Source organism: Nicotiana tomentosiformis, chromosome 2 (assembly GCF_000390325.3).
Source record: "Nicotiana tomentosiformis chromosome 2, ASM39032v3, whole genome shotgun sequence".
NCBI lineage: Eukaryota > Viridiplantae > Streptophyta > Magnoliopsida > Solanales > Solanaceae > Nicotiana > Nicotiana tomentosiformis.
This window is the reverse complement of record NC_090813.1, coordinates 50,581,277-50,652,750: the sequence shown is the minus strand read 5'-3', so window position 1 is coordinate 50,652,750 and position 71,474 is coordinate 50,581,277. Positions and strand designations below refer to the sequence as shown.

The 71,474-nt window shown below is 37.9% G+C and overlaps 5 protein-coding genes across 7 annotated transcripts; 3 read left to right on the top strand and 2 right to left on the bottom strand.

Annotated features, from left to right (window-relative positions):
* The first annotated feature begins 17,475 nt into the window (after window positions 1–17,475).
* LOC138904786 (uncharacterized) lies at window positions 17,476–19,239 on the top strand. Its single transcript, XM_070193291.1, has 3 exons — window positions 17,476–17,713; window positions 17,779–18,083; window positions 18,901–19,239. Exons 1-3 carry the CDS (start codon window positions 17,476–17,478, stop codon window positions 19,237–19,239), a joined length of 882 nt encoding a protein of 293 aa, XP_070049392.1.
* A 10,886-nt stretch (window positions 19,240–30,125) lies between these two features.
* LOC104098680 (G2/mitotic-specific cyclin-2-like) lies at window positions 30,126–33,660 on the top strand. Its single transcript, XM_009605478.4, has 11 exons — window positions 30,126–30,466; window positions 30,574–30,712; window positions 30,819–30,875; window positions 30,982–31,027; window positions 31,143–31,298; window positions 31,399–31,521; window positions 32,174–32,263; window positions 32,341–32,562; window positions 32,791–32,889; window positions 33,004–33,182; window positions 33,268–33,660. Exons 1-11 carry the CDS (start codon window positions 30,412–30,414, stop codon window positions 33,413–33,415), a joined length of 1,314 nt encoding a protein of 437 aa, XP_009603773.1. The 5' UTR covers window positions 30,126–30,411; the 3' UTR covers window positions 33,416–33,660.
* Window positions 33,661–37,575: 3,915 nt separating this feature from the next.
* LOC104098679 (phosphoserine aminotransferase 2, chloroplastic-like) lies at window positions 37,576–39,227 on the top strand. Its single transcript, XM_009605477.4, has one exon. It carries the CDS (start codon window positions 37,671–37,673, stop codon window positions 38,985–38,987), a length of 1,317 nt encoding a protein of 438 aa, XP_009603772.1. The 5' UTR covers window positions 37,576–37,670; the 3' UTR covers window positions 38,988–39,227.
* Window positions 39,228–43,912: 4,685 nt separating this feature from the next.
* Window positions 43,913–58,592, bottom strand: LOC104098678 (protein GRIP). Of its 3 annotated transcripts, XM_009605474.4 has the most exons (23): window positions 58,286–58,495; window positions 57,726–57,894; window positions 57,093–57,600; window positions 56,771–56,886; window positions 55,637–55,806; window positions 53,554–53,647; window positions 50,919–51,005; window positions 50,746–50,826; window positions 50,367–50,492; window positions 49,598–49,706; window positions 49,441–49,520; window positions 47,955–48,083; window positions 47,743–47,843; window positions 47,292–47,425; window positions 47,097–47,194; window positions 46,905–47,024; window positions 46,745–46,775; window positions 46,584–46,642; window positions 45,525–45,596; window positions 45,402–45,449; window positions 45,028–45,133; window positions 44,844–44,902; window positions 43,913–44,407 (listed from the first exon to the last, which is right to left on the bottom strand). In XM_009605474.4, exons 3-23 carry the CDS (start codon window positions 57,595–57,597, stop codon window positions 44,297–44,299), a joined length of 2,436 nt encoding a protein of 811 aa, XP_009603769.1. In that variant the 5' UTR covers window positions 57,598–57,600; window positions 57,726–57,894; window positions 58,286–58,495; the 3' UTR covers window positions 43,913–44,296. The 3 variants fall into 3 exon arrangements, with proteins under 3 accessions (XP_009603769.1, XP_009603771.1, XP_070051396.1); XM_009605476.4 differs by lacking the exon at window positions 57,726–57,894 and having other exon boundaries at window positions 58,286–58,592; XM_070195295.1 differs by lacking the exon at window positions 57,726–57,894 and having other exon boundaries at window positions 46,584–46,645; window positions 46,751–46,775; window positions 58,286–58,592.
* A 1,020-nt stretch (window positions 58,593–59,612) lies between these two features.
* LOC104098677 (serine acetyltransferase 2-like) lies at window positions 59,613–65,997 on the bottom strand. The gene is made up of 10 exons (XM_009605473.4): window positions 65,507–65,997; window positions 64,418–64,615; window positions 64,278–64,337; window positions 63,687–63,782; window positions 63,560–63,584; window positions 63,324–63,418; window positions 61,664–61,830; window positions 61,492–61,565; window positions 60,383–60,442; window positions 59,613–59,985 (listed from the first exon to the last, which is right to left on the bottom strand). The coding sequence occupies exons 1-10, from the start codon at window positions 65,759–65,761 to the stop codon at window positions 59,948–59,950; spliced, it is 1,068 nt and encodes a 355-aa protein (XP_009603768.1). The 5' UTR covers window positions 65,762–65,997; the 3' UTR covers window positions 59,613–59,947.
* Between the last annotated feature and the right edge of the window lie 5,477 nt (window positions 65,998–71,474).

Genomic DNA, 71,474 nt, shown 5'->3' with positions numbered 1-71,474 from the left:
AGCATGATGGGTGCAGTAGGTGGTATGGGAATTAGAAGTTGAGGATCAAGGCTGCGGTCCAGTGTTGATAAGAATGTCACGAGCTTAGATGAGCAGGGGAGAATTCAGATATTTAGAGTACGCTGGCATTATCCTGATGTCGCCTGGGAATGATGTTTTGTGGAAGAGGCATTGTATATTGAGTTATGGATTATGAATTGCTTTATAGATTAGGACGGTTGGTGGTATAGATGTGCAGACTTAGCTACCTAGTGCGGAAGGTAGTGGGAGCGTACCCCACGGGGAGATTTGTATAAGTGTGGCATGTTAGTCACTTGATTGTTAAAGATTAAGACCACGTATGAAGATTATGGTACTATAGTTAATGCGAGAGTTTATGCCTGAGAGGTGTTCTATTCCATGGGTTGTGGACTGTGTGAGTTCCCGTATTGGGCGATTGTTCTTATGTGTCATGAATAGGGCCATTGCCGATCTTTGGGAAGTTATTGGCCCAAGTATGGTATGATCGGAATCGGTGTGAGGTCTGTTGGTGGGACTAATGTGAGTGTGTGATCTGCGTCAGGTCAGATGTGTTTGTTCATCATAACATTTCTTACAGAGGAGTCGTCGGGCATTATATGTTATTCTCGTCGTCAGTTATTCCATGTAAATCTCTATTGAGCCATGTGGGCTGCGAGGCGGCTTGATTATTCGCACACATGTTGAGGTCCCGTGTAGCTTGTGGTGTTATGTGAGCAGGATGTCTCTTGAGATGCAGGTCATTTATTTCACCTTAGTGGTGCTTACGGTTCGTAACGTATGGCGCTATCCGTCTCCCCAGGATTTGGTATTATGCACTTGGCATGCTTGTGGTCGATATTCGGGCATTTCATAAGTATAAGCATTACAGCTTGATATGTGTGTTTTCTTCGTGATTGTTATGTGTGGATCGGGTTGCATGCCACAACAGTGTCATGTCGGATCGGGTTGCATGTCGCAATAACGAGAAGTTAAGCATAGCTCCTTACACATATTTTGTGTGCCTTGTTTACATCCATGAGGTAGGTTCACAACATCTATTCGGCCGGTTCATTCGTTACGTAGGCTGGGTAGTCCTTCTCCAAAATTCGTTTTCCTTATGTGTCATATTTGAGTTGTAGCTTGTCGGTGCATTGATGGCGTCATATGAGATATGAGTCAGTGTTTGAGGTGGCTTATTGCCTGAGAAACTTGTACTTGGTAAGACGAGATTAATGGACCTGAAATTTATGCAACCAGATTTATATAAGGTGCATAAACGGGAAAATATCATTATTCAGTTCAGAATGAGGTAATGGTTCTTGTCAGGAGGGGAGACTCCATGAATTATTGATTCAGCAGGTGGTTACGAGTTCCTACATGTCCTTTTCGTCGTGACAGTATTGCGAGATTTGGAACAGGATTTATATGCGTCATGAGATGTATTGCAGGCATCAGATTCGTGAAATTCCAACAATTGTAGTCGAAGGATGTTATTTCGGGAAACCGATGTATTTGGTGCATGGTGTGATTTCAGCATAGATGTATGATCATGTTTTGGTACAGTGTGCGGCGATTGGTACGGTGTTCGTGTGTTAGAATCAGGCCTTGTAAAGGAATTCGGAAGTGGGAACTTGGTTCTGAAGCTTGTTAGCTAAGGTTATAGGGAGGATTTTCACTCTGGATCGAGCTAGTGTGTTAAACCGGAATGTGGTGGAACGGGTAGGTGCGCGAGGTGCTAAACAGTGATTTTGGACAACTCCGGAATAATTCTTAGCACGTTCGAGGACGGACATATGTTTAAGTGGGGGAGAATGAAACGACCCGACTAATTTTGAGCTCTAGCTTGTCGTTTGGCGGTTTGAGGCCTTGAGAAGCTTCACTTCAGGTATTAATACTTGTACGTGTGGTCGGAATTGAATTTCCGAAAGTTTGGGATGGATTTGGAAAGAAAATTATAATTTCGGAAGTTTTAAGTTGGAAAAATTGGCTAAGATTGGACTTTTGAGTAAATGACTTCGGAATCAGAATTTGAAGGTTACAATAGGTTCGTATGGCGATTTTGGTTTTAGGAGTGTGTCTGGATGTTGATTTGGAGGTCCGTAGGTCATTTCAGCGTTAATTGGCGAAAGTTGGAAATTAAATGATTTTTGGAAAAATTTGACCGGTAGTGGACTTTTTGATATCGTGGTCGAATTTCGATTCTAGAAGTGGGAGTAGGTACGTAATGTCAATTATGACTTGTGTGCAAAATTTGAGGTCAATCGGACTTGATTTGATAGGTTTCGGCGTCGAATGTAGAATTTTGAAGTTCTAAAATTCATTAAACTTGAATTGGGGTGCGATTCATAGTTTTAGCGTTGTTTGATGCGATTTGAAGGCTCGACTAAGTTCGTATTGTATTTTGGGACGTGTAGATATATTTGTTTAAGGTCTCGAGGGTCTCGGGTGGATTACAGATGGTTAACGGATTGTATTTGGCCTAATGAAATTTGTTGGTGGCAGCACATCTGTTGTAAATGCACCTGCGAGGTGTTGGCTGCAGGTGCAGGGTCGCAGAAGCGGCCAAGAGGGTCGCAGAAGCGGTTCTGGGCAAGCAGGGCAGTGGCACAAGTGCGAGACTATTTCCGCATCTGCGATGGCACAGATGCGGCGTCCTTGAGCGCATAAGCGGAATGGCTGGGGAAGGCTGGGATCGCAGATGCGGTTGAGATCCGCAGAAGCGGGACCGCACCTACGGATGAAGCATCGCAGAAGCGCTAGAAGGGCCTCAATTGCGTAGGTTGAAGGGCCTGAAGGGAGCCACAAAAGCGGCTAATGTTTCCACAGATGCGAAAAGTCGTCTCGGCAGTAAAGTTTTATAAAAACGGGATTTAACCCATTTTCTTTCATTTTCACTTGGTCAGGGCAATTTTGGAGAGCTTCAAGGGGAGATTTTGATCAAGCAATATAAGGTAAGTGATTCCCACCTATTACAAATTAAATACATGGTTTATATGTGGATTAGAGCATGCAAATTAGTAGAAATTTGGGATTTTTGGTAGAAAAACTAGAATTTGGTATTTTTGGATTTTGATCACAAAATTGGACATGGAATCGAGAATAAATTATATATTTAAGTTAGTGGTGTTATGGGTAAGGTTCATCTTCTAGAATTTTCGGGATCCGGGCACGTGGGCCAGAGGGTTGATTTTATCGACTTTTCGAGCGGAGTTGGGAATTGTTTAAGTTGATTAATTATGGGTATTAGAGTGTATTTTGATTGGTTTGCATATTGTTTGACTAGTTTTGGACCGACGGACATTGGTTTGAGGTGCTGAGAGGCCTTGGAGCCAGTCTTGGAACTTCAGAGCGAGATAAGTCTCTTGTCTAATTCTGTGAGGGAAAAATTACCCCCAGGTGATAATTATTGTTATGTGCACCTAGTTGTGGGTGCTACGTACGTACGAGGTGACGAGAGTCCGTACGTAGCTAAAGCATGTTATGTCCGGGTAGACTTAGGATCTTATCCTGTGATATTTGAATTATTTGAATTCATTCTGCTGGCTTAACTAATTAAAGTTATAAATGAATTTGAATTAAAAATAAACGTATGTATAATAGGCCATGCCTTAACACTTTGAATTTTGGGCAAGTTATTTGAGAAATGGTAAAGATTATATTCATTTTATGCCCCTGTGTAGTATTGTAAACACGTGTCTCGTAATTCGATAACTTTCTTCCTTTTCTTGTGGAGCGGTCCGAACGCCTCAGCAGTATATAGATGCATCTATGGTTCGTGCCGCTCGACCCTCGGCAGTATACACATTATTTGGATCGAGCCGAACGACCTGAAAGAATCGTGCGTTATATCGCTAGTAGTCCGAATGTTCACGAGTTTATCTTTCTACTGATGCCTGACATACTATATGGTGTTCCTTATTTATTTGATATTGGCACGTGATAATTTCTGAGCTGTTAAGGCAGGTTACAAGAACGAGAAATATATACTTTAAAAGAAATATAATTGGCAGACTATGAACCCTACAGATTTATCTTATTGTTGTCGTACGCTGTATATCTGCTTAAGTTTTATTATATTGCTTTATTGGACCTTTAATAAGTGTCGATGTCGACCCCCCGTCACTACTTCTCCTGGGTCAGGCTAGATACTTACTGGGTACGCGTTGATTAACGTACTCATGCTGCACTTCTGCACTAAATATGCAGGAACTGACAGGTTCATTTGGTGATCATCCTGGCGCGTAGGCGCACCTGTCGAGGAGTATTTATGTGAGCTGTATTCCAGGCTACACATCGCAGTCCACTGAGTCTCTATTGTACTATTTATTTTATTCTGTCTTATTATATTCGGGACAGACGTTGTAATATTATTATTGTATTCCTTAGAAAATGCTCATGTACTTGTGACTCTGGGTTTTGGGGATTTTTACTGGTTGTTCGTTATTGTAGTTCACGTAGTCATTATCGTTTATGTAATTCTATTTCTACTATTTAATTAAGAAAAAAATATTATTTCAAAATACTAAAATGAGCAATTAAATTGATAAATCACTGTTGGCTTGCCTGATGACGGTGTTTGGCGCCATCACGACCGTTAGTAGATTTTGGGTCGTGGCAGTTTGACCCTTACAATTAATCCTAACTACCAAACCTTGGCTTTTAATATCAAGTGATTGCACCTTCTAAAGATCTTAACCTAGGGGTAATGACCCTCAATATTTGAGGCCGAACTTGTGACGGCTCGAATACTATTGGTTCGGTGCAAATGATCAACAACTTCGGTTTAAGGCCGGCCTTCGAAGCTAAGGTAGCATATTTTACTGTTGCTTCGTTAAAAACCTTGCCAAAAAAACCACTTCGGGAAAAAAACCAGTTCAAGTAAAAACGTGTACAACACGTTAGTCCGTAAAAAGAGTACATCTCTTCCTTGTTTTCATTATCATGCTATACTATAAGTTAGTCCGTAATATAACAAAATTAAAAAGGGAATTGAGCTCGTTCCTTATCAGTAGTACCGCTTTAAGTGTGCCACGTTCCAATTATTCGGTAGTTGCACACCGTTTCCCGACTCGAGTTTATACGAGCCTTTCCCGGTTATTCCGGCAACTCTATACGGTCCTTCCCAATTTGGGTCCAGTTTCCCGTCGTTTGGGTTCCTGGTGTGTAGCGTTACTTTTCTCAACACCAAGTCCCCGACTTTTCGGTTGTAGTACCTCCCTACTCGTTGCTTTTGGGCGGCCAACTAGACCAGAGCGGCTTCCCGCTTTTCGTCCAATAATTCCAAGCGCGTGGTTATGGCCCCGCCGTTTGACATTTCGGTAGCATATTGAAACCTGAGGCTCGGTTCCCCTACCTCGACTGGTATTAAGGCTTCCACTTCGTAGACTAGAGAGAACGGGGTCACTCCGGTACTCTACTTCGAAGTCGTACTGTATGCCCACAAGACTTCGGGCAAGATTCCTTCCGCTTTCCTTTCGAATTAGTCAATCTCTTTTTCAAGTTTTGGAGCATAGTTTTGTTCGTCGATTCCGCTTGCCTGTTCCCACTAGGGTGTTAAGGCGTTGATAATATCTTCTTGATTTTTTGGTCTTCTAAAAACTTACTTACCTTGCTGCCGACGAATTGTTTTCCGTTGTCGCAAACGATCTCGGCCGGGATCCCAAATAAACATATTATGTGATCCTAGATGAAGTCGATGACTTCTTTCTCCCTGAACTTCTCGATCCTCGACTCATTTGGAAAAATAATCGGTCATGAGTAGTAGGTATTGGGCCTTACTGGGCGCCCATGGCAGGGGACCGACGATATCCATTCCCCATTTCATAACGGCCATGACGACAGGATCGGGTGAAAAATCTCTCCAGGTTTATGAATCATCGGGGTGTGTCTTTGATACTCGTTGTATTTCCGTACAAAGTATTTTGCATCCTTCTCCATTTCATTCCAATAGTAACCGGCTCTAATTAGCTTCTAAACCGGGGATTCTGCCCTCGAGTAGTTCCCGCATGTGCCTTCGTGGACCTCCCTAATGGCTTATTCGATCTCTCCCGGACCTAAGCAGCTAGCCAGTGGGCCGAAAAAGGATCGTTTGAACAATTTTTCTTCAACTAAGCTAAACCTGGCAGCTTTGGTGCACATGGCTTTTAATTCAATGGGATCCTGTGGCAATTTTCCTGTCTTCAGGTAGTCTATGTATTTGTTTATTAAATCCTAAGTCAAACTTGTCGAGTTTACTTCGGCATGACCTTCTTCTACAACCGAGTTCATCAGATGTATCACTGCCCCCGAGTCGAATTCATCGGAGTCGACAGATGACCCCAAGTTAGCTAGTGTATCGACCTCACTGTTTTGATCCCAAGGTACGTGCTGTAGAGTCCATTCCTTGTATTAGTGTAGGGTCACCTACAATTTGTCCAAGTACCTCCGCATCCATTCCTCCTTTACTTCGAACATTTCGTTGACTTGATTTAAGACGAGGAGGGAGTCACATTTGGCTTTGATCACTTCGGCCCCGAGAGCCAGTTCTAGACATGCAATCATAACTTCATACTCGGCTTCATTATTAGTCAATTTCACAGTTCTAATGGACTATCTAATTACGTTACCCGCATGTGGTTTTAAAACGATACCGAGTCCGGACACTTTCGCGTTGGAGGCACCATCCGTGAATAGGGTCCAGATTCCCGAGCTAGTCCCCGAAGTGAGCAGCAAATCCCTTTCGACCTTGGGTATCAAGGCCGGTGTAAAGTCGGCCACAAAGTCTGGCAAAATCTAAGATTTTATGGTAGTCCGGAGTCTGTACTCGATATCGTACCCGCTAATCTCTACGACCCATTTGGCCAGCCGGCCCGAGAGCTCGGGCTTATGAATGATATTCCTCAGCGGGTAAGAGGTTACGACACATATGGGGTGGCATTGAAAGTACAATTTTAGTTTTCTAGAAGCGCTCAGTAAGACGAGCGCTAATTTTCTAGGTGAGGATACCTTGTTTCAGCATCGCCTAGGGTTCTACTAACATAATAAATGGGAAATTATGTACTTTCTTCCTCCCAGACTAGGACACCACTTACCGCTACCTCAGAAACTAACAAGTAGAGGTACAACTGTTCATCTGCCTTCAGAGTGCTCAACAAAAGGAGGCTCGATAGGTATCGCTTGAGTTCTTCCAAAGCTTGCTGTCATTCCGGAGTCCAAGAAAAGTTCTTCTTCTTTTTAAATAGTGAGAAGAACCAATACCTCTTATCCGACGATCTCGAGATGAATCGACCCAACGTGGCTATTCGCCCGGTCAGTCTTTGAACTGCCTTGATGTTGTCGACTACAGTGATGTCCTCTATGCCTTTATTTTGTCAGGGTTGATCTCTGATCCCCGATTAGATATCATGAATCCAAGAAACTTGCCCGAGCCGACCCCAAATGCACACTTCTGTGGGTTTAGCTTCATGTTGTACTTCCTAAAAAAGTCGAAGGTTTCATGCAAATGTTTCAAATGGTCCTCTACTCGCAGGGACTTGACCAACATATCGTCAACATAAACTTCCATTGATTTTCCTATTTGCTCTTCGAACATCCGATTTACTAGGCGTTGGTATGTGGCACCAGTGTTCTTTAATCCAAACGACATTACGTTATAGCAGTAGGTGCCGAACTTGGTTATGAAAGAAGTTTCTTATTGATCGTCCGGGTCCATACGAATTTGGTTGTACCCGGAGTAGGCGTAGAGAAAATTGAGTATCTCGTGTCCGGCCGTCGCGTCGATCATTCCATCGATGTTAGGCAAAGGGAAAGAATCATTTTGACATGCCTTGTTTAGATCCTTATAATCTACACACATCCTCAGTTTATTTCCTTTTTTAGGTACTACCACTACGTTAGCTAACCAATCGTGGTATTTAACTTCCCGGACGTAACCTATTTTCAGAACTTTGGATACCTCGTCCTTGATGAACGGTGTTTGATCTCGGACGGTAGCTTTCTCTTCTGCTTAACCGGATGGAACTTTGGATCCAAACTCAACTTGTGAACAGTTACCTCCGGTGGGATACTTGTCATGTCTAGATGGGACCAGGCAAAACAATCGGCGTTAGATTTAAGAAAATCAATAAGTTTTTTCCTAAGCTCGGGGGTTAACCCCGTGCCCAGGTATACCTTTCGATCCGGCAGAAGCTTGATCAATATAACTTGATCCAATTCCTCGATCGTTGATTTGGTGATGTCAGTGTCATCGGGTGCTATGAATGATCTCGGGACACTGTAATCTTCCTTATTGTCCGCTGTGTGCTCTTCCTGTTTTTCGGTTCGGTTGAGGCCGGTATCATTAATTGCTATTTAGTTTCTTTTTTTGGTCAGTTCCGTGCTTCTTGATGTTGAAACCACGAGCACCAGGATCATTTCATCGACAACGAACATTTCCCTTGCGTCCAGCTATTCTCCATAGACCGTTTTGACTCCCCCCGGGGTGGGAAATTTTTGCGCATGGTGTAAGGTCTGAGGTAGAGCCCTCATATTGTGGACCCATGGCCTTTCGAACAATGTGTTGTACCTCATATCCCCTTTGATGACGTAGAACTTTGTTTCTTGGGTTATCCCGACAGTGTTTACCAGTAAAGTTATCTCACTTTTTGTGGTCTCACACGCCATGTTGAATCTATTCAATACTCGAACCGCCGGTACGATTTGATCCTATAACCCTAGTTGCTCTACGACCGTCTATCTGATGATTATGGCGAGCTACCTAGATCAATCAACACACGCTTAACCCGAGATTTATTGATAAGTACAAATATTGCCAGTGCATCATTGTGAGGCTGTACGATGCCCTCTGTGCCTTCATCGCTGAATGAGATAGATCCTTCCGGGACGTAATCACGAGTGTATTTTCCCCTCTTAATAGACTCTTTAGTTAGTTTTATCATCGGCCCTTGGGGGACATCGACTCCCTCAATGATCATGTTGATTACGTGCTCAGTCTCTTCTTGTTCTACCTGCTTGTTGGCGTCCTTGTTTTTGAAGTGGTTTTTGGCTCGCTCGCTTAAGAATTCTCGGAGGTGCCCATTGTTGAACAATTGAGCAACTTCTTCTCTTAACTATCTGCAATCTTCAGTCATATGACCGTGAGTGCCGTGATACTTACACATCAAATTAGGATCTCTTTGGGCAGGGTCGAACTGCAATGGTCGGGGCCACTTGATCTCTTTGATGCACCTTATGGCTGACATGATGCTTGTAGCATTCATATTTAAATTATACTCCTATAATCTTGGTGCTTCCCTACTCCCGAGCGACCTATCAAATCGTTTTTGCTCATTGGGCCCCGGCCGCTCGGTCATTGATCATTTCTCTTTTCGTTCCTTATCGGGAGGCACCCGGATCCGTTTCCCCCTTCGATCTGTGTTGTATGGCTGATATCGATCTAGGACCGGCCTTGGGACCTGATCAATGGTTCTCTTAGATCTGTCATCGGTCCTGATGGGGTAAACAAATCCCGTAGGGCCCCCGAGTTGATCATCTTCGACCCTGATCTTTGATTGGTACTTGTTATGGATGCCATCCCAGGTGACCGTTGGGTTCTCTACCAAATTTTATTTTAGCTGCTGAGAGGCCACGGAACTCGGGGGTTGAGCCATTGATTGAATGCCTGAACTTCCCAATTATCTGCAACCTGTGACAAATCCATTTGTTCCATCTGGAATATCGATACGAACTCCTTGAGCATTTCGTTATCCCTCTGTTTGACCTTAAAAAGTTATGATTTGCTAGTTTCTGAATGCATCTGCAAGCATAGCAAACGAGTCGATGGAATTCCAAGGCAAGTTATGATACCAATTCATAGCTCCCTTGGACAAGGCATCCCCAAATTTTTTCAGCGACACCGTCTCGATTTTGTCGTCTTCTAAGTCATTCCCTTTGATCGCGCATGTATAGGAGGTTATATGATCATTTGTATTCGTGGTCCCATTATACTTGGGAATGTCAGGCATTCGAAGCCTCTTCGGGATTGGCTTCGGTGTTGCGCTCGGGGGGAAAGGCTTTTGAATAAACTTTTTGGAGTTCGGCCCCTTCAATATCGGAGGTGCTCCAGGGATCTGATCGACCCTGAAGTTGTACGTTTCCACCTTCTTGTCGTTGGCCTCAATCTTTTTCTTGCCTAACTCTACCCATTTTGTCAATGCTTCGAGCATCTTCATCACCTCGGAAGTTTCCCCGGGTCTGAGCACACCTGGTTCCACGGTAACTTGTTCGTCCCTTCGAGTATTTTCCCGGGACTGTTCGAGTTCGACCCTATTAGGGGCGGCGTGGCTTTGGGTATGAAACTGTGCTATTGCTGCTTGTTGAGCCTTCAACATTTTGAACATCAACCGCAGGCTTACCCCATTACCTTTACCCTGGGGCGCTTCTCGAGCCACTGGCCAGGGTCCTCCACGGACGCTGTTTTCGGGAGCAATTGGTAAATTAACGTTGATGGCCACCTGCGAGTTAACATTGATTGGGTCAGCGGCTAGGACACCATTGGGATCAACATGAGGCACATCATTACTAGGCATCACGTTATTGTTCTCGTAGGTGATGGCCTGACTCAGCGTCACCGTTCAAGTGAGCAGACTGAGAGTTTGACATCCCTAGGCTAACTTGGAATCAAAATTTCAAAGAAGAAGCACAAAGTAGGGTGTGTTATGGATATTCGTATCAAATCACCACTATTATCCTTAGCCCCACGGTGGGCGCCAAACTATTTACCCCAAAATTAAGTAACAATTAAATTTGTACGCGGTTTAAAAGATATATGGTTTAATTCAATACGAATAATTAAGAACAACAGGTAAATGCATTAAAGACAAAATAAATGACCAAACCAGTTGCAATGTAGTGACCAAGACTAACCCTAGATTGAACAGTGGAATTCATCCTCGATTGGACCCTCGGTACAAGCTCGGTCGCGAGTGAAGAAAATAATAAATGAATAACGCCTTTGAACAATAACTAGAAGACCAAAGTAAACTTTTATTGCTTTGATTTATATTTTACAATGTGTCAGAATGAAGAAAACCTCTCCCTTTATATAGTAGAGGAATTTCAGTTCTAGCAAAAGTCTAAATAAGGTAAAAATCTTATTTTTGCAGTAAATGTTGATCTACAGTTGATACTGAACTGGATTCGCGCCGTAATATATGGTTGAAGGCGAATATTACGGCTCCCTACTCGTCATGCATAACCGTTCACCGCATCCCCCGAGGTCCAGAAGCTATACTTGGTCCTGGTCCGTCATTTCACCGTGTACAATCTCAAATACATCGTTCATCCCTCCCGTGTTTCAATACGAGGGAGGCCTCGATCATAATCACATCGAGCTATCCTTCCCCCTTTGTTCCCTCATCGAGGAATCAGGGAAAACTTTGCCCCCGATTTTACCCGTACACAACTATACCGTATCATCTTGTTTGTGTAGCGTCGAAAATAAATACATGTACTAAAAGTAATTAGCTTATTGAAGTTTACTTGTGAACAAAAGAACTGGAGTACTGTAGACATATAAAATTAATTGGGTCTCATCCATACAAAATTTGGATTAAATTCAATTGGGTTAAATAATTAATTTTGGCTTTACATGTTAAATTAGTCCATTTTATTATTTTCGAGCCCAAGGTTCGTTTTATCTTAAGGCCCAGACTCATGCCATGTGTCAAGTGACATGGAATATCTAGTCAAACTGCAAGCCAAAAAGATGACGCCACGTGTTAAATGATGTGGCAATCCAAGTCAAAAGGCAAGAACCAACCACAGGTCACCACGTGGCTAAAATGACATGGGCCAATCAGAATCAAGCAAGAGAGTTCATATGTAGCTGGACTGTCCATCCTCTATAACTATAAATATAGGGGTTACATAACTCTCAAGACATTCAAAGTTGGAGAAGAACATTCCGCAATTGGTGAAGGCATCCACAAACAGAGAGATCAATCATCAAGTGCATAGTTCATCAATAAAGGAGTGATCAACAGAGTTCTTCCCGGAGATCAACTCGTAACAACAAAGTGCTGCTCAACGTTCTTGGCGATTAAATACATCACAAGGAGGTCTACATCGTCCTACATTCGAGAAAGACGCTTCTCAAGCCCTCGAATCACGGACAATTTTAGAGAAGAGAATCAAGAGATACATAGAATTGTACTCACAAATATTTATCAATAAAATCTCCTTTTATTCATATTATTTTTGTTGCAGTTTATTTTTCGGACTACGAAAATTTGTTGCGAACAAATTTTTGCACGCCCAGTGGGACCCATTCTGCTATTCATCTCTCCTTCTTGCAAGTTGAAAACTACGAACTTCAGATCTACTGCTACAATGACCTTCCGCAAGTGTGATGTTTCATGCAAAGATACTACTGTTGCCGCATCCGCTGAGCTTAGTCAAGTTGGCCCAATCACTCGAAGCGATTTCAAGGCTAGTGGCTTGGATGGATCTGAATACTTCGCCTCCCTGGAGCTGTCAAAGAAGAGCAAATCTCACATGACATCTGCAACCATAATCTTTGGGAGCAACACCCCATTCTCGCTATTTGACGAAATTTCTCCAACAGCCTCCAACCTTAGTGAATTTGAGGATCTGGTGGATTCTCTGGTTTCAACGAAAGTCAACGCCTTAATGACAGACGTAACTAACGTGGACGAAAAGTTTGCCATGATGGAACAAACTATAGAAGTCTTGACGAAATCTGTTGAAGACAAAGACCTTCAAATCACTCAACTCATGAACAAATTGGAGGCCTGTACACCTGGAGAGTCAAGCCACGTCCCTCCTCGTTCATCTATCTTCACCTTGTAAAAGACGGTTGTTGAGGAATCGCTTGCCAAGTTCAGCATTCAGAGGGAACAACAATCCACTTCGATTGTTGCGTTATCTGTCCAACAATTGCAAGACATGATAACAAACACCATCAGAGCTCAATACGACGAACCATCACAAAGTTCATTGGACTACTCTAAGCCTTATACTAAGATGATTGATTGTTTAACTATGCCAACCAATTATCAACCACCAAAGCTGCATCAATTTGATGGCAAAGGAAACCCAAGGCAAAATATTGCCCACTTTGTCGAGACATGTAGCAATGCTGGAATGCATGGTGACCTTTTGGTAAAGCAGTTTGTTCGTTCGCTGAAAGGGAACACATTTGACTGGTATATTGACTTGAAGCCCAAGTTTATTGATAGATGGGAGCAACTTGAGAAGGAATTCCTCAATTGGTTTTACAGTACCCGAAGAACTGTAAGCATGATAGAGTTGACAGGCACCAAGCAAAGGAAGGACGAGCCTGTGGTGGATTACATCAATCGTTGGAGGGCATTAAGTTTGGACTGCAAAGATCGCCTTTCAGAAATATCTGCTGTGGAGATGTGCATTCAGGGAATGCACTGGGGCCTTTTGTACATCCTACAAGGGATCAAACTGCAAACTTTTGAAGAACTTGTAATGTGAGCTCACGTCATGGAGTTAAGCATCGCAAGCCATGGAAAGGCATCTCCATTCGCTTATTAGAAGGAGTTCAAGAAAAATGTTGCATCAAAAAACCAAACCAAAGAATCTATGGCGTTGAAAGCAACTTCTGTGAAAGTCACGACTAAGCAAAAGGTCAAGGAGGATAAGACCCCGAGTCAATATCCCAAAGAAGAGAAACGTTGTCCAACCTTGAAGGAATTGGAGGCGAAGGTTTATCCGTTTCTAGATTCAGACGTACTCACGATCCTCGATGAATTACTGGCCAAGAAAGTCATTGATATCCCTGAATCAAAAACGGCTGAAGAAATTGGTAAAGTTGGCGATTCGAAATACTGCAAGTTTCATCGCGTCATTAGCCACCCTACAGAGAAATGCTTCGTCCTAAAGGAGAAAATCATGTCTCTTGTAAGTGAAGGAAAAATCATCATAGACATGGATGAAACAGCAGAAGCAAATCATGCAAGTATCACGTACAAGGAAAAGAAGGGTTCAAGGTTGCAGAACGCGTCAAGCACCGCCTTCTTACAATTTGGAAGTTTCGAGCCCGTTGAAGTTGTTCTTCCAAGGACTCTTGAAGGTTTACTAGAGCTAGACAATCACTCCGAAGACAAAGACGATGAGGTTTAGATTCTAGTCACTCACAAGAAGAGAAAATATCATGCAGTTTTGAGGCTACGAATTCCTAAGCCAAGAACGACGATGAGCAATGCGGATAGGATACAACCACCCAGAAATATCAAATCTTCTACTAGCAAGAAGATTGACAGTGACTTATCGCCAAAGTTCCAAAATCCCATCACATTGCATGAATTCTTTCCTGGAAAAATCCTTCATGGAGGTCACATTGGTGCAACTCATGTAGTTTCTAGTACTGAAGAAACAAAGCAAAGCAACGATGAGCTTGCTCCAATGAAAACACAAGAACATCATGATAACGGAAAAGTTGTCACATGTTGTGCAATAATTTCCTTCACAGATGATGACTTGCTATTGGGGTCTAAGCCACATAACAGATCTTTGTTCGTTGTAGGGGCCATTAGGGAACAATATCTAAATTGTATACTTGTTGATGATGGTTTGGCTGTCAACATCATGCCGAAGATGGTGCTAAAAAAGCTTGGGATCTTTATCGATGAGCTATCCAAAAGTAACCTAACAATCCAAGGTTTCAACCAAGTAGGACAACGGGCCATAGGTATGATCCGCGCAGGACTATCCATTGGTGATATGAAGTCAAACACCTTGATTCACATCATAGATGCTAAAACATCATACAACCTACTGCTCGAACGTTCTTGGATTCATGAAAATGGAGTGGTATCATCTACTTTGCATCAATGTCTGAAGTACATAAGAGATGGAGAGATAGTCAAAATTGACGCAGACATCAATCCTTTCACTAAGACAGAGTCATACTTTACAGATGCAAAATTCTACCTAGATTCTTATGAACCGAGTGTGGAGAAACCATCATCAGTCGACGAAGCTGATATCAAGTCAGAAGAAGAAAATGAGGCTCAATGGACTGCCACCAAGCTGCCTATGAAGAGAACCGAAGAAGTCTCCATTAAGTTATCATCATATGAAGGTGACATACAGACAAAGACTGATAAGGAGCATCTAGTTTTTCGCTATGTTCCACGTGAGCGTTGAAAGAAAGGGCAACCTTTTCTACATGAATGTACTCCAAAGAAGCAAATGAGTCACAAAGATATCCAACATTTGAAGGAGCATATGACTGTCCCAGTTGCATAAATCCCATACGTGACTTGTGAGTCTACTAAAGGCAATCTCCAAGCTGATAAAATAAAAGGGCACTATGATCCTAAGGCCTTCATACTACTTGGAAAGTCTGGTTATGACTTCTCCAATCCATCAAGAATAGGAGAACTCAAAGACGAAGTCATTGGTGAAAAGATATATGGGCTCAATGAGTCCCAAATGAAGTTGAGAAAGCAAGGGCACTACATTGCCACTCCAAAGTTTGGGTTGGGATTTAGTTTGGCAGAGCCTCTTCGAATTTCATCTAAGAGAAACAAAGAGATAGCTTCATCACAGCACACCTCGGTAGAGGAGATGAAGGAAGTTAAGGGCAAGAAAATAAAACAACGGGCTTCCGTGTTTGATCACATTGGAGGCTCAACTCATCCGGTCTCGGTGTTTGAAAGGCTAAGTCACAAGGGTGAATGTGTATCTTCCAAATATCTAAAAGAAGTTTCCACTACCTTAAAGACCTCCATCTTTTGTCGCCTGGGAACCACAAGGAAGTCACAATCTAGAAAGATACTATCAAAACATAAGGAGCGAGTCTATGAGGAGTGGGATCATTTTGAAGTTGTTGCTGACAAAGAAATCTGTAGTGCTTTCCCATCACGTATGAAGAGGAAGTCTATTTTGTCAATATCCACAGATGGTCCACTGAAGGTGCAAAGGAGAACCATTGTTTACGCTTTCCAACCTCGTAAAGAAGCAGAGAAAGAGAAAGAGAAAGAGAAAGAGAAAGAGAAAGAGAAAGAAGCCAGGACGACCATCCATGGAAGTCGAAGAGAAAAGTCAGACTTTGTGGAAACATCCTATCACATAACTGTGGAAGATAGCCCATGCCTTGACGTTGATGATGAAGTCCACGAGGCTCCCCCTCAACTAGAAGATAGCGGTCAAAAAACTGTGGATGAGCTTAAGGAACTCAATTTAGGCACTCCGGAAGATCAACACTCCACCTTCATTAGTGCTCATCTTACGCCTCAGGAGGAGGAGGAATACTCCAAGTTATAGACCGAGTACAAAGATGTCTTCGCTTGGTTGTATAAAGAAATGCTTGGTCTTAGTCCTAAGGTAGCCGTTCATTATTCGGGGATCAAAAGTGGAGCACGCCCTGTGAAGCAGTCACAACACATGTTTCGACCCGAGCTAGTACCACAAACTGAAGTCGAAGTCAACAAGCTCATCGAGGCGGGATTTATTCGAGAGGTGAAGTACCCATCATGGATATCGAATATTGTACCTGTTAAGAAGAAGAATTGTCAAATACGTGTTTGTGTTGACTTTCGAGACCTAAACAAGGCATGTCCAAAAGATGACTTTCCGCTACAATTATTGAACTCATAGTTAATGCTACAACAAGGCATGAAGCTATGCCATTCATGGATGGGTCCTCCGGATATAATAAAATCATAATGTCTCCAAAAGATGAAGTGTACTGCTTTTCGAACTCCAAAAGGGATATACTACTACAAAGTGATGCCCTTCGGTATGAAGAATGCTGGTGCCACCTACCAACGCGCGATGCAAAACATATTTGACGACGTTGATGACTTAGTGGTGAAGACGAAGAGTAGGCATTACCACCTTGAAGACCTTCGAATTGTTTATGAAAGGTTAAGAAAATTTGACCTAAAGATGAATCCACTCAACTGTGCATTTGGAGTTACCTTGGGAAAGTTTCTTGGCTTCATTGTGCGTCATCATGGAATTGAAGTTGATCCTGCAAAGATTGACGCCATTCAGAAAATGCCCAAGCCAAAGAACTTGAGGGAGCTTCGAAGTCTACAGGGAAACTTAGCATTCATCCGGAGGTTCATCTCTAATCTAGTCGGACGATGTCAACCTTTCAATCATCTATTGAGGTAGGATATCCCTTTTCATTGGGATCAGTCATGTCAAAATGCTTTTGAAAGCATCAAAAGATACTTGATGAATCCACCTGTGTTAGGGGCACCAATGCTTGGGAAGCCATTGATACTCTACATTGCGGCATAAGAACTCTCACTTGGGGCACTACTTGCTCAAGAGAATGATGAAGGAAAGGAACAAGCCTTGTACTACCTCAGTCGAACTCTGATAGGAGTTGAGTTGAACTACACGCTTGTTGAGAAAATATGCTTAGCGTTACTTTATGCAATAAAGAAACTAAGGAATTATTTTGAAGCATACACTATCAAACTCATCTCTCGAATAGATCCTGTGAAGTTCGTGATGACTCGACCTGTTATTTCTGGACGCCTAGTAAGATGGTCCATATTTTTTAACCAATATGAGATCACATACACACCTCAAAAGGCTGTGAAAGGACAAGCACTTGCCGATTTTCTAGCTGATCACCCTCTTCCGGCAGAATGGGAGCTTTCCGATGAGTTTCCAGATGAATATGTTTTGTTCATTGAAGAATTGCCACCATGGACAATGTTCTTTGATGGATCCACACGTCGGAACGGTGCGGGGGTAGGTTTGTGTTGGTCTCTCCAGATAGACAAATCTTGCCATTCTCCTTTGTTTTAGGTGAAACATGCTCCAACAATGCTGCAAAGTACCAAGCTTTGATCATCGGTCTTGAAATGGCATTAGACATGAAGATTCTACAGTTGGAGATATACGACGACTCTAAGTTGATCATCAACCAATTTTGGGGGATTTACGATGTAAAGAAAGAAGATCTTTTGCCATACCATCAATATGCTTCTTGTTTACTCGAAAGATTCAACCAAGTGTTCTTAAACCACGTCCCAAGAGAAGAAAATCACATGGCTGATGCTTCGGTTAACTTGGCCACGATAATGGCACTTGGAGAGAATGAGTCAACAAAGGTACATGTCTTTCATCGATAGGTCATTCCTAGACTTCTTGATCTTCAAATCAACGAAAGTCATCATGCGTCCATTGGGGTGATTGAAGAAGAGGATTGGAGGAAACCATTGATAGAGTACCTTGAACATGGAAAGTTACTCGAGGATCCGCGACAAAGAACAGACATCAAACGAAGGGCACCATGATTCATCTTCTACAAGGGGACATTATTTTGCCGCTCTTTTGAAGGACTATTCTTGTGATATCTTGACAAAGAAAAAGCCCACCAAGTGATGGAGGAAGCACATTCTGGCTCATGTGAAGCACACCAATATGGTCCTAAGCTCATTTTTGCATCAAGAGGAGGGCTACTACTGGCCGACAATGGTGAAGGATTGCATGGAACATGCCAAAAGATGTCAAGTGTGTCAATTCCACGCTAACTATATCCACCAAACTCCAGAGCCTTTTCATCCAACTGTAGCTTCATGGCCTTTTGATGCATGGGGACTTGACGTTGTTGGACCGCTTCCAAAGTCATCAAAAGGACAGAAGTACATATTGGCTGCCACAAACTACTTCTCTAGATGAGTTGAAGATGTTCCACTCAAGGAAGTAAAAAAGGAAACTTTTGCCGATTTTATCAAGTCGAACATAAGTTTTAGGTACGGCATACCAAGATACATAATCACGGATAATGGAACGCCATTTGACAACAAGCTCGTGAGGAGTCTATGCGAGAAATTTGGTTTCAAGCAACATAAGTCTTTAATGTATAATGCACCCGCCAATGGCCTTGCTGAAACTTTTAACAAGACGCTTGATAACCTTTTGTAGAAAGTTGTTGCAAAGAACAAGAGAGACTGGCATGGGAAAATTGGTGAATCTTTGTGGGTATACCGAAGAACCTTCAGAACTGCTACACAAGTAACTCCTTACTCTTTGGTGTATGGCATAAAAGCAGTCCTTCCGTTGGAGCAACAAATTCCATCATTGCGGATCGCAATCCAAGAAGGACTCACGTCCGAAGAGAATGCTCAACTTCGTCTAGCAGAGTTAAAGGCATTGGATGAGAAAAGATTGGAAGCACAACAAAAATTGGAGTGCTATCAAGCTCGACTAGCTAGAGCCTTCAACAAGAAAGTGCGACCACGATCATTCCAAGTGGGAGTTTAGTCCTAGCTGTTCGATGACCCATAATCCTCAACAAACGCATAGGCGACAAGTTTACCTCAAAATGAGATGGTCCATATGTTGTGAAGGAAGCCTATTCAAGTGGCGCATACAAAATTGTTGATAAGGATGGTCTCAGAGTTGGTCCAATCAATGGCAAATTTCTAAAGCAGTACTTTCCATGAAAGTCAGCTACGCTCCTCGACGTACGAACCTAAACTGCAAGTCATGACGCTCCTTGATGCATGAGACTAAACTGTACGTTGCTACACTCCTGGTCCGCATGAGTCTAAACTGTGTACGGCCAAAAAACAAAGTCCGCTAGGTTGAAAACCTCGCGAGAGGTGGCCTAGGCAAAAAGTTAGGACATAAAAAAAATCGAAAAAAACTCATCCCTATGAACTACGTTATGACTTGATCCTCTTCACCGAGGTACATAGGCAGCTTAGTTCTAAGTTCAGTCGCATGAGTTTAAAAAAAAAAAAGGTTTGGCTTATGGGATCATCACATTAACTCTTTCAAGTATGGAGACATATATAAATACGCGAAAGAAGACAATTTGCGTTGAAGTGTAAAAGATATTTTATTGCTTCAATCTTACAAAAGTTGATACATCCAAAAATGTGGAGATGAAAGGAATTAGACATCATCCTATACAAAAGCCTAAGTAATGAAAATGATTGTAAACTAGGCTTTGTTGCTAGCGTCTTGAATGCTTTTCCGAGTTTGTATGACATCTCCACATTTAATACACCATTCACGATGTACGTCTCTCACGTTCAGTAGTTGTGATGATCTCTTGACCATGGGTCATGTTGTTAGACCTATATGCTTATGTTGTGCAAATGTTGGTTGAAGGTCCTATATGTGAGAAGTTGTCGCTCTTTAAAGAAAAAACCTTCAATCATCGTGGGAGCCGCCATTTATGAACTTCAAGACTATCAACAATTCAAGTACAACAGTTGGTGAAGGGGTGGCTTCGCATGACGATCTACTATAATAATTCTTTCTTTCTCATAGAGATTTTGCATGCTCAAAACTTCAACATATCCGCATCCTGTATGACATCTCAGTCTGATATTCGGACCTTTTGAGCTCCTTTGTGAATCTGCACAAGAAAACAAAGAGATAAGATTTGTGAAGCATGATAGTCAAAGTTACTACATGCAAGATTGTAAAGTCAATTTCAAGAAAGAAAAAAACAACATTCGCACTATAACTCAAAGAGCATAGAGATGGAAAGCGAGTTCAACCAACAACGGGATCTACTTTAAAAATCTACTGCGGTCCATCTGGAAGATGTTATTCCCCTAATATTTTTTATGTTGTAGATTTGGACGTCTATTTTCCAACAACATAAACCGTTTGCAATTTGGAGGCGCCTAGCTCAAGATACTATGTCTTTCGCCGGAACTACACGAATCTGAAAGTTACTGCAGCTAGGTGGATTTCGAGAATTTTCTGTTTCCAAATCGAAAAGAGTTGTGCTGTGAAATTCATATGTATTGCATCTCTATGAGTTTACTTTCTAATAGCACAAACGGATCACAATTTGGAGTCTCCTAACTCGAGATATGAATTTTTCGACAGGAGTGCGCAAAGCTGGATTGCAAGTGTGGCAGACATCAGGAGCAACTTCAGAATATTATTGCAGCCATTATGAGGGTAATCCTGCTATGAAATTTTCAGGTGTGACAGGTGTTAGATCTTTCTTTCCAATGACGCAAACGGATCGCGATTCGGACACTCCTAGCTCGAGATATCAATCTTTTGGCGAGACTGTACAATGCTGTAAAGTTAAAATGCTGGACACGTTTATCAGCTTCAAAAAATATTGCGGCTAATCCTCAAGGAATTTGGTGCTGAATTTTTTATATGTTCCAGCCCTCGAGTTATGATTCTTTAGGAAGAAACGGATTGTGATTTCATCGCTCCTGCCGCGAGAAATAAATATTTTTGTAGAGACGCGCTAAGTGTTTGCTCGCCAAAGTTGGAAAGGCCTACTCCAGTTGTCTTTCTTGTCAACCTGCAATGATGCAATGTGGTAAATGTTGGCTCGCCAATGATGAAATATTATCTCTCCAAGCCTCCAAGAGTAGGGATTTCATCGCCAAGGTTGAAAGGACACTTCATATGTCTCTCTCGCCAAGCCACAACAAAGAGACGAGAGGTTCGCTAGCAATGCATCTTCTTAGGGATATCAAGATCGCTGGAACTCTCGTAAAATCTTGCAAAAGAAAATATCTTGAAAGTCCTCGGTGCCAATAACACGACACTTCAACTACACTCATAAATGTCGATACAGAGGACATGAAACTTTTGATTTCACATGATTGATTGGTGTCGACGGTGCAAAGCTCAGTTTAGCAGTAAGTATCAATGTTGAAGACTAGACGCTTAATTAGACATAAGGTCTTCTTGCTATCTTCCTGTAGAGTACTGTATACTTTGGTTCCTGCTGGTTGGGTTGGTTAACGACGATAGATGCATTCCTAATTGAGACGTTTTACTTTCGAACCAATGCTTCATGGGCTAATGCCGATTTCGTTTAGTGATTCTGCCGTTTCATGAATACTTCTCCATAACCCCACGTTCTAAGAAAATAAAAGAAGAAAAAGTTTAGCATGAGTAACAAAAAGTTTGATTAAAACTAATCAGCATGGAAAGGGAAGTTAAAATTAGGGAGCCTCGTTAATCTCTGGCCTCAACCATGAGTTAGGTCATTGAGTATCTGAAACCAGCAGTTCCACCTGCCACGCATAAGCAATAAAGACAATGGCACAAAGCTTTCACTCAACAATAAGAACTGGTGTCAATGACACGACGCTTCAATGCGGATGGTGAGCATTGTGACATGTACTTCTCCGTCAAATCTCGAAAGATCGTACGCTTCATGAACCTCTTCCCTACAAAAAGGAGTGGTGACCATCCACTTCTTCTCATGATGCGGATTGGAGAACTCGCCATATATATCTTCTCCAAACCTGCAAAAAAAAGAAGGAAAAAAGAAGTATGCTTCCTGAACAATCCTCTCGATTTTAACGCTTGATTCAAAGAATTATTGCGTCTGGATCAAAGGGGCTGGAGCTTCGAGTTTTATAGATGTTGTGTATCTCCGAGTCTTCTTCACAACGGTGCAAACATCTCGTAGTTCGGATACTCCTATCTTGAGATATGCATCTTTTTAGCAAGAGCGTGCAAAGCTCAAAAAATTGAGCCAGTATGTTGGAACTTGTGTTCCAGATTCAGCAAATTATCTAGGAAAAACTAGGGATATCCTGACTGTGATTTCTACGTATTTCGTAGCTCTAGGAGTCTAATTTTCAATGCCTCAAATGGCTTGTGATTTGGACGCTCCTATCTCGAGATAGGACCTTTTTCGCCGAGAGTGCATAGAGCTGTGAGATCAAGCGGTCAGACGCGTACATCAACTTCAAAATTAATTCCAGACGATCCAGAAGGAGTTTGGCTGTGAAATTTTGATATTTTGTAGGCCTATGAATCTAGCATCAGTAAAATCAAGTGGACCACAATTTGGACACACGTACACAAGGTTATAAACTTTGTTGTGAAGGCACGCCAATCTGAAAGGTCAAACGCGGCAGCACCTGAAAGGAAAACTCAAAATATTACCTGAGATCGTACAGAAGGATTTTGCTCCAATTCTTGGATATGTTGCAGCCCTTTGTGTGTTCTTTTAGGAGATTCAATCCACTCGCATTTCGAACTCTCCTATACCAAGATGCGGATGCTTTTACACAAACACGCAAAGCTGAAAATTACTGAGAAAAAAAGAAATTAAGTCAAAGTTGTGAAAAGAAAAAAGAAGAAAGAAAGAACGTAAATGTTGAAGAATGTAAATATTTTGAGTTGATTTACGTAAATGTTGAAGAACATAAATGTTTTGAGTTGACTCAAAACAAGTCCTCCTTCTGAATTTAGAAGACCGTTGATGCCAAGTAAACACAATATCTAGTGCTGAATTTATAGAGAAAAAGTTGTTGAACTTTTTCTTATTTGGTTGCTCATAGAATTGGGTTGCTTGTTAAAAAGGGAGCTAATTCAAAAGGGAAAAGAAGAAGAAGAAGAAGAAGAAGAACAAGGTCTTGTATTTTCTTTTCCAAGAAGGTGAAGGATTCCTTGAATAAAAGAAAATTTCCTAGTTGACTTGAAATTTTTGGAAAGAAAGGAATATGAAGTTCATTAAAGGCTACTTAATGACTTTCTTAAATTGGGATCAATACCATATTGTGAGAGTACAGAAGGCAAGTTGATTATATACAAATCTCAAAGTCACGTGACAATTAATTTTTTTTAGTAGAATCTAAGACACAGATATATATATGACAACGGCCTATTGTGAAGGAGCAACTCTCAAGAGTACTTGAAAGTTCACTCACGGAAAAAATAGTTACTTTCTTCCCACGATACTTCAAACCTCGTCTTCAAGTTACGAAAGTCTACACCCCGACAAGCTTTGAAGGAGGGGGTATCTGTAGGCATATAAAATTTATTGGGTCTAATTCATACAAAATTTGGATTAAATTCAATTAGGTTAAATAATTAATTTGGGCTTTACAGGTTAAATTAGTCTATTTTATTATTTTCGAGTCCAAGGTTCATTTCATCTTAAGGCCCAAACTCATGCCATGTGTCAAGTGACATGGCATATCTAATCAAACTGCAAGCCAAAAAGATGATACCACGTGTTAAATAATGTGGCAATCCAAGTCAAAAAGCAAGAACCAACCATAGATCGCCAAGTGGCTAAAATGACATGGGCCAATCAGAATCAAGCAAGAGAGTTCATATGTAGCTGGACTGTCCATCCTCTATAACTATAAATAGAGGGGTTACATAACTCTCAAGACATTCAAAGTTGGAGAAGAACATTCCGCAATTGGTGAAGGCATCCACAAACAGAGAGATCAATCATCAAGTGCATAGTTCTTCAACAAATGAGTGATCAGCGAAGTTCTTCCCGGAGATCAACCTGTAACAACAAAGTGTTGCTCGACGTTCTTGACGATTAAATACAAGGAGGTCTGCATCGTCCTACATTCGAGAAAGACGATTCTCAAGCCCTCGAATCACGGAGAATTTTAGAGAGGAGAATCAAGGGATACATAGAATTGTACTCACAAATATTTATCAATAAAATCTCTTTTTCTTCATATTATTATTATTGAAGTTTATTTTCCGTACTACAAAAATTTGTTGCGAACTAGTAGTAACTTGCATGAAGAAAATACAGTAACAAAATATAGAAAAGGTTCAATAAATCCGCACGTGCCTATAAAAGATTACCTATTACCAATTGGACATATGGTGCGTCAGAACTCAGAACCTATTCCCCACTACTCTTCCAAAATTTTCCAAACTCTTTCAAATTTCCAATACGAAGATTCTCGGTCAAAATATTCTGGACAGTTTGGTATTAGAATTGATATAAACTGGATAGTAAGTGAGGATTACATTCAACAAAACGAAACTCTTCTCATCATTTCTTACAACAACAACAACAACAACCAAAAAAAAAAAAAAAAAAAAAATGAAAAGTAAAGTAGAGATAATAAAAATAAAATGACTCTCATATCCCATTAGCAGGATTCGGAGGAAAATAGTGAAGGTGGAAGGAAGTTTCTCCTTTCTCTCAAATAGTCATTGGATTATAACTTTAATTCCACCTTGCGAAAGAGGCCGACTTTTAAGATTGGCATTATTTATAAATATGTCGGAACATGCATGCTACGCTAATTATACGCAAACACAATCACACATATAAGAGTAGACTAAATTTCAAAATTCACTTGCAGACCAAATGGAGGCAGTGATTCCAAGAGGATAGTAAATTGATAGATAATTAGATACTCTTTTAGGTTCATTTTTAAACGTCATTTAAATATTGACGTATTCATTAAACAAATCATTTAGTAATATTAGTCATAAAAAATAATTGATTAAATTACTCTTTATCTCTCTTCAAACTGAGGAATAACGGTTGAGAGACTTTCTAAAATATTGTGTAGATCCTTTATTAGAGAAGGGTAGATTTTGAAAAGAAAAAAAAACAGTTAACATATTTTTATTTTCCTAAAGCAACATTTATTTTAAACCAAGTTTGTTTGGACATTTAAATTGATGACAGTTGAAGTTTTTGTCTTTTGTAGACTTCTAAGTACATGCTTACTCTTTATTACCCTTGTGCTTGTGCTCACAAACCATTACAAAATTAGATAGTTATGTTTTTATTTAAGAAAAGTATGAGACTTTCTTTCAGATTTGCTTTGTTATACTAACTTACTTATAATTGGAGATATTATGCTCGTAATTAGATTCAAAATGAAAGTTCTATAATGTTCCAAATTTCCTGTCGTGGCCTTATTTATTGGATGGTAAAAACATAAAGTTTGCCTCAAATACTCTTTATGCCACACAATTAATGCAAAACCTTTAGCATCTCTGTTAGGATCGGGAACCCGAGTAGTGCGAAATTTAGCCAAATAACGGTATAATGACAATAACAAAGACAATGAAAGTTGATAACAACGACAATTAAAGTAGATAAAGAAGACACAAATTTAACGTGGTTCGGTCAAAGTGACCTACGTCCACAAGTGGAGAGGAGCAATTTACTATAAGAATAAGAGTACAAAAGAGAGTACAAAATTAGAGTAAACACTCTAATTAATCCCAAATACCCTAAGAGAATAACCTCACAAGATCACTCCAAAAAAAGGGTTCACACAAGTGCTTCCCAACACTTAACTCTCATACAAAACACTCTTAATAAAAGAAGAAAGAAAGAAACAAGAAATGAAGACTCAAGTCTTGTTGGTGTGTCTACAAATGAGGAGAAACTCCTCTATTTATAGCAAGAAATCCTTAGCCTAATAATGGATATTATGTCATGGCAAATGTCATGAACCACAAATTTGTTATAATGGATATTATGTCATGGTAAATGTTATAAAAATTTGGCCATATTACAAATCTCCACCTTGGCCTAATTTTGGCTGATATAGTAAATTTGCTCCACCTTCTCCGCAAAAGCCCCAATGGGCATATGTCAAAATTTAATGCCATCAAAATCAGACAAGTTGTCTGATACCGAAACTGTAGTAGGGCCTATAACAGTGGAGTCCAATAAAGTATACAACGAACCAGATCTGTGTGCTTTCATGATCAAACGAGTACCTTGAAAAAATTTCAGAACTCCACCTTCACCAATGAATTTGCACCCAAGGGATTCTAAAGTGCCTAGAGAGATGAGATTTTTCTTCAACTCAGGAACATATCTAACATCGGTGAGAGTTCTCACCATATCATCGTGCATTCTGACCCGAATTGTACCTTTGCCAATAACGTTACAAGTAACATTGTTACCCAATTGGACAACTCCACCTGCAACTGAATCATATGTAGAAAACAAGTCCCTGCTAGGACACATATGATATGAACAACCGGAATCTAAAATCCACTCATTGTCTAATCTGAAACTAGTTTCAGTTGCTAAAAATATAGTTCCCTCAATCTCATCAGTTGCTACACTAGCTTCGGCGGTGTCAGTATTTTTGTGCTCATTTTTCTTTCTTTGTGCTTTTCTTTATTTTTCAGTTTATAACATTCAGAGATATTGTGACCTTTCTTATGACAATAACGACACTCTAAATTATTGTATCTGGAATTGGAGTCGGATTTGCCCCTAACAAACAAGCCAACTTCTGCTTGAGTTCCACTAGCTTCCCCAGTAATATCACTATCTATCTGTTCTATTGATTTTAAGATAGATTTAATATCCTTATAAGAGATATTATCCTTTGCATAAAGCATAGTATCTCTTATATGCTTAAAAGATGGGGGTAGAGAATAAAGCAGTAACACAGCTTGATACTCATCTTTAATTTCAGCATCTATATTACTCAAATCCATAAGATTCGTATGTGTGAAGATACCTCTATTCTCTCTCATCTTGACACCTTTGATTCCATTCTTATGGATTTGAGTAATATAGATGTTGAAATTAAAGATGAGGATCAAGCTGTATTACTGCTTTGTTCTCTACCCCCATCTTTTAAGCATATAAGAGATACTATGCTTTAAGCATATAAGAGATACTATGCTTTATGCAAAGGATAATATCTCTTATAAGGATATTAAATCTATCTTAAAATCAAAAGAACAGATAGATAGTGATATTACTGGGGAAGCTAGTGGAATTCAAGCGGAAGTTGGCTTGTTTGTTAGGGGCAAATCCGACTCCAATTCCAGAGATATTATCCTTTGCATAAAGCATAGTATCTCTTATATGCTTAAAAGATGGGGGTAGAGAACAAAGCAGTAACACAGCTTGATCCTCATCTTTAATTTCAGCATCTATATTACTCAAATCCATAAGAATGGAATCAAAGGTGTCAAGATGAGAGAGAATAGAGGTACCTTCACTCATACGAATTGTATAAAGCTTCTGCTTCAGGTAAAGTCTATTTTCCACCGTCCTCTTCATATATAAGGTACTGCTTTGTTCTCTACCCCCATCTTTTAAGCATATAAGAGATACTATACTTTATGCAAAGGATAACATCTCTTATAAGGATATTAAATCTATCTTAAAATCAAAAGAACAGATAGATAGTGATATTACTGGGGAAGCTAGTGGAACTCAAGCGGAAGTTGGCTTGTTTGTTAGGGGCAAATCCGACTCCAATTCCATATACAATAATTTAGAGTGTCGCTATTGTCATAAGAAAGGTCACAATATCTCTGAATGTTATAAACTGAAAAATAAAGAAAAGCACAAAGAAAGAAAAAATGAGCACAAAAATACTGACACTGCCGAAGCTAGTGTAACAACTGATGAGATTGAGGGAACTATATTTTTAGCAAATGAAACTAGTTTCAGATTAGACAATGAATGGATTTTAGATTTCGGTTGTTCATATCATATACCAATTTGTTATGGATTTGAGTAATATAGATGCTGAAATTAAAAATGATGATCAAGCTGTGTTACTGCTTTATTCTCTACCCCCATCTTTTAAGCATATAAGAGATACTATGCTTTATGCAAAGGATAATATCTCTTATAAGGATATTAAATCTATCTTAAAATCAATAGAACAGATAGATAGTGATATTACTGGGGAAGCTAGTGGAACTCAAGCGGAAGTTGGCTTGTTTGTTAGGGGCAAATCCGACTCCAATTCCAGATACAATAATTTAGAGTATCGCTATTGTCATAAGAAAGGTCACAATATCTCTGAATGTTATAAACTGAAAAATAAAGGAAGAAAGGAAGAAACAAGAAATGAAGACTCAAGTCTTGTTGGTGTGTCTACAAATGAGGAGAAACTCCTCTAGAAATCCTTAGCCTAATAATGGATATTATGTCATGGCAAATGTCATGATCCACAAATTTGTTATAATGGATATTATGTCATGGCAAATGTCATGAACCACAAATTTGTTATAATGGATATTATGTCATGGAAAATGTCATGAAAATTTGGCCATATTACAATCTCTGATCTCTCCGATTGATAAAATTAAGGGGAAAACATCTTTGTTCATCACATTTGAATTTTATGTTCTACCTACTATAAAACAAGGAATTTGAATTTCAAATTAAGAATTGGTAAGTTAGTGCCTTGACAAAAATGCTAAGTTAGTACATTTTTAATTCTGGCAATTTGTGGTATATCTACTGCATAGATATTTTAATTAATGCCTAACAATTTAAAAAGAAAAAGTCTGAATTTAGAAAAGAAATGAAACCCAAATGCAAAAATCTCTACAATTTTGATGCTTTCTTATTTATTTATTTTCTTCTATTTGTGCATACATGACTTGACCTTATTTAATAGCTATACATGATGTAACTTCTTTAAGATTTCTAAACTTTATAGTTAAGGTAGCAAATATGAGTTAACGAATACACACCAACTTTAATAACGCTAACATGAATTAAGTCGAAAAGATAATACCAATTAAAAAAAAACTCAAACGCAAATTGCTAATCAGTCCCTGTTAATCACTTTATATTCTTAAACTTTCTCTACTAAGTTCTATCAATTTTAAAGTTTTCTTTTATGTTCTTCATTCTTTTTCTCTTTTCTCATTTTGTGGATACATTGCTAGAACTTATTTGAAAGCTAAATTACATGTGTGAACCTTTAAGAATTATATTTTTCACAATTAAGGTTGCAAATATGAATATGCAATACGCAAGTCAATTTCATTATATATCAAGTACCATTCAAATTAATGCACATGTTTTTAGTAAGTGGTCCCTAATTGTACGGTAGGGTTTGACTCATATAAAAGTTAATTACTCTTGTGAGTTTATAATCATGTTCTCATCAATTTCTAAATAACATCACAAATGCATCTCGACGTATAATTAGTTACGTACGAAGAACAAATATTAACTAATCAAGATAATAAGCACACTTTTAACTAACATTATAACCTAGACATATAAAGGAAAAAGGATAGTGGTCATTTCATACACAAAATTTAGTGCATATTTGTCACATCCTAGTACTAAGTAGGAGGAACCAAAATAAGTGGAGCCCTACCCCTCAAAAAGCCCAAAAGTGGGCAAGAGCGCATCTATCTGACCTGTATACTATGGGTCTCCTAAAAGTGCAAACCCCAATTAGTTGGATTATTAAATGAAACCCTACTATAGTATTAAACTAAGTTGGAAAAATAATAATTCTACTACTATAGTAATTTGAAAGCAACGTATCCTTGTTACGCCACATGCCACATGAGAATTTAAGTGACCGTTGTATAGCTGGACTGTAAAAGTCATTTACATGCTTAATTGGATCCAACGGCCATTTTTTCACTAGCCGTTTCATTTGAATAAAAAGAGAGAGACTGTCTCAGTGTGTGTGTGTTTGTGTTTTATCAGACAAATACCCATTATTTTCTCACACCCTCATCTCTCCCCTTCCCCCTCTCCCTTTTCCTTTGATTTTCTTCTTCTTCTTCTTATACACTCTCTTCTTTATATTCAAGATTGATCTGGGTCTTTCTCTAAATGCTCTCAGGTTTCAATCTGGGAGCTTTTCCATTATAGTGTAATTAACTGAAGAAGAAAGTTTTCTTTTCTTTTTGTCTTTTTAAAAAAGACCCTTTATTTTCCATAAGTATAATCAAGAAAAAGAAATGGCCATATCTGATGAGAACAATCCTACAATGATTAAACCTACAAATGTGCAAGGTAACTATTTTGGGATAATCTAGCTCAAATTTGATTTTGTTTTGTTTTCTTTTTTGGGCGTCAAAATACTAGCTTTGATGAAAAAGTTTTCATTTTTAAAATGATAGGTGGGGCTGGAATGGGTACCAGAAAGTTTGGTGGAGTGGAAACAAGAAACAACAGAAGAGCATTGGGAGTGATTAATCAGAATTTAGTGGGTGGTGCTCATCCTTTTCCTTGTGTTGTTAACAAAAGAGGATTATCTGAGTAATTCCCCAGCTTCTATCTTTTAGATTTTCATAATCTTTGATCATCTTTTGAATTTGTTGTTTTTGTTTATCTTAGCTCATTTGGTGATTTTGTTTTTTTATAGAGCAAATGGAAGATGTGACAAGAATCTGCCTATTCCAGCTCATAGACCTATCACGAGGTTACACAATTAAAATTTTTTAACTTTTGTTCCTTTTTTTTGTTTGAATTTGAATTTGGTTTTCAGATCAAATAACTTATACGTGAATATAACCTTGAAAATGTAGGAAATTTGCAGCACAAATTGCTAGCTCTCATCAACATCGCTCCGAGGTACAAGCTTTCCTTATTATGAAATTATATTTTCTCTTTATTGATGTCTCAGATAGTTGATATTTTTTTTCATAAATAACTCTGGGACTAATAATTTCTTTGTTTTTTGGAACAGGAAAACAAGAAAGCTAAAATAGCATCAGAAGAATTCAGTATATGGGAGGATATCCCTCTCACAGATGTGGAGGAAAATGAAGCAGCTAAAGATCAACCTGTTCCTATGTCTTTGGAACTAACAGAAACAGTCCCAAATGACAACAAGAATCAAATGGTAAGAAAAATTTTGCTGTCCAAAAACTTTTATACTAGTATATATCATGCAACTATTTTAATGATATTATAGGAAATTAAACACACCATAAATGTTACAGGAAGTAGAAATGGAGGATATATTTGAGGAAAATATAATAGATATCGATGGCGATGATGCAAAGAACCCCCTTGCAGTTGTTGAATATGTACAAGATTTGTTTGCCTCCTATAGAAAAATGGAGGTGAGTTTAATTTGCTCAGTAATTACTTTACTAGTTAGCAGTTGCATAGATCCTAAACTTGTAAGGTCAACTGCTTAAACAAATGTTTATAGCTTTGCTGAGGAGAGTTTGAATTATGATACATTTTGAATGCCCACCAGTTGTTAAAAAAGATTAAAGAAAAAGTTCATAAGTTAGATCCGACATTTCACATCTTTTTCCACTGTTTATGTATATCACCTTTACTAGGATAGATTCTATACTTGCTTTTTTAAAGAGGAAATGCACCTGATTTCAAATGGTAACATCTATGTTTACTTGACATGTAAAAAATGCCAAAATTCAATTGGTTGTATCCCTTTTTAATTGTAGTTCTTGAACATACTGAAACAATATTTGGAAATGTGAAAAGGATAAAGACTTAAATGGAAGAGGAGGGCCGTTCTTCAACATAAAAAGGTCAGCTCTTTAAATACTAATTGGTAAATACAAAACTTTGGCATGCCTATGTGATCAAAAGAACGAGCATAGAACCATACTTGTGGTTCTCAAACTTGTTTTGAAGTTTCCACCTATGCAACTACAGCTAGTTCTACTAGTGACCCTTTTTTCTCGCTGGACTGAATCAGAACTCAGCTTTATGGTAGTGACTAAACTGTCCATTTGTTTTCAGGGTTGTAGCTGTGTTTCTCCGGACTATATGGCACAACAGTTTGACATCAACGAGAGAATGAGATCCATTCTAATCGACTGGCTCATTGAGGTATAGTAAAAGACTTATGTTGCGTAATAAATTTGCTCAAAGTTATGGCGTTAATACTTTATCATTCTGATCAACAGGTACATCACAAGTTCGAGCTCAGGGAAGAGACGTTGTTCCTGACTGTTAATTTGATAGATAGATTTTTGGAGAAGCAAGGTGTTGTCAGAAAGAAGCTGCAGCTTGTTGGGTTGGTTGCCATGCTATTAGCATGCAAATATGAGGAAGTTTCTGTTCCATTGGTGGAAGATTTGGTGTTTATTTCTGACAAAGCCTATTCAAGGAAGGAGATTCTTGAAATGGTATGCTTCTGGTCTCATCATAGCTGCACAGTTTGTTGTAGACCGCTTTAACATGATGGTGAGACAAGAAATTAATAAGACTAATTTGGTAACCTCAAAAATAAAGTAATTAACCTGCTAAAATTAGTTTTAAGTATAAGTAAGATTCTTTATACAATGTATTAAGTTAAATTCTTTGCTCTACCTTTAATATTCCACTAAAGAGAATTTTTTTTCCATATATTGCAGGAAAGAATGATGCTTAACACACTGCAGTTTAACATGTCAGTTCCAACTGCATATGTTTTTATGAGAAGATATCTTAAGGCTGCTCAATCTGATAGGAAGGTTAGTCAGCTCAATCTTACTTTTGGCTCTTAACAGCTTGATTGTTATTGTTATTTTTCACTTTTAGAGACATAAAATTAATTCTCTAACTTCTTACTTTCTTGGCTCAAACAGCTTGAGCTGCTGTCTTTCTTCTTGGTTGAGCTTTGTCTAGTGGAATATGCAATGCTCAAGTTTCCACCATCATTCATAGCTGCTGCAGCAATCTATACAGCTCAGACCACACTCTACGGTGTCCAGCAGTGGAGTAAGACATGCGAGTGGCATACTAGTTACTCGGAAGATCAACTTATGTGAGTGTACTTTTGAACACTCTCTTTCCCACTTACTTCTCAAGCTTGCTCTTATTTAGTTACATTTTTGTTTCTTGTTCATTAGGGAGTGCTCGAGATCGATTGTGAGCTATCACCAGAAGGCAGCAACAGGAAAACTAACAGGGGTACATAGGAAGTACAGTACATCTAAATTTGGTTATGCAGCAAAGTGTGAGCCTGCCCATTTTCTTGTGCAGACACAACAACAATAGGAAAGGGGCATGTACAGTTATTACTAACTTTATGTGCAATTGGATTCCTAAAGATTTCTCATTGGTATAACGGATCGGGGGGTAATAGGAAAAATAACTTAGCAACTGTGGTTGCCCCGGGGAGATTGATTATTTCTATTATAGAGCTCATTGTTGTTTACACTTTTCAATGTTCAAAATTTGAACATGGCTGGATTAAAGTTTCATTTACAAACAGTAATAAAAAGTCAAAAAACTTTTCATAATTTTCTTCCAATGGTTGTTGGTTGACTTTTTGAGTCGTTTACTTGCTTGCTGCTCTGTTAGTTGTTTCATCAGACATTGTTACTGTGAACGAGAATCTACTGTACCTTGAAATTTCATTGACCAACCAGGAATTTTTTTGTTTTAAGTTTGTGGGCCGTTAATATATATAAAGGTCCAATCAGTCACTTCTTCAGGTGATTTGCACAAATAAAAAAGCAAATTCAGTGCATACATTTAAACTTTGACCCTGTTAAGAAAGGCTTGAGAAAATAGCCTTCGGTCATAATTATAAAGCATGCAGGTCAGAATTTTGTGAAGCGCCAGAATTTTTCTTATAGTGATTGCCAAGATTTTGCCACTAACATAAAGATCAGCGCTAGGAAAACTCTAGCGCTTCCAAAAATTCTGATCAGCGAGTTTCGAAAATCCGGCCAGAGGCTATTTTTCCGAGACTTTTCTTAGCAGGGTCAAAATTTAAATCACTTAGCTCTTGTTTGGCCATAGATTTTGCATCATTTTCTTAAAAACAAATTGAAAGAGAAAACAAAATTAAAAAAATTTCAAGTTCCCAATGAATTTTTTTCTTCCATTCACAAAACTTTAACTTTTCTTCAAATAAAATGTATGTACAAATACAACTTCAACTTTCAAAAATTATTTTTCAAACACAGCCTCAAAAATTCTTTTTTCAAGTTTCTATCAATTCTATGTCAACGTTAGCTTAAATTCGTGTTTTCAAATTGTCTAATAGAGGTTAGTGGTCTGGTTGTTAGGATCGAAAAATCGGGTAGTGCGAAATTTAACCAAACAACGTTATAATGATAATAACAAAGACAATGCAAGTTGATAATAACGGCAATTAAAGAAAATAAAGAAGACACAAATTTAGCGTGGTTCGGTCAAGGTGACCTACGTTCACAAGCGGAGAGAAGCAATTTCATTATACCAACAAGAGTACAAAATTAGGGTAAGAATTACCAAATACCCCAAGAGAATAACCTCACAAGATCACTCCAAAGAAAGGGTACACACAAGTGTTTCCCAACACTCACTATCTTACAAAATACTCTATAATGAAATAAAGGAGGAGAAAGAAAGACAAGAGTGAAAGGCTCTTGAATTGGTGTGTTTACAAATGAGGAGAAACTCCTCTATTTATAGCAGAAAATCCTTGGCCTAATAATGAATATTATGTCATGGCAAATGTCATGAACCACAAATTTGTTATAATGGATATTATATCATGGCAAATGTCATGAAAATTTGGTCATATTACAAATCGATTAGTCTATCGTTAAGATTTTATAGAGTTCAATCCCGAAAAAGAAGATTATCTTTACCATTGATTATAGAGTGGCGGATCTAGAGTGTTGTTATTGGGTTCCCGGGAACTCAGTAACTTTTGTATAAATATAGTATTTCTATTAAGAAATCCACTAAAGATTTATAAATATTTAATTGTGAATCCAGTTATTATTGTATATTAATTTAAAATTACAATAAATTTTAAATTCTGAATCCGCCCAGCGATACCCTCCGATTAGGAGAGTTCGTTTTTCCCTAGCGTCCTTACAAAACTACGAGAAAGTCGGAACCTCCAATTTAAGGTACCATTTGATTTGCATAAAGTATTAGTTAGGGACTCTGACGAAATTGAATGAATTTGATTCCCTATTTTATTCACATGGTACAAAATATGGTGCCGTTAAGATTCTTCTTTTCTTTATGTGAAATTTATCAAAATATTAATCAATCAAAATTGGGAACTCAGTAAGTGTCACCAATCAACAAATACCGTAACTTTTGGCATTTCGAAAACTTATTCTGAAAACATTTTTTAATAGATTCATAAAAGAATGGTTGAGATTATGAAATGGAACATAATTTTACTACAAGGTTTTCATCTTAATAGACCACTTCCTTTTTTTCCCCTTCCACGGACTAACAGAAAGGAAACGGCACAATGGATTTTGGTCGTTAAATGAGAAAATAAATTCTTGGACAGGACAAGTATTTTGGTTGAAAGATAAAAAGGAAAGGAGACCAATCGCCATAGAAACACTGGAGGAGTGACTACCAAAGGATGTGGTGCAATGAATGGAACTGCTCCTCCCTTAATTAGAGGTCTCGAGTTCGAGCCCCGAGTATAGAAAAGTCCTTGGTAGGGAGCGTTATCCCTCGAATGGTGATCTACCCGGGGCGAATCCGAATATAGTCGGCCTTCAATGCGGATACCGGACACCGGATGAGAAACCAAAAAAAAAATACTAGAGGAGTGGAGCAAAAGCATATGCCAATTGCCCAAATTGTTGCTACTCTTTCAGTTATTATAGCTTGTTTGGTCAAGTTTCTCCAAACCTAGAATCATATTTTTTCCAAAGAAAAGTATAGTATTTTTTTTTTCAAAGTTGAAGTGTTTGGTCAAGTTTTTGGAAGAAAAAAATAGTGTTTTTGAGGAGACGCAGAAACAATTTTTGAGAAGCAGAAAATGTAGCTTCTCTCAAAAAATACTTTTGAGATAAATACACTTAGAAGTAGTTTCTAAAAGTTTGGCCAAACATTAATTGATGCTCAGAAGTATTTTTCAAATTAATTAATCAAACACAAATTAATTCTCACAAAAAATAATACTTATAAAAATAAGCTGATTTTTAGCCAAATAGTCTATTAATCACCAACCTCACTAATACGACATCGAACTTAAGTCCTTCAGACTTTTTTTTTAAATACTTCACCAACCTTTGGGGCCCTGTGAAAGGCTATGCGCAGCTATACAAATTCAATTAAAACGGAGTGGCTAAACAATGAATCATTATTTAATTCGACTACAGGTTCCTCAAATCAAAACGAATTGAGTTAGCTTAGGCTAAAAAATTAGTTGTAACTCAACATGCTGAACTCAAAAACTATTTTTTCATTTGTTTTTTAGAAATAATAATAATAATAATAATAATAATAATAATAATAATAATAATAATAATAATAATAATAATAATAATAATAATAATAATAATAATAATATCTGTTTAAATAGCAAACCAAACTGAATTCATCGAATTCGTTTTCATTTTTTGACAAAGTTTTTTTTTTTAAAAATCAATTGAAGCTACATCCAAATTGATCCAACTTTACTTAGTTGTGCCCGGATGAAGAAAAAAAAAACTTAATTGTACGCAACTCAATATATTCAACTTTAGATGGGTTAGACAAATTACATCATGTATGAGCTAAACTTGAAACCTTCAAATAAAGTAAAAGATGCGACTAGATTTATATTAGATCAGTAAAAAATTAAAAATATTACAAAAAAAAAAAGTAAAGTTATATGAATTAGATCTAATTATTCCAAAAAGTACATAAAATTTATGTTACACTCATTTAAAATTTCAAATGAGCGGAGAGTATTCCACAAAATATGCGTGGTTAGATTTTCACTTTTCCATTTCCCTTCTCCGTTTTTCTGACCCCAATGTAATGAAATTTTTTAAAATAAAAAGTAGAACGAATCCCTAAATGAGAGTGAAAGTTTATTATGATCAATAAGATTTGTAAGTTAAGTTCTAGTATAATATGTGTGCGCTATATTCCTATGTCTTTGGGAAGATTCAAGCGACTATGAAATTATATGCCCTCGTGAGACATCTGCCGGCAGCTACACCATGATCCTCTACATGAGGCTGTCATCTTAAGACAATGGATGCGTAGAGGATGAGTATATAGCAAGGTATAGAGACAACACTATTGTAGCTACTTGTACCTTTTTATTGTGGTTAATTGTTTTCTTTTTTATTATTAATAAAATAACTACTAGGCATGTCTAGTAGTATAATTTGTCAAAAAAAAAAAAAAAAACAATCCCTAATCTACTTTATGTGAAAGAAATCTTTTCTCACTTTCCCTAGTATATATAAATACACACCAACTTTATCATTTTTCCTCTGCATCGCCCAACCCTCTCAACACCCAGAGCCAAAGGGAAAAGAAATAGGCAAACAACAATCTAATACCCATGGCTATGTCAGCTGCCACCTCCCAATCTTTCCTCCTCAACAACCCCACCACCCACCAGAACCACCCATCCCTCAAATCCACCACCCACCTCGCCACCTTCTCCACCACCCATTTCCACCCTACCACCACCCTCACCTCTACATACAAATCTGTATCTATAACCTGCTCAGCCGCCAGCTCAACCACAACCACCCCCCTCCAAACAGCTTCATCCTCCACCTCCTCAGATCGGGTCTTCAACTTTGCTGCGGGCCCCGCTACCCTCCCTGAAAACGTCCTCCAAAAAGCCCAAGCCGACCTCGTCAACTGGCGCGGCTGTGGCATGTCCGTCATGGAAATGAGCCACCGTGGCAAAGAATTCCTCTCCATTATTCAAAAAGCCGAATCAGATCTCAAAACCCTCCTTAATATCCCCGAAAACTACGCCGTTCTCTTTCTCCAAGGCGGCGCCACCACCCAATTCGCGGCCCTTCCCCTCAACCTCTGCTCACCGGACGACGCCGTGGATTACGTCGTCACCGGTTCGTGGGGTGACAAGGCATACAAAGAGGCAGTTAAATACTGCAAGCCTAACGTCATTTGGAGTGGCAAATCTGAAAAATACACCAAGATCCCGACTTTCGATTCTTTACAACAAACCCCAGACGCCAAGTATTTGCATATATGCGCCAATGAAACTATTCACGGAGTTGAATTCAAGGATTATCCTAAACCCAGTAATGAAAAGACCATCCTTGTTGCTGACATGTCATCCAATTTCTGCTCAAAGCCAGTTGATGTTAGCAAATTTGGTGTTATTTACGCTGGTGCCCAGAAGAATGTTGGTCCATCTGGGGTTACAATTGTTATAATAAGGAAAGATTTGATTGGAAATGCACAGGAAAGTACACCTGTGATGTTGGATTACAAGATCCATGCTGAGAACAATTCATTGTATAATACACCCCCTTGTTATGGGATTTACATGTGTGGGCTTGTATTTGAAGATCTGTTGGCACAAGGTGGATTGGTGGAAGTTGAGAAGAAGAATAAGAAAAAGGCTGAGATTTTATACAATGCTATTGATTCAAGCAATGGGTTTTTTAGGTGTCCAGTTGAGAAATCAGTGAGGTCATTGATGAATGTGCCATTTACATTGGCTAAACCAGAATTGGAGGCTGAGTTTGTGAAGGCAGCAGCTGTTGAGAAGATGGTGCAGCTGAAAGGGCATAGGTCTGTTGGAGGAATGAGAGCTTCAATATACAATGCTATGCCTTTGGCTGGTGTTGAAAAGTTGATTGCTTTCATGAAGGATTTCCAAGCTAAGCATGCTTGATTAGTATTTTGTTGTGTTATATTTTTCTTTTTATGCTTTCATTATTTTCTTTTGGTGTCTTTATGTTCTGTTGGTTTATTTGGGTTTAAGAGGCAAAATGCAGCAACGTGAATGATACTTAAGCATATCTCGGTCCTATTGATTCTTGTGTACTTCTAGGAGTTCCTTAGAAATATGAAAACTATTATTAGTACTAGAAGCTTAATGAAAAAAAGATTATCTTTTGCTTTGTTTCTTTCATTGTTGAGCTGTTGGATCTCCATTTTATGAGGAAACTTTTGTACTATGGTTAAGTATAGCTGAAATCTTTTCAAGATTTGCAGGGGTTGTGTTTGTAGACTTGTAGGGGCAGAACAGTAGGACGAATTTATTCTGCTTAATATTGGACGTGCCATGTTATTTGTTAGTGTTACCGAATCGTGAGAGATCCGCACACCTTAGATTCCCCTGTTTTCAACTGTTGTTGACTTCTAACTTGTCGGTAGTGTAATGGTCCCATTGATTGCTGCTTTGGGACCTGCTACCAACCTCTGTGTAGGTATAGTTATTATCTAAAATTGGAGATTTACGCAAACTTGGTTAAGTAGAATTGCTAATAACACCCACCAATAACAAGGGATTGGTAGGAAAGGGGTTTATAGATGGGAGTGCTGATGAAAGGATGATTAGCCAAGAACCATGAATGGTATCTGAACAAAAATTGGATCAAGCATTTATCTGTACGTGAAATTTTTGAATAAACCAAGTCAAAAGAATATGAAATCACAAACAAAACGGCAAAGGATTACTGAAAAATGATGTGGGTTGAGTGGCCAAGGGATAGCAATTGTTCGTCATAAGAAAAAATCTAGGAAGTCACCCGAGTTGCATAGTTTTCTCGACACACTAAAATGGTAAGTTTCTATACTAATTCAAATTAGTAAAACTTATTTGGATAGAAATACTAAATCACGATGAACTACCTTTCTAATTATTTTAGTTAAGTACTATATTTAGAATTATTCTTGTTAATATTGTGTGTGAATTTACTATTAAATTTTTAGCTCAAACATTGATTCAGTAATTTACTTTAAAAATTTCATAACTCCATTGTTCGTCCTTAGAAAGTGTTAAAAAAGCAAAGTGGGTCTTCTTGATTTGGTGTTATTTGACTAAATTGGTGATTATGGATCGCTCTTGTCGGAATTTGAAGGTTTTGTTTCAAATTTGAGATCATTTCGAACAGATTCAGGGTGGTTTGGTCGAAATTAAAATGCAATTTCGAAAAATACTTTATTGAACAACAAAATTAAACCAATCAGGTAGATGAATAATTTAATAGATAAGTCAATTGCATATAACACAAACTCATGCTAATCTTTTAGAGTTTGGTGAACAAATGAACAAGTACAAAATCATGCTTACTGGATAGAGTTTGTGAACAATCTAATAAATAGGCTGAATGCAGACAATACAAAGTCATGTTAATCAGGTAGAATTTGTTAATAATTAACAATATATATAAAGTAAATATAATATAAAATTTACCAATCCGATAGAAAAATATAAAAATTGCACGGGGCATCCTATTTGGTCGCCCCCATTTAACTTATACCCACTTTTTAAAAAAGTTTTAACTTGTACCCGCTTTTAAAACAACTTCAGGCCGCTTTCTCCTCCTCATCCTCCTCCTTCGTTTTCTTCTTCTTCTTCTTCTTCTTCTTCTTCAGGCGATAATGATTTTATATGGTGGTTGTGAACATATTTTAATGTAGTTTATGATGTTTTACAATGGTGAGCTGTTATGACGCTTTATTTTTTGTTATTGCTTAGGGTTTCTTTTTCTTCTTTTTCTAAATTGCAAAATGGGTTCATTAGATTTATTGTTGTTTTGATAAATTGATGATTGAGGTTTGTTCCGGATGATATTTGAAGGTTATGTTTCAAATTTGAGCTCATTTGGAGTAGATTTAGGTATTAAATCGTAAATTGGATTGTTATAATTCGAAGAACAAATTTCTGTTTCTGGGCAATTTGCACTTCATGCCTATTTGGCCTTAAGTGCATAAAAACGTTGGTTGCACTTAAGACCTTTTGGCCTTAAGTGCATCTGAAGTGCAATTTTTCACTTCAGACTTATTGGCCTTAAGTGTAGCAAAACGTTTGTTGCACTTCAGACCTTTTGGCCTTAAGTGCATCTAAAGTGCAAATTTTCGCTTCAGAGCCTTAAGTGCATCTGAAGTGTAATTTTTCACTTCAGAGCCTTAAGTGCATCTGAAATGCAATTTTTCACTTCAGACTTATTGGCCTTAAGTGCATAAAACCATTGGTTACACTTCAGACCTATTTGGCCTTAAGTGCACTTGAAGTGCAAATTTTCACTTCAGACCTATTTGGCCTTAAGTGCATCTGAAGTGCAATTTTTCACTTCAGACTTATTGGCCTTAAGTGCATCTGAAGTGCAATTTTTCACTTCAGACTTATTAGCCTTAATTGTATGAAACTATTGGTTGCACTTCAAACCTATTTGGCCTTAAGTGCATTTAAAGTGCAATTTTTTCACTTCAGATTAATTTTTTTTAACTTCAAACCCGATAAGTCTGAAGTTGATCGTAAAGTGCGTACGCTTGCAAACTGTTTTGCAAAGTGGGTATAGGTTTAATTGTGACCTCAAAACCGGGTATAGATACAAAAGCCCCTAGAAAAATCCATGACAAATAGTAAGCGTGTGTAGGGTGGGGGTCATTTTCTAAATACATTAAAGACAAAGAATAATATTTAAAGACCAGCCCCTTTATAGGGCCATTCCGGTCAATCACCCATAGGATCCGTTTGGTCATTAAAAAAATTCACTTTCTTCTCGAATTTTTTTCACTTTTTTTCGGAACATGAAATTCCAATTCCAACTTGAAGTTGAATTTCGGAATTTTTCGGAATTTGAAAAGTTCCAAAAGCTATTTTTCACAATTTTCAATCCAAATCACTCACAAAAATTCAAAAACAACTTCAATTTGTATTCATGCCCAAACACAACACCAATTTCCGAATACCATTTTTAATTTTGAATTTCCTTTTTACTTTTTTCGGAATTTCACAATTCTTATGTTCAAACACCCACTTAATCTCTCCTGTCTGGTGCTTTGGAATAGAACTAGTGAATCTTAACCTATTTTCCTTCGTTCGGGTGGAAAAATAGGGGAAAAGAAGATAAGTAAAGATTCACCCTTCAAGATCCAATCATTTTCTATATCACCAACCCCAACTATGACTCAAGACACTGATGGAAACATAACAAGTGAAAACGTGCTATTGTTAATGCTTCATTCTTTAAGATATAGTCTACCGAGTCAAATACGTGGTTGTCAAGAATCCCTCTTGCTTTGCATCTTCCTCCTTATTATAGATATAATTTGAATACTAGACCACAACTCAAGATCAATTTGCTCGCCTTTTACCGACGAAATAAAGAATTTATGACGACCAAAGTTATGGAAACTGCCAAAGGGTAAGACTACTTATTTGCCAATTACAGCAATGGAAGCTAGATTGCGCCTGACCAAGTGGCATGTATACTGCTTGGCTAAACACATTGTATAACATGCGAATTTGACTAATCTTTTAATCTAGGCATAGACAACAGATTTAATACTGCAATGCATTTGAAACTTCCAACCAAGGGTGTACAAAGAAAATCGATAAACCGCACCAAACCGATAATCCGAGTCAAACCGGAAAAAAAAAATCCGATGTAGTTTGGTTTGATTTGGTTTGGTATTGAAAAATAAAACCCGACCATAATTGGTTTGGTTTGGTTTTAACTAAAAAAAGTCAAACCGTAAACAAACCGACGCGATAGTACATTTATATAATTTTAAAAAATATTTATACATATAAATATTTATTGTAATGTAATTTATAAATATTTCTTAAACTTTTTCACAGTTTTATCTTTTAACGTATTATTTCAAGTTTAGACTTAACATTCTTGAATGGTAAATAAATTTTATAGGCCATAAATATAGTAACTCAAACAAAGTTCAAATCAATACTAATGCTAACAAAATAAATTCAATTCAATACTAGAAATAACGATAGTGTTGGATAATTATTTTAGTTTTACATTGGTTTATAATAAAAATGCATAACATAGTTTATCTTTTTTTTTAGTGCTTAGTTATGTAATTAATATTAGTACTTATTAGCTATACTTATTTTAGCATGACCTATATAGTATTTTTAGATTATGTTAATTTTCATTATGGCTTATTAATTAGCAATATTTGTTTTATGTAATTTTATTATTTTATTTTTGTTACTGAATATTTTAGTATAATGCTATGATTTATCTCATATTATTGTGTTAGTTTCTTCGAAAACACATTGTATAGTTGTATTTTACTAGGACTTAAGAAATATTTGGAGCACAAGTTACATATTTTATGTTATGAAGACTTTACCGGAAAAAACCCGAGAAAAACCGAGATTGAAAAACCCGACTTTGTTGGTTTGGTTTGGTTTATAAATTTAAAAACCTAACATCATTGATTTGGTTTGATAATTGAAAAATCCGAACCAATCCGACCTATGTGCATCCTTACTTCCAACTATAGATATTCAATGAAAATTTTCAATATCCATTGTTGTTTAACTGATATAAATATTGGGTGATCATTGTTTTTTTTCCTCTGTGATTTTAGCAAACGAGTTATACAAGCAATCGTATAATTTAAATGGATTTACAAGATGCATAGTCTAGCATACACATTTATTTTGACAATCAGCTAGAGAATCATTACAGTCATTGCACCAACAACCAGAGAATCACCACACCAGCAACTGCTTTTATGCACATTAAAGCTTCTCCTAATTACAATTATGACTACCCCTTACACAGCGCTTAAATGTGTGATAAGCAATTGGCTCCATAGCGGTAATCAAATAACCTCTGGCAATCAGAACGTAAATCTTTGATTTCAGAATAACTCTTCCACTATTATTTCATGATTTTAACAAATGTAATCTTCCCTCTCTCTACACCCAAAAAGAAAAAATGGAAGAACGAAATACCACTGGTATACAACTCAAGTGAAGAGCGACAAAGGATGCCCTATTCTTGCCTGTATCTCGTATTGCTTGTTTTCTGCTTTTCTTTTGCATCAGTTCTATACAACAAACAAAATCTCTTTTCACACGGCATTTCTTTGTTAATTACATAAGAACACAAAAATTTCCTCTACTGCAGCTCTGCTTCCACGTCGGCTCCAGGCTATCCAATCTACTTGAAGCTGGATTATACAACATATACCACCTCTGCGACCATCTAATGGCTGTTAAGAGAATGAGAATCTAGAAAACAGTGAAGTCCCAGATCCTGAAGTATCTTTTGCAGGGCTGGCTTGAGCTTCTATAGAGGAGCGATATGCTTGTTGGCACTTCCGCATCTGCACGAGTAAACTCATGAGGTTTTCAGGTTATTACACTCCTATGGTACTCAGTATCGACGTAGGAGTATTTAACTGAGTAAATATCAGCATCAGACTGAAAACTGCAAAAAGTTTCTGCTGCATATGCCTTCCAAATTAAGATATACGCAAGTGATAGCACATTTTGCAATTTCTACTCATTTTATAGAACTACATTTTGCATTTCATAGACGCATAAGATGATTATCTGAATAAGTTTCCTATATCTGCAGTTAAAATGCATACACTTGCCCATGTCAGATGAGCTAAAAGGTACCAAGTCACAATAAGTCTCCATGTTCTTATGTTAACAGTTATTCATGAATATCATTGAGATATATTGACATAACCATCAGCAATATTTTAGAAATGAAAGTAGTAGTTTGCTACTACAATTGGGTAACAAGAATATCACCTCCTCAGGGCTGAACTGGAGAAGCATTGCAACCACAGGTAACAGAGCCTCCACTTCACCTGTGAAATATTTATCACAAACAAGTAAATAATTACGTATGGAAATATTTAGTTCAACTGAAAAAACATCCTGCTTTTACAGGGAACAAATTTTAAACCTTTTCACTGTAACACTGAAAAGTTACCTGTCTCGAGAAGTTTTAAAATGACATTCTTAAGATACGTCATATCTACCCCTTCCCTCTTCTGTGATCTATCCATGTTTCTTAGCTCTTCTTTCAACTTAGCTACCTGCACTCATAAAAGCAAAATTACATTAGAATCAAAATCATAAGAAGTCCAGGTAAAAAGACAGCACAGAGGTTGTCTAAGCCGACAAGAAAAGATTCAGCTGCCTAAGCCCAAATCAAACATTAAACCAATGGCCAAACAACTCAAGCAACCACTCCCCCAGCCAATCCCCAAGAAAGAAGAGAATTAGTTATCGAGATGGAGTACAAAAGTTAGAAGCAGAACATGATGTATATTGACAGATACAAGACTTCTATATCAGACATACCTGCTGGTTGTGGAGACGATTTTCACGCTCGAGCTCTTCTATCTCCTCCTGAATCAATACATTAGAGTCTAATGAGGGAACTATCTCTTAAGAATATTGATGTTCTTGGAGAGAATAACTCACTTGAAGTGCGAGAATGTGACGTTGTGACTGAGAAAGCTCTTCTTCTCTTTGCGCTTGTTGCCTTGCCAAAACCTGAAAACCAAAGATGTGTAAATAAGCAATGGTATTGACTAGTGACACAGAAATGGAGTCTTTGAGTGCTAAAAACTAATGTTCAATAACTAAAACCCAGATACAGAGCTTTTGATTACCTCAAAAAGTTCCATCCACTCAAATTACAGATTGGAATGTTGTTATACTTTCTTCCAATGACTTTACCAACTTCCACTGTAAATATGTCACACAAACAGAAGCTGAACCTTTTACCTCTATTATGAATCCACCTTCTTCTTTTTTGTCTAGTTTAACCATTCGGTACCCGAAACTCAATAACCTAACTGATCCCGATTCGTGCTAGGTAGGCCCACTAAGGGGGGTAATATGCGCCCTACTGAAAGATTCTCCAACTCTAGGGCTTGAACCTACACCTCTGGTTAAGAGTTGAGGGATCGAAACCTCACACCATACCCACTTCATTATAGCACCCTCAAGGCTAAGAAATTATTTGGCAGTCTATTAAAACATAAAAACCTAAATTTACAAGACTTTCACAGAACATTACCATATTGATGACTCAACTTGCACGTTGTAACTATCGAACGAAATTTCTTACACGTAGAGATTTTGCAAGGACTACCTCAAGTAACTACAAGATTTTATAATGCTAATTCGATAACTTCCAACCCCCAGAGAATTACTTCTTTATTAGGTGGAAAGAAGACAAATTCTTTCTCCTCACGTATGTCACTAGACCTTTTGCATGTACTCAAATGATTCGGGAAATAGAATTCAGTCCTACTCCTAAACATTCATACGTAATCAAACGGCAATGCCTGTCCCCTGACATCCAACTATCGTCTTCAAAGAATTGCATAAAGCATGTCCGACCATGTTTGGATGGACTTAAAAACTGTTGCCACCCATACCATCTATACCTCACTCTTTTTGATTTCTTTTTTCCCCTTCGCAGTAACTTGATGAAAATATTGCACAGTAATGTAATTAGAAAATTGTCCATACTAGAATCTGTTGTTCAGCAGCTGAGGTAGTCGAATTTGGAGCATCCTGCTTGTCATACACTGTACAATCATTTCCAAGAGCAGTATTAGTCACTGAAGCAACTAGTTAAGAATTCTCTTTTAAACTGTAGAATGAACTAAAAAGTGCTGAAGATCTTATACCTCCTGCATTGGAATTGCCATTGTGATCGGCCTGAGATTTGCAGAAGAAAGATAATGATTTTAACAGAATGCTTGAATACAAATGTTAAATGGGTGCATTGCTAAAGCAGATACATGAACGACACAGTATGAATAGATAATTGGAGACTGATTCACTTACAAAGAATTTGGACTGAAGTTTGTGGCGAAGGTTCTCATTATCATCTAGAAGTCGAGAGATCTCATTGTCCTTCTCCTCAATCATCTTATCAGCAAGGTCACGAAAAGAATCAAGCTCTTCCTACAAGTTAAAGAACTCAGTATCACTAAAACTAAAAAGTGTTATGATCATAATATGATTTTAAATCATTACCTTCAGTTTTTTACAGCTTAGTTTGAGGTCCTCTAGTTCTTTTTGAACATTATCACTGGAGGTAACCGCACTCTCCGCTTTAAATGCATCACATTTCACTGCAAAATAGTATCTTGAATGATATATCTGTTTGGAAGCTAAATAAATGGCAATACATAAAGAGAAAGGTTGATAATCATAATAAATTAAGATTACATCGCCATGTTTCTTCCACATTTTGAAGGTTTATTTCCCATGCTTCCTTCTCTTTTTGGTGGGCAGAAAAAGCAGAATTGAGCTTCATTTCCATGCTTCTGATCTGTTGCTCTGTAGCACGAAGAGCTTCATCTCTGGAAAGGATTTGATGGATAAGTGTGTTAATTCATTCTCCTTAAGCAATAAAAAACTAAATCAACTCTGTAAAAAGCTCACTGTACTTCAACAATTTAGATTCAAAACAATTGTGCCTGAGGGAGTGAATGAGCTAAGAGAACGTCAATGTGTGTGAGCTTAATATTCAACAAACAGAAGAAGATAAACAAACTGCAACCAGATTTATTGAGATGCATACTGTGAATGTCTGAAAAAAGCACGTCAAAAACAAAACCGCGCAAAATTTGTTTTCAGGTCCATCTGGACATTGAAACAAGTCATTAACTCGGATTACCTGTCTGAAAGTTCCTTCTCATGATTAGCTAAAGTGTCCTTTAGATCTTCGAGGGCTTTATCCCTTTCAGAAGAGACTGACATTACCTCTTTCTCAGCCTCCTAAAAGAGCAAAGATTTTAATGTTTTAGCAACAATTAAACAACCTTAATGTTAAACTGTTAATCCAAAGCATTTGGCTTGTTAGATATAGTAACACCAGGAAGCATGTACCTTCAATGCTTCCTCAAGTGCTTTAAGTTGTTCGTTGTCCCTAGCAGCAGCCAATTCAGCATCCTTTCGCTGAAGAAGTGCGTGAGCACGAGCCTTGTAAGACGAAAATTCACTTTGAATGCGACTGATCTGCAAGTTACCATAGAAGAGCAAATCATGATACATAAAGCAAAGAGCATTTGAGTCAACATTTGGTATCGCAGTAATAAATATTAGCCCACTTTTCATGCAACAAAACTCTCTCTAATACCAAACTCTTATGGAGGAAATAGTTAAAGTCAATGACGAGTTACTCAACATCCTAAACTCGCCTAATTCTATTGAGGGTTTTGGTTTATGGACAAGTAATACTGGAATTATAATCTGGGAATTAAAGAATGACGAAATTATTAACGCATATACTTTTTGGGTAGATTTTTGGTTAAAGAAAGCAGTAACTAATAACCAGCAGAAACAGAAAAGAGTAATAAGCATCCAAACATCCATCAACTTGGAATATCTCCGACTAAGGCCCTATATGCTTGCTGTTGATGGAGCTCTGAAACTGATTCCTTTTTTTTAATCAGGCAAAGCTCTGAATCTAAATCATCGAACGTCAGCCTACTGAGTGCTTTTTTTTTTCTTTCACATCCACTTATTAGCTATTAATAGGTCTGAATAATTCGGATCTTGTACACAGTCTTAAAATCATTAAGAGCGTTCACTTAAAATTCCAGTGAATATTACCACCCCCAACCACCACCGTGCAACCACAACCACCAACCACCTCCACCTCCACCACCAGCCACCTCCACAACCGTCAACCATTACCACCAAATAACCAACCACCTCCACCATTGACCACCACTAGCCTCCACCGCACAACCACCAGTGCTGACCCTTCAAACCACCTTCAAAACTAGTCACCACAACCAACTGCCTCTACCACCAGTCTCCTCTGCACAATCACCACCACAAACCACCTTCACCACTGGTCACCACTACCAACCACCTCTACCACTAACTGCTATTGCACAACCATCACCTCCACTGTGGCCATCACCGATATCTATCAGCTCCGGCCACAGCTGCACAACCACCATCTCCAATCTCCTCCATACAACCACAAGCACCACCCACCACCTTACAGCTATTATAGCCGACCACCACCACCGCCAGTCACTGCCGCTAGTTTTTATAGTGTGATTCATCAAATAAACAATTTATATAACACCATGTTAATACATATTTTCTAATATTTTGTAGATATAATATTTATTAGCAATTTATTTGAATTATATTTATTAGTTTTAAATAAAGATAAAGTATCAACATTCAATTGCTGGAAAAAACAGTCTTAATTATCCAGCATTCAGATCTTGATGCAACATCTTAAAATTCAGATGTGTATACAGATTCAGTCGTCCTAATCTTAATAAAATTAAATGGTGCCAAAACATTTGCGAGAAGACGAAAAATACGAGTTAGAATAAGAGATTAGAATTACCTCTTCTTTGGTCGCCATCAATTCAGCCTCTTTTGCGTTTAACACCTGAGACTGAGCTGATAATTCTGACTCCAGCTGACCTAAATTGAGGAAAACAAGTATAAGATCCAAATTCATCTTCTAAAACAAGGTAAATAACCAGAATACAGGGATGTACTTCTAAATTTGGCTACTTCAATCTCAGCACGGATGCAGTTACTCTCAGCAATCTCCAGCTTTGTTCTGAGTGAATGGCAGGTGGTTTCCCAACTATCTTTTTCTTTCTCCTGAATGAATAAAAAACATTACAGTTGTAAAAAGATTTTAAAAAAAAAATAGGCTACACATCTTACCAGAGACGAGAGAAAATCATTTAGAAAATGTTTAGGCCAAATTAGTTAGTTATTTGCTCCATTACACATATCACTTGACAAAAGCACAAACAATAATGGACATATGACCAAATTTGATCATGAAAGACTACATCATGGGAGATTGAGAATTGACCCTTATGGGGACACGCATCAAATTGTTAATCAAAAAGGGAATTCCCAGCACATATTTAACTATGTTCCCGTACTGGCTCTCGAAGCTAGATATTATGACTGCTAAGGAGTAACTGCAACACTATTCTTCAGAAGATCAGCAGTTTCATCCACCACCTTTTCCTCTACTCAACTAAAAAGGGACGGGTTGGTAAAGAAATTTTGGTAGGCAGAGAGTAACAAGTATAATTTAGACTCCCAACCATTAAGCCCATTATCAGGTGTTTGACTGCAATTGAAGTAGTAACTTCCTTTTCAAATTTAGCAATCTCAAAAGCGAGTGGAACTTTAGCAACTTTATTGTCTTGGAATAATGTAATGTTCGAATGACTGACATGAACCGAAAAGCATCAATTAGGAATGACTTTTAAGGTCAAATTGGCAAAAGGTGTCAGCTCATACGTGTTCGCTTTTCAGATGAATAATGTCTCCTTTTAGAGTTTCAACAGCAGCTCTAAGTCTTGCTGCTTCGCCACTGGAAGCTGCATCCATCTCTGCAATCTTAGACTCCTTCTCCGCAATCAGAGTCTACAAGGAAAAAAACACACTAAAACTCCGTATATCCAGAAGATACAAAACTTGAACAATTAATGCATAATAGACAGGATCCTGAGAATGCTATGGAACCAATAATCGGCTGAGCAAGAAATATAAATGATGTCATTTGTCAGATCGTTGATGCCTCATTAAATTACCAAAATATAGATGAGCAAGATGAAGTTGTTTTAAATATCTTGTATTCCTTCCACCTCTTGTGTACAACTAGGAATAGAATTATTACCCGTAGGGATGAGATTGTTTCAGTTGCTTTGCTTCTTTCAGCCAATGCCTCAGTAATTTGGGCTTCCAGAATCTCTCTTTGCTGATATAAAAGAGAATTTTATTTAGGAAATAAACTACTCAGGACTAAAGAAAGAAGCTAAAGCACGATCAGCATTAATACTGCCCTTGTACCTTCTGGTGCTTTGAAGAGAGGTCATCAAGTGAAGCTTGCCTCTTCTCATCTGCTGCCTGCAGCAATGCTCCCATCTCTTCTAATTTCTGCAAACCAAGATTCAGTTACATAAATGCTAAGAAAAGCAAAGATCCTCCAAGTTCAAGAGATGTATCAGAGAGAGAACTTAAACATAGGCCACCTATACCATGATAAGGCCATGAACATTACAAATATCATGAATTTCAGAATTGCACAACTGTTTTATTTCTAGCTTTTTCTATCCAATATGAGATTCCTGGTCCTCAAATTGACTTCTCATTTCTCCTTGAAAATACAATAGCTTCTCTCCAGACCTTGATAGACTTATATTGAATCTTATCCATTTAAACCGGAAAGAACACGAGGCCATTTAAAAGACAGAATGTGTCTTTGCTTCTGGAATAAAACCCTGGACAACCATCCACATATGAAGTCTGCAGAGATTTACACTGATTTGAATCTGAACCCAGCTAGGCAGCTAGCAATCTATTAAAGATGATTAAATACAAAAGACAAGAAATCACATAACCTCACCACACATGAAGTGCAATTAGTTATAGTAGTGGAAAACCCCGAAAAATAACTCAAGAAGTGGATTCTTTTTACTAGATATCTTGTTAAAACGAGAACAAATAATTAACATTGTCTCAATCTCAAAAGGATTAAATACATTTATCTGAAATGACACAAGGGGACAACAATAAAATCAGAAACTAATAATCTAAGAAAAACTCAAGAGTCGAGTCATGTTAGTTAAAGGCCAGCTTGAGGCGCGCTTACGCCTTGAAAGCAGGTGGATAAGAGCTTGGCCGCTTATGCAAGCTTCAATGCACCATGGTCGTCGCCTCTAAACCCACGGGATCTATCTTGAAGTGAGTAACACTATATGATAGATAACGATGATAGAGTGATGTATTAATTAGTTAATAATATTATGGATGAATATTGAGTGAAAAAGAACATGAAATTAATATTTAGTATAAGAAAACTAGCAAGTATCTGAATTAAACTTAAAATTGTATCTTGCATCTGAATTGGAGATTTAGAACAGTTCTTAACTTTGATTGACATGAGTTTTACTTCACAAATTTCATATGTTTGCAGTTCCCAATCCACTACTTCATTGTTTACAGTTAATTTTTTCTTACATTATACTTATTGATTTTTCGTCTTGCCTTTCTTCTCAAAACCAGCTTTCTCCGGCACCATGTACTTAAAGCCGCAGCTGATAATTGGCACTCTTCGAGCTATTTCTCCTTTGACAATAGTATTTACAAATTTAAAGAGCTTTAAAGACGCCCTTTTGCCAGTGAAAAGAAAGACAAATAGTAAATTTACTAACAATTTTCTTATAAAAGAAAAAAAGGTAAGCACAGATCAACAAATGCCACACTGCCAAATCAACTTGATCTGTTGGTTTAATGAGTTCTGCCAGATCAACTTGTCTACTCACTAATCTGAAAGTTTTCATCTAATGCCTCAGACATCACTTAGGTTATCTGATTTCAGAATTGCTTTCTCGAACATGGAAATGACATAGCAAAGGATAAAAATTCATAAGCCTCCAATAACACAAAAGTCTATAACAAGGAACCAGCTTTGGGCATACAAACATTTAGCACTGAATCCAATCTTGATGCTAATAATCAGACTCTTTTCTTCTTATCCCTCCTCCGAGAGCCCACCTCAAACTGGAGCCTGGCCTTGTCCTATTTCTTTCAGTTTTACTAATAATATTTCTATATAGCCATTTACCCGCACAATGAAAGTCAAAAGACTTTTTCGCACTATGCTTCAAGGAAGTTGAAACTTCCTATCGTCAGATACAAAGACCAACACTACATTTTCAAGACTAAGATTGGATCTTCCAATCCCGACCTTATGCTGAGGGAAGTGAAGACAACTCAAGTGATGATCTATGCCGAGCAAATGGGATAGTTGAGCTAATGAAGAGCTTGCCTTTGATGTAATTTAAGCAGAACAATTAATTCGAATAATCTAGATTGAAGGGCTAGATTTATTCTGCAGAACTGATAAATAAAAACAGTGAGCACTACAGTGACATTGGGAAAAGAATACGGAGCATTTTAACTGTCTCCCTCCTTTCTTTCAGACCAGTACAGTGTCCTAAATGTCTTTGTCCTCTCCTTAATTCCAGGGCCCACTGCCTATCTCCCTTCCATTCCCCTCTCCCTTTTTTATCTGTGATGCAGAGGGAATAAAGATTCTTAAGTTTTTTTTTAGTTTACCAAACATGATAAGTAGATTAGCGATGGTTCAACCCAGTCCTATTTGGTTGTCCTATTTCTTCCTATTCCCTTGTTCCGCCTTCATTTCTTCCTTTCTGTCTCTTCTTTTTTTACTTTTTCACGGGTATGTGTGTGTCAGGTGTGAGCACCCATGTGGCAGGGTATATTCCTGTTTCAACTTAGAGCTTAACCACCTACGTACAGAAAATTGCATACAAGTGCCAAAAGGAACTAAGAAATGCTTAGAAGTAAGATGGGTAAAGACATAAGGTTGACTCAGGAAGCCATTAAGCAATTGACACCATTTCTGATTATAGGCATGTAACTTGACACATGGTGTGAAAACTTTCTTATGGCTTCATACCTGCTCTTTCTCTAAAAGCGCCTGCTGTGATGCCTCCAGAGCAATTTCTTTTGGTGCCAAAGAACGGCGCAGCTCTTCAATGTTGTCTCTGAGCCTAAAAATCAACAATTATATAAAGTGAAAATAAGAAGGATAGAAAGTATCTTAAGATTAGAAAATCTCAAAGAAAGTTTCACATTCAGAACAGGAATACTGCAATTATTTGATATAACAAAATCAATAGAACGTAAGGGATCAGTTGACATGAACTAGCTTTGCGTCTAAACAAAATTGACTATTCCAGAGCCTGATGTAACTATCTAATAAGGACTTGGCTTGCGTTTAAAAAAAAAAAAGAGAACATTGATTCTATAATTAAAGCGAGCAATTTCTATGTGAAAAAGATAAGACAGATTGACAGAATGCAAGCTGAATAAGAGGGGAGGCAAACATATACAACAACCCAGTGAAATCCCACAAGTGGGGTCTGGGGAGGGTAGAGTGTACGCAGACCTTACCCCAAGAGGGTAGAGAGGCTGTTTCCGATAGACCCTCGGCTCAAGAAGATGAAAAAGACAATATATCAGTACCATCAACAGAAACCATAGAAATAATAGCAGCATCATAAGTACCAGAGAATAGATGAAAAGCAATAAGAATAACACGTACGTAAGGCTCGGTACTATGAAAAGTAAGAGAACAGTGTGGACACAACAATAACCAGTAGCAGTCTAGGACACAACCCTATCAGACTAGCCTCTCACTTGGTACGAAGTATAAAGGTGCTCCACTACCTCCTAACCTACAACCCTAATGCTCGACCTCCACACCTTCCTATCAAGAGCCATGTCCTTGGAAATCTAAAGCCACGCCATGTCTGCCTGATCACCTCCCCCAATGCTTCTTGGGCCGCTCTATACCTCTTCTCGTACTCGCCAAAGCCAATCGCTCACAACTCCTCATTGGGGGATTCGGGCTTCTCCTCCGCACGTGCCCGAACCATCTGAGGCTTGCTTCCCGCATCTTGTCATCCATCAGAGCCACACCCACCTTCTCCCGAATATCTTCATTCCTAATTTTATCCATCCTAATGTGCCCGCACATCCACCTCAATATCCTCATTTCTGCTACTTTCATCTTCTGGATATGTGAGTTCTTAACGGCCAACACTCTGGCTCATATAACATTGCTGGTCTAACCACCACTCTTTAGAACTTACCTTTGAGCAACAGTGGCACTTTCTTGTCACACAGGGGAGGCAAACATATGTTCTTGATAAAAAAAATTGACAAAAATTAAAGCCTTCACATATTTTAACCAACTAAAGAACCATAAATGATCATCGATTGAAGTCAAAAGCATGAAAGCGTCGCAGGAGACAGCTTTCATTCTGGTCAGGCGTGCATCCAGTCTGTCCACGTACGTAACTTCTTAGTCAGAAATACTTGAAAAATTATTTGCTCAGTTAGTATATGGACACTGGAGGAGCTCAAAGGATAATGTTGTAGCTCAATCAAGAAGTTATTCGACCTTTGGAGCATCTTTTATTCTATTTTTGGTCTAAGTTGAGTCATGCCACAGACAATTAAAGAAGCATATGTAAGCTGGTGTTATTGTAGAGTTGATAATGCCATCAAAGGGATCTGGAAAATGATCCCAACAACTATTTTCTGGTGTATCTGGATAGAGACGAAACTCAGCTGTTTTAAGGTATCTCAACTCCAACATACTCCTTGAAAGCCAGATGCTTGGTTATCTTGTTTAGCTGGAACTTTCTGACCCCTATAAATAGTACTGAAATTCTTTTGGACGTCGTTTGCTCCCTGATCTTAGGGTAGCTACTCATATATTGGAGCTAAGTAGATAACTACTTCATCTCTTTTCTATTCTACCTACTGCATCTTCTTGATGCAATTTTAATGAAATCTTCTTAATTCATCAAAAAGAAAATCAAGAAGTTTTTCGACATGTAGCTCTGTTGATATCTCTTTGCTCTTTTCCTTTTTCTTTTTTCCTTTAAAGCTAATTTAAAATAATAAGCAGATAATCCATCAAAATCACTTGTAGATGAGCAGTGTCAACTAAATTCATGAGGAGAACATACTTGTTGTTCATACTTCGTAACTGTTGTCTCTCCATATCCATTGCTTTCAGTGCCTCTTGAGCGTGTTGTCGACTGCGTTCCAGTTCTTGCTGCAATGCAGACAGTTGAGAAGCCGCACGCTCGGATTTCTCATTGACATCACGAAACTGGGCCTCAAGATCATCTTTTTCCTAAATAAACAGAACTTCGACAAAGAACAGTTAATTATTGTGATTCTCGCTTTATAAATGAAAACAACTAATGGACAACTTGACTAACTTGTCCACGGCATTTTTAATTTTAATTTCCAAGCCAATTGCATCTTTAGGAAGAGAAGAAAATAAGACCACATCATGACCACATTCATGATTCCTCCACTTTATTCAAACAGTGCTTTCATGCTTGTCTTAGTTGATTTAAAGTTCAGGCGAATTGAGCTCTACTTTTGGACTTGTTTTCATCAAGGACACACTTAAGTTTTTAATCAGCAGCTCTTAAACCATTCCACAATGCTGTAATTCACAAAGGGCAGATTCACAAGTGAACTAGTCCGATTCTTTTGAGCTACAATTCTTTTGAACTAAGGGACAGTCTACTGAGCATAAGTAACTTACTATCAACACCAATCCAACAACTAAGCAGCCATCTCAACCTAAATGGAAGAGTAGGCTATCTTCCTCTACAATGTAGTTTCACGTCGGAGGTTTTTTTTTTTTTTTTTTTTTTTGTGTGTGTGTGTGTGTTTTGCTTCTTGGGGGGGGAACAGAGTTTCACGTCGGAGTTATGGTCCATAGTGCCCCCTCTTCAATATATCATGGGTGACTCCTAGTGCAAAGGCAACGATAAGCTGAAGGGCAAGGAAGATGCATATAAAGAAGAAAAGAGTAGTTGAAATTCTCATCTTTGGACGATTTGGAGGGAAAAGAGTAGTAAAATTTGAAGGAGTTGATAACCACCTATCCATAAACAAAAGTCCTCTTCGGTTTCATTTGTGTTTTTGGTTTGTGAGAAAATACTATTATCAATGGATGGTTTGCTAGAATTCCGAAAGTGTTGTACATGTAAAAAACTTTAGTAAAGTTGACCAAGTTCTGATGAGATATTAATGAAAGACATCAGACTTATCAAATAAAAGAGGATGATCTCAGAATTTACCTTCTGCACCTCTTGAATGCGCTGCTTTGCTCGTTTGTGAAGTCTGTTGAACTTTGAGTCTAGCTCTGAGTACCTTTCATCACGTTCTTTTATTTCCTGATCCATCTTATGTTGTACTATTCAAACAAACCATTTATCGACTTCAGAATAGCTTATCTGCTTTATCGATTGAAACTAAGAAAAGAAAACCAAAAGAATCTGCAACTACCAGTGAAAATACATCACTACACTTTTAGAACTTATCATCAAAGCTCAAGTTCTATATTTGATGTTGAATTTAAGCAACTTGAAGATGAAAATAGAAGTCAAAGTAAATCACAACCTTCAGCAACTTTGGCAGACAGCTCTTGGACCTTTGTGTCTGCTTCTAAGTATAGAGTCTGAACATGCTTTAGTGCTTCCTCAGCCGCACCTCGTGTTTGTTTTTCCTCCAAAAGTTCCCTCTCCAAGGATTCTATCTTCTCATTAAGATCAAATGAATTATCACTTGCCCCATTTTCATGCCCAACTACTCTCACTTGTTGGCCAGATTCATCAGAATACAGGTTGATGTTTTGCCACCCCACAATCTGAGATTTCAGATATTCATTCTGGAAATTGAGTTCAACAAGCATTTGTACAAGATCATCATGGCTATCACCTGTATGTTGATAACCATCATAAATTCCGTTCTCCTTTACATGATTACTCTCAATATTGAAGTTATTGAACTGTTTCTCCGTTTTGCTAGCATCTTCCGAGTGATTATCTGCAGCCCCACTATTAATATCTCCCTCCATTGTTTCGGCTTTTGCCTCAAAGTAGGAGGGATTAAATTGTTTCACCATCAACTGCAATGAGTAACAATCACAAAACACGAAATAAATAATCCACAAAAACCGCATCATGTAATTCAGCCTTGAAAGTAAAGAACCAAGATAAAGTAACACAAATATCAGCTTTGAAAGCTCCTTACTATCAGCAAAATTAAAAAAGCTCCTCACAGCCGGCTTGCACCTTGATAATTCCACCGGGTACCTGCTACCTCCCACCAACAGAGGTACCGAGTAACTCTGACCACCAAGGCTTAAGCATATGGGAAGAAAGCGCCTCGTGTTTTTTGTCTCCCTTGATTAAAGAAGCTCCTATTTGAATGTCAAATTCTGGAAAGTAAATAGAAGTGACACAGAAAGATCCAACGGGCAAGCTAATTCGATGAAATGGAAGCTAGTATAAGCTTCCACACTTCACAGACTATCTCCCTATCATCATCTCACATTGTTCACACCAATGTAACCTTTTTTTTTTTTTAATTGCGCAAACACAGGAAATTGGCTCCTATTCATTGTTTCCAAAGAACACTGGAAATTCAATAGAAGTTGAGGTTTAATAGCTGAATTCATATTTCCGTTGCTAAATTAAACATTTGCAGATTACAGTATCAACCAGATCGTACGCTTAACTAAATTGAACCAATCTCAATTTAATCCACAAAGCTAAATTACCAAATGCATTGACACAGAAAAAAGGGCTAACCTTTGAAGTAATATGGATGAAGCAGTGGGGAACTGCAGATCTGGTGAAATGTACAGAGGTGCAAAAAGAGAGAATTAATGGGTTTGAGAGTGAATATTATTAAATCCCTTTATGATTGAGATACTCAATAGTCCGCAAAGAGCGTGAGAAGACAGGGGAAAACTCTGAGATCGCGTGAGGCGTGGGTGGAGTTTGCAGTCTCACGCTTCCCAGACTACAGCTTCCCGCATACTATCTGCTTTTTCTAACTTTCTCTTGTTTACTTGGAAGAAAAATATTTTTTTGGCTAGTAGTTTTTGGTTTGGTCGAGGAAAACTATTTTTCAAATAGATATTTATTAATGATCCACAATAATATCAACAAATTGGATAATGTAATTTTACGTAAGAATTCCATGGTGACTTGTAAATTTATAGTTTAACATGTAATTTTACTTAACATTCCTGCTAACTTAATATGAAAATCTTACTGAGAAATATAAAATTATAAAATCGAACTGATCTCGTAAAAAATTCCTTAAAATACTTAGCTCTCGTTTGGTCAAAGATTTTGTCTTCATTTTTAAAATAAAATAAAAATTGAAAATATTGCTTGTTTATGAAATATAATTGGGAAATAAAAATTCAAAAATTTACAAGTTTCCAAAAACTGTTTTAAGGCATTTTTTGGGTGAAAAATTTTCTTTCACTCACAAAACTCCAAATTTTCTTCAAATAAGATGCATGTCCAAACACAACTTCAACTTTCAAAATTTATTTTTCAACGTAACTTTAAAAATTATTTTTGTAAATTTCAATCAAATATATGTTCAAATGCTAGCTTAGACTCAGTAAGTGGCGTTGAGAAACTAGAGTGGTGGTTAAGTGGTGACGAAACCAAATCGAAGTACCTCCCCACGACCCAATATATGGAGATTAATAAGTGCGCACACAAATTTTAGCTATTAATTTAATATAATATTTCATTAGTAGTAGTGAAAGGAAATATTGAAATAATAATCGAAAAGTTGGTTTGATAAATAAACTATATGGCAGTTTCAAGCTAGTTAAATTCATATGAATTGTCGAAAGTTTAAATGTTATACCTGATAATTTATAAGTAGAATAATCCACACTTGGACCCAAAAAATGTCAGTAAAAAAATAGTACTGATCATACAAAAGCGAGACGGATGTATCTCTAACTTTTTTTTTCCTACCAAGGAGAAAGGAGAAAAAGAATTACAAGGTGGGGAATCGAACCCGTAACGCATGTACCTTGAGCTTCGACTCACATGCCAGAGCTCTCACATAAACTCGATGAATTCAGAGTAAGACTTTGTATCCAAATTAACAGAAGGAAATGTATAAAATTTAGTCAACAACACTAGACAGCAGTTTCTCCCAATATTTGCAAACGGCCTCATTCTGGCACTAATTCAAACAACAATGTTGCTGAATGATGAGTCTAATATACAAATGACTATCTCTTGGAATAACAAATACATAATTCATCTTGGCACAAATTACATGGCATTACACGCAGATTGAATGACCATCAATCTATAAAGGAGCCTTATTTTTCTTTTCAGAATCCTATATTTAAGATGGTGAAAACACTAAAACCATTTTCACCATGTTGAAGTGAATGGGGTAAGTTAAGTCAAATGGAGTTCATTAATCTCTCACGTTGCACCATCGTCCCTCTCTGAAGCCACAGCTCCTGTCACGAAGAAATACAGAGCACAATAAGAATTATGTGGCTAACCAAAAATATGATGCCTGCTAATACAAGATCTGACTTAGTACTCATGACTGCTAAAAGTGGTAAGAAAACTTTTTCAATAGATTTGACTACTGGAGTTCAGAAACAGCAAAGATACTACGCGGTATTTATGAAGCACCTTACCTACTTGGGTGAAGAAAGAAAAGAGAAGAGCCAAATTGGAACTTCTATAACTTCGTTATTATTGATTTGGATGTAGCAAAAAGGATAGCTTGATTCCAGGCAGAAGCTGCTGTAGGGGCAAAGCTCAAGTCCAACTGGAGGGCTTTGATTTGTTCCAACTAAGGCAAATATATCCCTACTTTAAGCAACATACTGCATAATGAAATCTCACCGTTAGATCTTGCTTCATTGCAGCTAATGGCTACTTGTTTAAAAAATTCCTTGCTGGCATCTGCAATATGGCAGTAGAAAGCAATGAGCAGTTAACTTCTAAGCAAAGGGAATGAAGAAAGCAATGAAACTTTCCTGTTGGTAGCTCACGAGTAATCAAATAATAACACACCAAAATTTATAATTATCATATTTTTGCAGATCACTATATACAACAAAGGAATGTTAAATTTTCAGTATAATCAGTCAGTATTAGCTATTAGGATATTAGGCTGGTGAGAATTCAGGGGGCCTAATATGTCAGCTCTTGCTAACTCAAAGAAATTAGAAACTTTTCTTGCAAGAGTCATCTTCTCGTGAAGACGTTTACTTTGACACTATTAAACATCATCATACTTTGATGGAGTAAAAGATGAATATTGATCATGACCGTAATGACCTCCCATGTTCTTTTTTCATTTTGAATTGTATTACATCTTACTGTCTCTGTTTAAAGTTTCCATCTAGGATCCATTTGTTCAAATCTATGCACCTTGCTTCGCTCATGTTTTGACATTATCTCTGCGTCTTTTTAGAGAGAAAAAAAAGTGTCAGTCAATAATAATTTTGGACTCTCTCTCTCTCTCTCTCATATATTGCCAACCTATATTATTCTGCTTACTTAAGCCCAAAATGGCCACAATAGGATACTTCATTGGCTTCCTAGGAGAAAGGGTTAAATGTAGAATCTCTTTACTCCACCTTAGTGTTCCCATATAATTCATGTAGACAGACATATGTATTCTGAACAAATCAACTCAAATCGGATCTTCCAGGAAAAGCTTTTACAGTCAAGAGGCTCGGAATTCTCCCATTTACCATCCTCCAAGAAGGCAAGACCTAAATAACCTGATAAAGAAGATCCATCATATTGTTCCTCCTTAAGACAAAAGGAGCTAACTCTTGCAGGAGAGGGCAGCATTACTTTCTTTTTCCCTTCTTCTCAAAGCAACCAATTTCTACTAATATTTACATGCATATGTGGCATATATATCATAATAAAACAAAACCGCAATAGAGCGAGCTTCCAAGAGAAAAGAATATACTGCTAGTCTGCTAAAACAAACATACCATGCTTCATTGTTAAAGATGGATCTTGATCATCTACATAACCAATCACCTTTGCTGGTATTCCTGTCACCATACTGTAAAACCAATAGAAGGCACATCACAACCAATTCATCATGTATTATCAGAACTATTTTACAGATAAACCAGAAGTTTAAAATATATGGTACCCCACCTGTGGGGAGGGACATCCTTCATTACAAGGGAACCAGCACCAACCATTGCACCTTCCCCAATTTTTATATTTCCAAGTATAGTTGCACTAGCTCCAATGAGTGCACCTTGACCTATTTTGGGATGCCTGTCACCAGTTTCTTTCCCAGTTCCTCCTAAGGTTACCCCCTGCCCAAAATATATTTAGGTGAAAAAAGAGTCTTAAAGAGAATTTCTACCGACAAGCATCTCCACCGACCAAATATGTAGACATACTGTGGGGCATGAATAATAAGTTATGCTATGTTTAAAGACAAATACATGAGGAAGAGCATGGGGTTCTACTATCTACGCTGGGAGGCAATAAATGAGCTTCACAATAGGATTTAGAGATTTAAAGTTTAAGTTGGTTAGAGAGCAGGTTCACAAGGGTCGGCGCTCTAGTTTATAACTCACTAATCACCTGAGGGGTAATAAATGGAATTCACTATAGGATTCAGGGTTTTTGTTTGAGTTGGTTAAAGCGCAGGTAAAAGGACCCTTCGGCCTTCCCTAAGTTGGCCAAGGCAAGTAAAATGTTAGTAATCCCCTCCCAATTTTGTCCAGCTTTGACTTTGTGCGGTTCTATCAAACCCTATAGAGTTTAGCTACTCATAATTGTATAAACAATCATAGTAATATTCAAAAGCATTAAACTACAGATTAAGGAAGAACGGAGAGAAAAACTCTTGTGATCCGCGCTCCCAAGTGTTCTTGTAGCCTTTTTCCTCTCCAATAATGTCTCCCCCTTCAAAAACTAACTTTAAGAGATATTTATATGGTGGGGCCGAGGTCTACACGTCCAAACATAATGAGGAAATAAAAGTGGGATTAGAGATAACAAAGCTTTGACGTGATCATAGTGAGCGGTGAAAACGTGCGAGCTAGCGTAATTCGAGAGAATATGACTAGTACATTATAGTAGTTGCTCAAGAGAGAATTACGATAAGTCGAGTGCTCATGATCAGTAGAGAAAACTTAGGCGAAATTGTAAGAGACGTAGCGGGAAGGATTCCGATAATTGGGAAAATCATAACTCTAGGAACGGAATCTCCTTGTTCAACATCTGTACCAGCCCTTTACAATAGCAGAACATCGGGAAAAAAACTCCAAAAGAACGAAAGTATCTGCTGAACATAACCTTTTGCTAGCTTTTTTTGGGCTAACGGGAAAAAAACAAATAAGAAAAAGAAGGCAGAAGTAGAAGTTTCAATGTGGAAAGTAAGAATCAAAACAGTGCAATTGGAGAAATGTACCATCTACAAGTTCAAGGTTATAGGGATCACGTGATGAGAGCAAAGAAAAGTTAAATATAAGTGTATCAGCTGTAAGTATCCCATACACTAATAAGGCTAGCACTGGCTATTACTAACAACCTGGAAGATACAAGACAATGAAAATGTTTGATCAATGATTTGTGTTAAGCTTGAAGAACTCGAAAAATGTTGACAGGCATATAAACACTTAATTTACCAGTCATTATACTCAAATTTCTGTTAGATCTTTTAATATAAAGGTAAAGCGAATAAGCAAAATGAAGCAAACGCTTAATTATCTTATCCCCTCAATCAAATAAACCATATTGCAGGAAATTGGTATAAAATGACACCAACACCCAATATAGAGGATTCAGCATAACTCACCTGCATTAGCGAAACTCTATTCCCTATGACAGCGGTTTCACCAATAACAATACCAGTCGCATGATCCAGAAGAATTCCCTCTCCAATTTGGGCAGCTGTTTTATAGGCAAACACAGGTATAACCTAGTCATAATTATCCCTTACGAAAGTAACTCTTGTGAGAATGTAACTGATAAGAATACAGCAGAAGCCATATCTTTTGTTGCAGATGTTAGGGGAGTAACTCGAACGATTACCTGGATGTATATCAACTCCAAAAACCTGTATTGAAGTGACAGTTTTATGTTACAAGGAAGCAACATCGAGAAATAGGTGCAATGCCTGACAATGATGGCTATCACCAAGTAGAGGATATAACATTACCTCACTAACTCGACTTTGCAATGCCAATGCCAAAACTTTGCGCCCTTGTTTCCATAATGCATGTGCAACTCGATGTGTTTGTAAAGAATGATAACCCTGAGTAGATTAGCTTCAATATCAGGAACTTGAAAATTGCAATCAAATATAAGAAAAGCAAAATTCCAAGTAGACACAGAATCATGATTCTCTTTCCCTGTGCCCCTTTCACTAGAAATCAGCTAAAAGGTGGTGATAATATACAGAAACACCAGTATCAAGCATGGAGGTAACTAAGATAAGAAACAGACTTCCTAAAAAATAGTTTGCCTTTCAGGACAACAGATAAAAACCAAGGATAAATTTAATGAGGTTCCTTTACAAGTTCATTATATTGGAATATAGATGCTAATGGCTGTTGCATTTAAATAGTGTTTAGATGAAGTATGGTAATTGATAGCATTTACCAAAAGAAGTTGATGTAACGGTAAACAATAATCAACAAAATGATGCGGACATAAAAGCAGATCCTTCAGAGTGAAGAGATGAAACGGGATAAAACAAAAATACTAACAATAATTAGCTAACTAGAATAAAAGACCAAAAGAATAGCACCTTAAGGTACAAAAGAGCAGAACAGTATGACAAACAAGAAGGATCCCTATCTTTACATGCCTGTCAAGAACGAGGGACAAAAGGAACTGTCAGTACAAAAAGTATATAAAAATAGAATGTACTTTTAGAATCCCGATTACCTGTAAATCAAGTCGAATAGAACATTGGATGCACCTATTGTGCATTATTACATCAGAAAATATGTCCATTAATTGCGTTGCCAAAAGTGTAGGATTTTGCAAGCGGTTGGAAAGAACAAAACTCAATGCCCGCTCCAAACAATCATGAGTCAAAATACTCGCGTACAAGAAGCTGCTTAATATTGGCTCCTTCTCTGCCTGGATCACAGAATAGAAACAACATTAAATGGTTCCTGAAAGCTTTCAGCTAAGAACATTTTAATCTACGCAAAACTAACAAATCGAGAGAATCCAGCTACCTAAGCTTACATAGTAGATTTAGATCTTTATTTGACAAGTTACTCTTAATGACCGAAAGCTGAAACAATTGCATAATAGGAGTCACAAGATTGTAGAAAAGACAACTGGTTTGGCCAGTTGGTCACTATGTTACTCCTTATTACTTCTTTCAAACTATTAAACTATCAAATTGTTACATTAACTCCGTCCTGAAAGATAACAAACACTTGGACACTCAAAAAAATCTATTTGATTGCAATATTAACATAGAGCATTAGAAGTCGGATTAATTGATATCAATATCATTAATCTATCAGGTTAGTTAAAATTAAGCTACAAGTAACCATCTATAGCACGTGTGAATCGGTAACCTGGAAACAAGAGCTTCAAGCCTTCAACCGATTAAACTAGCTAGTATTAATTAGTATATACAACTTAAATCCTTAGCAATCATACCACTGATATAAATCCAATCCCAAGAACGACTATTTCCAACAAAAAATAACACTTCGCAGAGAAATGAAAAGACTAAGAACTAGAAACTGATACAAAAATAAATCTTGATCCTAGTCGGTTCATTTTAACTTGAATGAAACAGTTGTCCGAGGTGAAATTAATGTAAAGCTATGTCAAAAAACTGGCTCATATCTCAACAAAGTCGTGGTTTCTTCTTATCTGACTAAACGTAGGCGGAAAGATGCAGATATCTTGATTCTTGTGAAACGATGCAGGTACGGATTTAGTTGGTCAATACACGGTGGTTAAAAGAAAAAATATGTAAAGCTAAAATCTCGATGAATTCAAGAATACCTCCAACTTAGCGTCAAGCTTAACAGCATCCCAGATAGGGTCACCTACAGTAGAAGCTGTATTGTCAACTGAGACGATCAAGTTCGGGTCGGGCTCGGATACTCCAACAGCGTAAACTGGAAAGACTTTTTCCAAGCGGTACTCTCCCATGGCTGAATTATCGGGTCCAAAATTTTCTGAGTTTTCTTGGAGGGTTAACGAGGCGCTGCGCATTTGAGAAAGAGCGAACCAAGTGTCGTCGCCCAAACAAGCCATTGAAAGAGACTAATTATATGTTTTTAGTGTTCTAATATAGGAGCACCCACGTGTTGTAGAAGAGTACTGAAAACTCCTAGGGTTCCATTATAGGGTGCATGCAATGATGAACCGTTGAAAATGAGAGAGAGAGAGAGGGAGGGAGAGAGAGAGAATAAAAGGAGGAGATACGGAAGGAAGAAGAATATGATGACGATGGTGATACACACAGTAAACACTCAACTTTCTGTTTTTGCTACAACCAAGGGAGGGGGAGGGGGGGGGGGGGGGGGCTTTCTCATGTTTTCTTTTTCTTTTATCTTTTAGGTTTTGGGGTTCCGTGTGGTTGATTGACAAAGACGCAATTTTGGGACGTTTTGGACCGTAGGAACTTTTTATATACTTTTAACCGAAAATGGCCAACAATGAAATTAACTTTAAAATACCTTTTGTTAATTTTTTGGTCCGCAAATATCCCTAACATTTATTTTTGGGCTCAAACTTACCCTTATATCTAATCAAACTAATTTGATCAATTTTTTGACCTTAACTTTGTCATGTGGTATTTTCTTAACCCGTCACGTATATTATTTGTATTAAATAAAATCTACCTGTATATTTTAAAATACCCAACTACCCTGACTCGCTCCTATATATTTGGACGGTCGGCTAAAAATAATTATATTCGCTAGTTAAATATATAAAAAATATACATTGATTATATATATAAAAAAAATATGTATATTATATATTAATATTTTAATATATATTTTACATGATATTATTTGTATGAAAAATTATACGGCATAGAGAGTAAATATATTGGATGCACCTTACATGTAAAATATATATTAAAATATTAATGTATAATATACATATTTTTTTATATATAATTAATGTATATTTTTTATATATTTAACTAGCGAATATAATTATTTTTAGCCGACCGTCCAAATATATAGGAGCGGGTCAGGGTAGTTGGGTATTTTAAAATATACAGGTGGGTTTTATTTAATACAAATAATATACGTGGCAGGTTAAGAAAATACCACATGGCAAAGTTAAAGTCAAAAAATTGACCAGGTTAGTTCGGTTAGATATAGGGGTAAGTTTGAGCCCAAAAACAAATGTTAGCGGCATTTACGGACCAAAAAGTTAACGAATGGTATTTTTGAGCCATTTTCAATACGTTAAGGGTATTGTTTGCCATTTTTCGTACTTTTAAACTCCCAAAAGAGAACTCCACGTAGCAAATAAGGTACATAAAAAATTACGTTTAAAAGGAAAATTTAGGGAAAATAATATTTTTTGTAAAAAAGTCATTATCTAGTGTTAATTTTCAGGAAACAAAGTTCACCAAATTGCGAAAATTACTTGCTTTACTTTTGGTCGTGAATGAGAGGCGGATCTAGAATTTTAAGCTTATGGGTTCCTACAACAATCTCAAGTTAATTTACATGATAACTGGACCAACAAATTGAGATCCAAGCCAAATATTCTTATACTTTTAATATATTTTTAGTACAAATACAGAGTTTATACATGTATACGGTTTTCGGCCTTCGTACGATCGATCGAGGTCGAAACATAATGGATCGAAGAAAGACTTCGAGATGGGTTCCGAAAATGGTACAAACAAGCTTTGGATTTCAGGTATAGGTCAAACACCCAGTTCGAAGTCATCATCGAGCTCGGGTCCGAATCGAACTGAGATGAGATGATTTCGAGCTTAAGGGACAGAGGCCAGCAGGGACCGAGTCCGAATCATCACCTGATCTCGAGTCCATATCGAGCTCCAGAAGTACTACCGACCAACACCGAGGCCGATCGAGTTCGAGCTCACAGACAAGAGCCGTTGTAAACACACTAAGGGAGAGAATCTCGGCGGAAATTAAGAAAAAGCTTATTTATCATGAATTCTCCACTATGTATTTTTAATTATATCTAAAGTAGGATCATCCACTATAAAGAGAATGACTATATTTTTGTAGAAGCCAGTTTTTGGCTTACATTATAATTCAAGCACCATATTCTCCTATATTGAAGAATTGTTCTTTTAAACTTCATAAATTGATTCAACTTGCTGAGTTCCAACTCCCAAAAATCATCTTCTTTACAACCTTGTTCACTTCGCATTCTTTGCAATCCATATTTGATATTTCTATTTATCCCAATGATTTGTATTAAGCTATACCACATATCCTTAGAACTACGTACAAATTCAACTCTATCCGGTTTTTCGGGTAAACAGTTTACCGCCCACCGTGGGACTAAGGATAACAGTGGTTATTTGATACGAATCTGCAAAAATACACCGTTTTGCACTTGTTTCCAAAAGTATCTCGAATTTCTAATTAGCAACGACTAACTACCAATCAAATGGCATTATCTATCGACAACAAAGCTGGTCTTCAAGATGAGAACAACAACTTGACACCCAGTACCGAAAGACCACTTGTCAACACCGTTGGAGCTCGGATCGGAGTGCCGATAGATATCAATTCGCATGTGGCCATTGAGGCGAACATACATTCTGAACCTGAAAATAGCATTCATGGTGGCACTCGGTCTGCAGCTCGAAACACCCATAACATTGAGGAAAACGACGTCAGCTTGCATATGCTTTATGAAATGTTACAAGCCCAACAGGTAGCGATAGCTCAATTGCAGAGCCAAACCCAGCCACCAAGCAGGCCGGAGCCCAGTCCACCCCGAGAAATTGCCCACGGAACGGAGCCATCCATAGTGAGGTCAAATGAGCAAGAATCAGGGACTACACCCAAAATCGCTAAAATAGTCGAGGAGCTCACAAAGTGAGTCGAAGCCAAAGATAAAAAAGTAAAAACATATAATTTCAAGGTCGACCAGATCCCGGGGGCTCCACCAATAATAAAAGGGTTGGATTCCAAAATATTCGTGCAAAAGCCTCTCCCCTCGAGCGCGGCCCCAAAACCAATCCCCAAAAAATTCTGTATGCCCAAAATTCCCAAATATAACGGAACGACCGATCCCAACAACCACATCACCTCTTACACGTGCGCCATCAAAGGTAATGATTTGGAGGACGATGAAATCGAATCTGTGTTGTTGAAAACGTTTAGAGAGACCCTCTCGAAGGGAGCAATAATTTGGTATCACAACCTACCACCGAATTCGATCGATTCATTTGCCATGTTAGCAGATTCTTTCGTAAAGGCACACGCCAGGGCCATAAAGGTCGCAACGAGGAAATTAGACCTTTTCAAGGTAAGAAAAAAGGATAACGAGATGCTAAGGGAGTTCATATCTCGTTTTCAAATGGAACGAATGGATCTGCCACCAGTCATAGACGATTGAGTTGTTCAAGCTTTCACTCAAGGTTTGAACGAATGAAGTTCGACGGTATCAAGGCGACTGAAGCATAACCTGATCGAGTACCCAGCTATCACTTGGGCCGACGTGCACAATCGGTACCAATCAAAAATTAGAGTCGAAGATGATCAGTTGGGGGCTGAACCCGCTGCTCGAAGGGATATCAATCAAGAACAAGGTCCGATCAGGGATCGATATCGACCGTATAACAGAAACCATAGAATCAATGAATCGAGATGTAACCCCGGACAAATCAACAAAAGAAGTGATCGAGGTCAAGGGTCTCGGGGACCGATGAACAGAAATGGGTTCGACAGGCCTACCGGATCTAAGGAAGTGCCTCGGTTATCGGAGTATAACTTCAGCATTGATGCATCCGCCATCGTGTCGGCTATCGGACGCATCAAAGACACTAAATGACCTCGACCCATGCAGACCGATCCTGCCCAGAGAAATCCCAATCAAATGTGCAAATATCATGGCACCCGTGGCCACATAACGGAAGATTGCAGGCAACTAAGAGAGGAGGTAGCCCGGTTATTCAATAAAAGGCACCTTCGAGAATTTTTAAGCGACAAGGCGAAGAACCATTTCAAAAAGAGGGATTTTGGCAAGTAGAACTGTCACGCCCCAAACCTGGGGAGGCGTGGCTGGCACCCGGTGCCATACTAGCCCGAGCGAACCACTCTATAACTCATTTTTTTCAAACTATCATAGGCCAACATGGCCACAACTTGTAATGTACAACTATAAGTGGGCAAGCATTGTATCAATGAACCATCGTTTTTAAAACATGAATACATATGGGCCATCAAGGCCTCTGGCATACTGTAAATAAAAATGAAGCTCTGTCTAAAAAGCCTCTAAGATTATTTGACATCAAATGGGACATGGTACCGTCCTACCCACAAGTCTTTAACAAAACTCTGAAACGATGACTCATAGACTCGGCTGCACTCCGAATGAGGTGGAGTCTTACCGATCCTTTGCTGACTGCCAACCTCGTCTACTCTGAGGGCTCGTCAAACTGATTATCTATACCTGCAGGCATGAATGCAGCGTCCCCAACAAAACGACGTCAGTACGAATAATATACTAAGTATGTAAGGCAGAACTGAAACATAACAATAAGTTCACATTACTTTAAAGACATATAAGAATCAACATGAATCTCTGAAGTGCCACCATATATATACCTGCTTATCATACTTATATATAATGCTTCTCTTTGAGACTGTTTGTATTATCCATATCGTATGATGTATGACTGCCCAACCGATCAGTGGTAACTGCCCGACCGGCCGTAGCTTGCTGGTAAATGCATAACTGCCCAACCGGTGGTAAATAATGATACATAATTGCCTAACCGGTGGTAACTGTCCGACCGGCCGTAGCCCGGTAATAAATGCATGACTGCCCGACCGGTCGTAGCCTAGTGGTAAATGAATATGCATGTCTTTCCAACCGGCCGTAGCACGGTGGTAAATGAATATGCATGAAGATGCATGTATTATGATATTATGAACATTAACATCTTTATCAAATACCTCAATAGAAACTTAGGAACATACTTAGACATGCTTTGAATATCATTTTACATAGGAATGAATAATGCAGACATCCTTAACTACTAAGAGTAGAGCCGTTTATGGAATAACATTACGTTTACGTATCGTTACTTGGATCATGCCAAAAGAAAGAAGGATTAGCCTTAACATACCTGGACCCCTTAAGTAATTGAGACCTGAGCCGCATGAACCAGTGAGATAGAAAGTAGTGTTGTCGACTAGGGAATTATCAGAGGTCACGTAACTCATCTTTTGGCAATGAGAAATTGAAAAAAGAAACAACATATCATCATCGAAGAACAAACTGTCTCAAAGGTATGAGAATGGCTCTTGTTCCTGTATTCAAATCTCTCAACACTCAACAATCCCAATAAAACTACATATCCAACTCAACCTCTACTATCTTTATACTATACTTACCTTTTATTTTGGTCAAATTTATACTTCACATATTAAAGGCAAGAAAAAGAAGTAAATACACTTAGAAAGAAAGAGTAATGATAAAGTCTAAGAGTTTAAATTTTGATATTGTGATTCAAACTAAGAACGACTGAAGAGAGGATCAGCTAATTAGCTCTCTCCATATTTCATTGTTTGGGAAAATTGCTATTCAAACTTGAGAAGGTTCAAGATTTTTAATATCTTAGACATTCTTAATGAATTGCGGGGGGGGGGGGGGGAGGGGTGATTGTATTATAGTTAAGAGATGCCACCTTATCAAAGTGATTCAATAGTCACTTTAATATATCACATATCACTGCCACGTGATGTTCTTGTCCCAACCATTTTTGATAATTACCAATTTATCCGTATAA

Bases quoted from the DNA above. Each gene is read 5' to 3' on its own strand.
- LOC104098678 (XM_009605476.4), bottom strand. From the start codon at position 57,597: ATGGTGAAACAATTTAATCCCTCCTACTTTGAGGCAAAAGCCGAAACA. The intron at 49,707-50,366 runs GTATGAGCTGAC...TTATTCATTCAG, and splicing joins TTCATCTGAAAAGCGAACAC to GAGAAAGAAAAAGATAGTTG. The intron at 45,134-45,401 runs GTATGTCTGATA...TTATGAGTGCAG, and splicing joins ATCGTCTCCACAACCAGCAG to GTAGCTAAGTTGAAAGAAGA.
- LOC104098677 (XM_009605473.4), bottom strand. From the start codon at position 65,761: ATGGCTTGTTTGGGCGACGACACTTGGTTCGCTCTTTCTCAAATGCGC. The intron at 64,338-64,417 runs GTAATCGGGATT...CGTTCTTGACAG, and splicing joins CTATTCGACTTGATTTACAG to GCATGTAAAGATAGGGATCC. The intron at 63,585-63,686 runs GTAATGTTATAT...ACTTCAATACAG, and splicing joins TGCAAAGTCGAGTTAGTGAG to GTTTTTGGAGTTGATATACA.
- LOC104098679 (XM_009605477.4), top strand. From the start codon at position 37,671: ATGGCTATGTCAGCTGCCACCTCCCAATCTTTCCTCCTCAACAACCCC.
- LOC104098680 (XM_009605478.4), top strand. From the start codon at position 30,412: ATGGCCATATCTGATGAGAACAATCCTACAATGATTAAACCTACAAAT. The intron at 32,264-32,340 runs GTATAGTAAAAG...TCTGATCAACAG, and splicing joins TAATCGACTGGCTCATTGAG to GTACATCACAAGTTCGAGCT. The intron at 32,890-33,003 runs GTTAGTCAGCTC...TGGCTCAAACAG, and splicing joins CTGCTCAATCTGATAGGAAG to CTTGAGCTGCTGTCTTTCTT.
- LOC138904786 (XM_070193291.1), top strand. From the start codon at position 17,476: ATGACTCGACCTGTTATTTCTGGACGCCTAGTAAGATGGTCCATATTT. The intron at 17,714-17,778 runs GTGCGGGGGTAG...CCTTTGTTTTAG, and splicing joins TGGATCCACACGTCGGAACG to GTGAAACATGCTCCAACAAT. The intron at 18,084-18,900 runs GTACATGTCTTT...AACCTTTTGTAG, and splicing joins GAGAGAATGAGTCAACAAAG to AAAGTTGTTGCAAAGAACAA.